The sequence below is a fragment of the Neophocaena asiaeorientalis genome, unplaced genomic scaffold (genome assembly GCF_003031525.2).
Source record: "Neophocaena asiaeorientalis asiaeorientalis breed wild unplaced genomic scaffold, Neophocaena_asiaeorientalis_V1.1 scaffold67, whole genome shotgun sequence".
Classification (NCBI taxonomy): domain Eukaryota; kingdom Metazoa; phylum Chordata; class Mammalia; order Artiodactyla; family Phocoenidae; genus Neophocaena; species Neophocaena asiaeorientalis.
This window is the reverse complement of record NW_020173731.1, coordinates 7,282,100-7,352,309: the sequence shown is the minus strand read 5'-3', so window position 1 is coordinate 7,352,309 and position 70,210 is coordinate 7,282,100. Positions and strand designations below refer to the sequence as shown.

Sequence of the window (70,210 nt, the reverse complement as noted above, 5' to 3'; positions counted from 1 at the left end):
ATGTTTTCATCAGTCAGGAGATTCATTCTGCTGCGCATGTAACAAAAACTCCACTTAAAAAAATGGCTTAACACTAAATAGGATTTCCTTTTCTCAGGTAATAAGTTCAGGGCTGGTTTGATGGACTTACTATATCTTCAAGAATCTAAGCTCATTCCACATTTTTGTTCTATAATCCTTAATTATATAATTAATATACAGCTTTTCCTCAAGTTCATAAATGACGACTGCAATTTTAGGCATCACATCTGTAGTCTACTTAGAAAAAAAGAGAAAGGGCAAAATGTAAAAGCTGCATGTCACCTGAATCCATCTAGTTTATCAGGTAATCAATATCTTTCCTGGAGACCCCAACTACTAGATTTCTCATTGGCCAGATTTAGATCACATGACTACCCAAAAGAGCAAGGGAATCTTGAAGAAGTAAATATTTTTATCTGAATACATTGCTATCCTGAACAAAATTAGATTCTTTTATTAAAGAAAGGGAAATGGATATTGGGTAGACAACACCACCTGCCATAATTTTCCATGTATCATTTTCTGATATATGACATAAAACAAAGAGCTAACAATTTTTTCCAATTAGTTAACCAACTTTCCCAGCATCTTTACTGAATAAATCATTCTTCCTTCATTGGAAGAATGGAATTGGAAACTTCATTATATTTTAAAAACTCACAGAGGTTCCAATTCCAATAATGGCAGGGTAATACCTAATAGACCAACCTTCTCCAGATAACAAACTTAGACAAAATACAGAAAACAACCATTGAAAGCACTGAAGAGAAGAATCAAAAGAAGAAACTGGAGAGTTGTTGGCACTTGAAAGAGGGAAATGACACTAGATGAGTTTCCCAATTTTGTAGCTTGTGCTCAAGGGCAGACCCCAATCAGTGTCATTTTTAGGATTGAAATCTGCCATCTTACTACCTTGTAAAAGCAGAAGGAAGAGTTTGGGGTTTCTGTAGCAGCTGGAAAGTGAAGGGAGACATCCCAGAAAGGAAAGAGCACCAAATTCTGTCTGTAAACCCTTCTCAAATCTCTATTTGTCCCCTGAAATACTCACAGGGCAGTGTAGATACCAAGAGGCCCAGTTAAGATTCAAATAATTAACAGAGATTTCATCTGGTACTTACTGCAAGAGACACAGAGTTTCAGCCAAGTTAACTGTCTACCAAAAACTAAAAAATAAAAATGAATACTCTTTGGAGGAATATGACAGAATCCAGAGACTCTTACAATATCAAGGATACAATGAAAAATTACTGCACATACAAGAAGAGGAATATGTGACCCATACTCAGGAGGGAAAGGCAATCAATGGATATCAGTCCTAAATGACCCAGATTTTAGAATTAGCAGACACGGATTTTAAAGTAGCTGTTATAATAACGCTGAGAAAAGAGTCTAAGGTCTCAGGACACCACTACTCTCTCATCTTGGAAAGGGTATAATGAATAGGTTATGCTATCAGGCATATGTCCACATATCCTCCAAAAACCTGAGTGAGAATTAACCAGGCTGATGAAAGTAAGAAAAGTGATACGGAGTAGAAAACAAAGACAGGAGTTTTCATTCCCCTTGCATAGCGAGTAAATCAGTGATAGGTTTCTGTGTAGACAGCCCTTGCCAAACCCTTCCAGCGCTCTTGGGTCAGAGGTGGAAAAGTTAGCAGCTGTGGAATTACATGGGTCTTTCATAATCCACATATTTACTATCTTTACTAAAAATCTAACTAATCCCTCTTCAATGAAGGCTTTCCTGCAGCCCACTCCACACTGCATCCCAGTCTCATCAAGGGGAGTTTCTTTGATACCTTAATGTTTTTTCTCTTTCAGAAATTCAACACAGCATAATAATCTCTTTGGGGAGTAGAGAAAAACTAAGATTCAAAGGGTAAAAGGACTTCACAGGGGTTACAATCCTGCTACTGATAAAACACAGATCAGCTCCGTCAGAGTTGAAATAGGTCCCCGTGTTAACCCATCTCTATATCATTTAGGGAAAACAGCTAATCCACTTATTGCTGCCTATTCTGCAAGCAAGTTTGCTCTGGATGGGTTCTTCTCCTCTATCAGGGTGGAATACGCAGTGACCAATGTCAATGTGTCGATCACCCTCTGTATCCTTGGCCTCATAGACACAGGTAAGGTCAAGAGACTGGAATAAATGGCCTGTAGATGGATTGTCTTTCTTACCATTGTGGGTAAAGAGGGTGCTGAACTCCCTGATATCGTCATGTGTCATGCACTGAAAACCAGTGACAGTGCTATTCTCCCTTTAATGAAGGGGCTCCACTGTCATTAGTGGAGCCTCTGACTGCTCTTTGACCCTTCTTTCCATTCTGACCACCAAGTGAGCTGAGTGACACCACACTCGTAATATGACCCTGTTCTAAACACCTTATGTCCTCATGAAAACTCAACGGCCATTACTTTCCTATGTGAGACTTATCAAATGTGAGTTTGTTCTCCTTAATAATACACCAGTAATAAGACATAGATATCATGAACCCTTTGATATGATGCACTGAGAAGGACACAGTATCATTTTGGGGGTATTCTTACCAAAAATTCATAACTTCATTCTAATTATAAGAACAGTGGACAAACCCAAATTGAGGGGCATTACACAAATCAGTTGAACAGTACTCTTCAACAGTATCAAGGCCGTGAGAGACAAGGAAAGACTGAGGAACTGTCAGAGATAAGAGGGAAAATAAGAAGAAATTACTACTAAGTGAAATCCTGGATAAGATCCTGGAATATATAAAGGATATTAGTGAAAAACTAAAGCCTGCAGTTTAATTAGTAAGGTTGTTCCAATTCTATCATATCTATTGTTGATAATTGTACAATGGTTATGTTGTTGTGATTGAAGGATATAAGGAAAAACTTTGCACAATTTTTACAACTTTTCTTTAAGTCCAAATGCAAGTTTATCTAAAACATGTGGCAAGTATGATAAGAAAACTTTATTTAAGGGACTTCCCTGTGGTCCAGTGGTTAAGACTCCGCACTTCCACTGCAGGGGGCATGGTTTCTCTCCCTGGCTGGGGAACTAAGATCCCGCATGCCGCGTAGCCAAATAAATAAATAAAAATTTTAAAATTTTTTAAAAGAAAACTTTATTTAAGAGTAATTGAGTAAATTGAGTAGTAGTTACAGAACGAGAGAGAGAGAGAGAGAGAGACAAAGAAACACAATGAAACAAGGATGGAGAGAGAGACAGAAGCTGGGCAAGAAGGACACGAATACCTGGAGGAAGAGAGCAGGTAACAAGAGTTTCCTTCTAAGTGAAAGTGATTGGTGTTGACAAGGGAGCAAAGGTCTGGATTCTCTCCCGTCATTTCCTTTTACAAATCAGTAGTCGTTATCACACCTCACTCTGGTTTTGCCCACTGACACTTCCCATCACATGACCTCTATCCTCATTCTGCTTCCCCATATTACTCCCTCACTCCAGCCAAAACACCCAAGAGAGGAGTGTGATTCAAATCTCCCAACAAGTAACCTCCAGCTGCCTCCACAAATCTTCATCCAGTTAGACGAGGCCCATACGAACACTAAGCCTCTCTTTGCCCAATAGGCCCTAAACATACCCAGTCTTCTCCACGTATTCCTACCAGGGCCCGTGGACCTTGCCGAGCAAGCACTGGCCAACAGCCCCTAAAAGCTAAGCTGTTGGTGTCTGCAGGCCTTCTATCGTGTAGACTCTGCTAGTCTTAGATAACCCCACTCTTCTCTTGTCGTTCTACAGAAACAGCCATGACAGGAACTGCTGGGATATACAATGCAGAAGCATCTCCAAAGGAAGAATGTGCCCTGGAGATTATCAAAGGGGGAGCTCTGCGCCAAAAGGAAGTATATTATGACAGTTCGGTCTTGACTCCTTTCCTGCTGGGAAATCCGGGGAGGAAGATCATGGAATTTCTCTCCTTACGAAATTATAATATGGAAATATTTATAAACAACCAGGTACTTCCTTAGGGCTAGGCATGATAAGGGGGCTTGGAACAATTCTGCCTGATATCTACATGAGCTCCATCCTGAAGGTATCTCCCCAGAGAGATATGAGTGTTCCCAGAGGGTTGCAAGTCACATATCACATCTCAAAATTTAAAGAAGCTCCTCTAACACTTATGCAGTAGAAAGTGTACGAATGTCATGAACCAGCAATTGTGAACCTGATAGTAACAACAGATATAATTACAAGATAGTTATATCAAATTTATCTCATATGTAATAATGTTATAATGCTTAGTCAATATCAATTATAATAAAGGTCACATAAACTTTATAAATTCATACCTCATGGCTGTAACTTCAGTTCATTCAGTACGGCTCCATTAAAACCATAACCTGTACATGTGAAACTTTTCAGTGTACGTTTCTTATTTTGTGATATGAACCTTTTATCTCTTTTGGAGTCGAAGAAATCATTCTACTCTTCATTTAGTGAACATCGTGTCTTTACCATTTTGTATATTTCAGACAGTCTTTACATTATTTCACACTGCTCCTCTGGGAAGGAAGACATCTGGGTATGAACAACCAGGGCAAATCCAAAGAAGTGGAGGTTCCTGGAAACTGGAGCCACAGCACCTACACTCGTTTATTGTACTCAGAGTGCATCAAGCAGCTGTACTCTACATGTGAACGCTCAGTAGTATATTAGAAGTTTGTAGAGGAGGGGTTGGAGTTCAAATCCTGTCACTCACACATTGAGTCATTCATTCATTCAACTCACACATTTAGTCATTCATTCATTCAACAAATATCTATCAAACACTTGCCAGGCATCACGTGACTACAACCAAAGAGGAAACAAAACATTAACAACTCGACAAAGCCCTATATTGGCCAGGTCCCCCAACAGGTAAGAGTGGCAAACTGGATAATTTTAGTAGAGGTTAATGAAAAGGAGATTTTTTACAAAAGTGTGGGCAAGGTTACAGGGAAATCACAGAGGTAATGTAGCATCTCAGGGTTAGTTGCAGCTATTTCCAACCCTAGGCCCACCATCGGGAAAAGAGGTGAGAACTGTTATGAAAGCCCAGATAGAAAGAAGTGTTTGCAGAGTGCCACATGACAAGAGCTATGACATTCAGTTAAAGGATACCACCAGCCCATCAAGGACCACAGGGGAGGGATCTGGGGAAATAAATATACCAGCCTCATTCACTTCCCTCCCTCTGATTTCTGGTTGGTATTTTCTATTAGGTGAACAAAGGGGCAAAGTGTAGATTGATATAAACCATACAGGTCAGCATACCCATACCACAGAGCGGGGTGGAAAAGGATGGAGAGTGTTTGGAGGGATAGATGGTGTATATCCAGCACAAACCCAACACTCCCAAATGTAGAGTTTCCACGGGAAGTAATGCTGGGACACAAGACATGGGTCTGGAAGTGTAGGGTAAACTTCCTTTTCTTGCTTCTTAATCGAGATGGCTGGTCAGCAGAACAGATTGGAGTCCATTGAGCTGCCAGCCGTATATACAAGGAGTTGGATCTGGGAGTGTGAATATGGCTGGACTTTTCTCAGTCCATAACAAGGACCTTCCCAGGTTATGTCCAGGGCAAAGAGAGCAGGAGAGACCTGACTGAACCTGTGTGTGAGAAAATGCACCAAAAACGTGAAGTCTGGTTTCTGACTATATAGCATAATACACACACACACACACACACACACACACACACACATACACATGTAAAATGAGATCTAGTAGATGTCTTGGTTTCTGACCAGTCAGATTAACACTCCTCAGTCTCCTGTAGAAATGAGGCTCCCTCTTCACAGACTTTGTTGATGACATAGAGTGCAATAATTCCTTAACTGAAGGGTGGGGACAATATTAAACGCGACTTAGAATTTGCTTGGGTACAGGTTAAACGTCTTACTACATGAGGTTTTCCCCAGAATCCTAAGGGGATGATCTCAGAAATTAGGTCTGAGAACCAATACCATTGACACCCTCATCATTTGCTGTCTTCACTAACCTGGACATTACAATTCCCTTGTCTTCAGCAGCACGACCTTACTATTCCAAGCAATTTCTGTCCAGGAAGATAAATGTTGCAAACGCATTTAAAAATGCTCAGCTTTTCAATAGACAGCATCAAATGGCTATTCTCTTCAAGGCTCTTTGGAACCTGATGTCAAAACCCTGTCGTCACCAATCTGAAATGTTTGCATCATGATCCTTCTCCAATCCTAATCAAGCTACCACACTGAAAGTCCACCTTAAACTAGACTCCAACACTTCATAAATACACCAACTTTGCCCTCCCCATTCTGAAAGGCTGCTAAGTCTCCATCCAAGGTAGTACTTCCCCTTACCTGAGAGAGCAATAAACTCAGCTCTTTCTCTCACCCACAGGTGGTTGTAGTGATCTTTTCAGGGAGCCCTTCCCAAGATGCCCTCTCAAGGTCCCTAACCCAGCTCCTTACCTGGCTCCCCTACCCCTAGATATCTGCCCACTGTCTCCAGAGGCAAGGTCCAATTTCAGTGATACCAGCAGCCTAAAGGCTTTTGTCATTGGATGAGTTCCATGTAAGAGAATCTGGCCTGCCTAGCTCACTTCATAATGAGCTCAAAAATATATGTGCAAGGATGTCTGTTTTCACCCTCAGTGACACAAAAATTCAGCATTCCTTTGTGGATTCTAAAACCAATTCCACTCTCACTGAACGTATTAGTGAGCAATGTCACCTTTTCCTAATATTTCAGAGAGGGGAAGGAAGACTGGGTTTACATTCATGGCTGGGCATCATTTAACTCAAAAGGGCCCCCTGGGCCAGGTCCCTTTCAAAGTGCTTCCTCCCGGCTCCACGTCTTCCCTGACTCAGACCCCAGTGTGCTCAGCCCCCACCCTCCTTCTGCTCCCTCATTTATCATGCAAAGTGGATTATGACTCCACCTGGAGGTCACCCAGCAATATTTTTTTAACAAAAATATTCTCTTACCATAAGGAATTACTGTCCTAACCGTTAGGAAAATCTTAAAGCCACCAAACATTACATTTGTGGTTAGGGCTAACCCTAACCAAAACATTGAAAACAACTTTACTGTCTACCCACAGGCTATCAACACTATGAAATGACTATATCATGATAACAAGGGATGAGGCAGATTTAAACGTACTCACATGGAAGGACCTTCAGGACATACTGTTAAGTGTATAAGGCAAGTTGTTTACAAATGTGTATAACATAATCCCATTTATGTTAAAATTATATACATAATATTTATATAGATATATACACACACATAATGGGAGGTGTGTGCACACATACGTGTGAGTGTCAGTGTGAGTGTATGGAATGGGGAGGCTAACTTGCATGAAGCACTCTTCTCAGGCCTGACAGAATTAGGAATGGCTTCCCTCTGAAGAGCAGACCTGTGTTTCTTGCAATGGCAGTGTTGTGGGTTGAAGTGTGTCCCCCCTAAAGATATGGTGAAGGCTTCATCTCCAGTACCTCAGAGAAACATTTACTTCACTCATGAGTCTGCAGTCTGGGCAGGGCTCAGAGAGGGACAGCTCACTTCTGCTCCACTCAGCACAGCTGGGCTGGCTCAAAGGCCAGGCATTAAATCATCTGCAGGCCCCGTCGCACATGCAGCCTGTGCCTGAACTGGAAAGACTTGGCTAGCTGGAGCCTGGAACAGCTGAGGGCTCCTTGGGCCTCTCTAGCTTTCTGTGGCCTCTCCGCGTGGTCTCTCAGAACAGCAGCTTCAGGGCTGCCGGACTTCTTACATGGTGGCTCCGGGCTCCAAAGGCATGTGTCCTGAGAGACAGAGACAGGCAGAAGCTGTATTGCCCATTACGACCAACCATATGCTATTAGTGAAGCAGTTTTTTGAAGACCCACCCCATTTCAAGGACAGGACATACAGACCCCAGCTCTTGATAGAGGAGTGTCATGTCACATCGTAAGAAGAGCGTGTGGTGTGTTCATAAGGAAGAGCGTAAGATGTGTGGATGCAAGTGAGAAACTGCTGCCCCGGACCCAGAATCGGGGGCTTCTGTGGGTGGCACAACTGGGGCAAGAAGCTGGGCTTGCAAGAGCTGAGACCCTGTAGATTGTCGACAGGATGGGGGCAGGAGGCTGATGACGTGGAAAGGAGACGAATGCCGAGACAGGGGCTTGACCGGATGACAACTTTACAGCCAAAGTCAGATTAAAATTAGTTTTACCTTCAGGCTGAACTTTTAGGGCTCACCTTAGGCCCAAAGACATAATAAGACTTCAGCCTGGGACTTCCCTGGTGATCCAGTGGTTCAGAATCCGCTTTCCGATGCAGAGGATGTGGGTTGGATCCCTCATTGGGGAACTAAGATCCCACATGCCTCGGGGCCACTAAGCCCATGCCTAGAGCCGTGCACAACAAAAGACCCTGCATGCCACAACTGAGACCTGACACAGCCAAATAAATAAATAAATAAAATTCAAGGATCTTTAAAAATAAATACATAATAGACCTAGAGTCTGTCATACAGCGTGAAGTAAGTCAGAAAGAAAAAGACAAATACCGTATGCTAACACATATATATGGAATTTAAGGGAAAAAAATGTCATGAAGAACCTAGGGATAAGACAGGAATAGAGGCGCAGACCTACTGGAGAACGGACTTGAGGATATGGGGAGGGGGAAGTGTGAGTTTTGACAGGGCGAGAGAGAGTCATGGACATATACACACTAACAAACGTAGTAAGGTAGATAGCTGGGGGGAAGCAGCCGCAAGGCACAGGGATATTAGCTCGGGGCTTTGGGACAGCCTGGAGGGGTGGGATGGGGAGAGTGGGAGGGAGGGAGACGCAAGAGGGAAGACACATGGGAGCATATGTATATGTATAGCTGATTCACTTTGTTATAAAGCAGAAACTAACACACCATTGTAAAGCAATTATACCCCCATAAAGATGTTAAAAAAATAAATAAATAAATAAAAAAGATAAAAGAAAATAAATAAATAAATACATAAAAGACTTCAGCCTGAGTTCAGTAGAAATCAGCTGCTTCTTGATTCTGCTCACTTATAACTTATTAGCCAGCATGGGGAAAGCAGAGAAGCTATGAAACAATATTAAGGTAGTTAGTAAACTAAACTTGTGGTCTTTCCAAGGGTGTGTTGGTAAATGCTTAAAAACTGGCTCTCCCGAAAAGAAAAAAAAAGAAAAAAGCCCTGATGTGTAATATTTGCCTACTTCCATGATACAAGTACTCTCACCATGGCCAATTTGAAGCCACCACTGAATTTGTATTAGCAGAGCTAAGCACCATCAGTTCGCTCAAACCTGCACAGTGGGCTCCAGCACTCACCCTGACTTTCACTTTCCACATTCTTAACAGAATTAGTCATCCTTAAAGGGCCAGCTCCATGCCTCTCTCCTCTTCCAAGGACTCGCAAGTAACAGGACAGCTTGTTTCCATCATTGCTGGAGAAGAAGAGGGAACAAGGGCTCCCTGAGACAGGGGACGCTCACGTTCTTCAACTCTAAGGACGTCAGCATCTTGCATGAAGCCATGGCCTTGTGTCTGCGAGCCCTGAGTCCACCTTCCTGTTCGCTAGCACTGCGTTCCCCTGGGAGCAACAGAAAAACCCCTGCAATGGCTGAATCAAATAGAGATTTCTTTTCCTTCCATAACAAAAAGTCTGGGAAGAGCAGACCAGCACCTCCGGCAGCCAGGCTCCTTCTATATTTCCAATTATCCGTCTTCCTCCTTGTCACGGTGGGGTCACAAGACAGCTGCCCCACCTTCAGCATCATGCCAAAAAAAAAAGAGGAATGTGAAGGGTCAAATGTGTGCACCAGCTGATTCTGACCCCTAATAAGCAGCCAATAGGAAAGCCCCAGCGAGGACTTCAGCTTACATCCCCTGGGCTAGGGTCACATCTTGGGACCACCTCTCCCTTCAAGAGAGGTTGAGAGATGGAATTTTCAGCTGAGCACATTTCCACCCCAAACAAAAATGGGGTTCCGTTAGGCAACCACAAGTATTTGCCACAAATGTAAATCACCTCGGAAACAAGTCTGAGATACAGTCAGAGCAGAAGGACACAGTCCCTAAGATGCCAGGCTCCTAACCATGGTGACGGGATCCCCTCCCACCTGACCATCTGCAAAGTCCTAATCAGTCACAGCTCCCCCCATGCTGCAGAATATCCTAGGCCTCCCACCTCTTCAAATTTCCCTTTGAGAAACTATGAAACCTGTCCTCAGCAAAGAATGTAATAAAAGGCCCTAAGGTATCAGGTAGCAGGGGACCCTGAGGTTGATCTCAGAGGCTGTGACTCACATGGGCATGGGGGACAGTCATCCAGCTGCTGTTTCTGGAGAGCTCCCTCTCAAGGACAACTAAGTCCCACCTCGCCGCCAAGTCTGTCCACACAGGCTGGACCTTTCTCCTCAGCTGGGCTTCTCTGGGCCAGCATCACAGGCCTCCGCTAGAGTCCATGGCAAGCTCCAAAGATTCTCCAGAGCAGTGATCTCTGAAACTTTGGATCCCACACTTCATCATTAAAAAATGATTAGACACATGTATTTCTGATAGATACATAGCTACTATTTATATAATATATGCATGTAATATTTACTAGCACAAAACATATGCAAAAATAGAAATCTTAAAAAGACAAGATAAAAAAAATAAAGAGAAATTCTAATATTTTTCTCCCTACACCCCAGTAGTCCCTGCAACACATCCCCTTTGGAGACTAAGGCTCTAAAGTTGTGTGAGAGGAAGCAGTCAGCATATGTTATGCTACTAACCAGTCCTTTGGGACCTTAGTTACAGGCCTAACCTTCCCTTGGCTCAGAGTGTACTCCTGTTCCCCTCTGAGGATGCTACATGTTGGGTAGAACCCTTACACCTTCTGGCATTGCCTGCTGTCCAGGGAATTTGCCAAGAACCCACATTCGTCTTCATTAGTGCCCATCCCAGAGCACGGGGACACATATGCTAATCAGGTCCCAGAAGCATCCCTTAATTTCTCAAGGGAGGTATGAGAACCAAATTAACTTGCAGCATTGAGGGAAGAGAAAAACACATAAGTACCCATGCTGTCTCACCATGTCTCCAGCAAGTCTGCCTCAGTGTCAGCCTCTCAGCGCCCCTAGATCACCAGCCCACCCCAGAGGGTCGCCAGCTCATGAAGGATGCCAAGAAAAGTCAGGATACCCCTTACTTGCTATATCCTCCCCCGCTAGTTGTTAGACTCTAACTTCTCTAGTTGTTAGACTCACAAGTTTTCTAGTTAGACTTAGAATATGTCTACATTCTCTGGTTTTTAAAGGTGGGGGAATGGGAGACAGGGACGAAGACAGGGCAAATGTGAAAAGGAAAGGCAGACAAGAAAAGAGAATTTTTAAAAAGGTAAAAGAGTCCTTAGAACTACAATGCCCAGAGGCAGAAAAGCCAGGAGAAGCAGAATTAAGTCTGCACAGATCCCGAACACACAGGGTGAGGACACAGACACAGCGAACAGCAATGCCACAGGAAAAAGGAGAGGGGGAAATGGATTCCTAAAAAAGTAAAGTCCCAGATGAACACCCGCTGAATGGGGAGGCTTTGGAGATGGGAGTTGCTGGGAAGGAAAATAAGGAAACAGAAGCCAAAGGGAAGGGTGTATTGGCTCATTGCATGACCTGGAACCAAAGGGTGGAAACTGGGGACAAGTCAAAAAATACATGCCGGCCCGGGGTGAGGCCTGAAGGACCCGAAAAATGGCAGTGTTGGCTGACCTGGTGTGCTTCCAGACCTCCCTCACACTGTCCTTGACCAGTCCTGTGGCCCCCGAACTCCAGGTAACAGAGTGGACGCCAAAAGTTACTCCATCCCAAAGCAGCAAAGCAGTCCTATCCAGAGACTTACCCTTTTCACAGGCCTCCCTTTTCTGCGGTCAGTGGTGGCAGCGCCACCCAGTGGCTGACTGCGGTGGTGTGGTGGACCGCACTTCACCACAATTCCTTCCCCCAGCTTGCCCAGGTTCTGCTCAAGGGCTACCACCACCTCCTCACTGCGTGTCTACGGGGAGTCACCTCGCAGGACGGATGAACAGACCCAGAGGAGGCGGGGCACACTCAAGCATCTGGTAGGGCCGCCGGGAGCTAGCAGCCTAGGACACCACCATTGGCCTTTAGCTGTGGGCAGCCAGATCTGTTCAATAGCGACAGCTAGTGGTCATCCTCAAAAGCAAGGTGCTCTGAGCCTCCAGGGGAAAGAAATGTCAAGGTATAGGGAAATCAAGACAGAGTCTTGGCTGCGAGTGGAGGCTAGCATATACCCAAAGCCATCCTTGGGTAAAACGGTACATAGAAAACCTAAACTCTTTACAGTGATGTGCAAGGACCCCGGCCACCTCCCCAGACACACCTCAGGTCACCTGCCAAGCTTTGGATTCCCTGAGGACACAGAACCGCTGGCCCTCTGAAGGCGCCCTGCTATTCCCACTGTACCTCTACCCAGGCCACCGCTTCTGCCCAGACACTCTTCACTCTCCCCATAGTCTGCTTAAATCCTGCTCAGCTCAACCACTACCCCCTCTAGGAAAACTTGCCCCCTTCTGCCAGGGCCCACCCCTCAAGGCTGGGATGGGCGCTCTCCCACCCCTCTCCCGTGCCTCTATAAATTTCTGTATTTGCCTATCACTTGAGTTTACCAACTCTAAATTTACCTTTTAAATTGTCTTACATGACTACATCAAGGGACTTGCTGTATTTTACTCATTGTTGCCTCCCTAGTACCAAACACAGATCTTGGCATGTATAAAGTATTTAATTAATATATCAGAAATAGAGGACTCTTAGACCCTAATACTGGGAAAGGCTTTAGGGGAAACTGAGACCCACAGGGACAAAACAACTTTGCATTTCAGGAGAGAGGCGTAGATGGATGTAAAAGTCATTTCTCCAGATTCCAGACCATTACTCTTTTCACCACACCACCCTGGTTTCGCCTCCTTGCCGACACCCAGCAGCAGTGAGCTATCACGCTGGTAGGAAGGCCCTCACCTCTCTGCAGCTCTCCTGACTTTGCCATCTCCAGCAGTGCCCTATACCTTAGCTCTACTCCTTCCGGCCCACTTCCTGCAAAACTTTCTCATCAGAAGGAAACCACGTCTTCATGAAACCGCTCCAGCAAACCCACTGCTGAGATTTGCATCCTCAAGGACATATTTTAAAAGAAGAAAACGCATAACTGCATGCATGCAGGTGCTCACTGTAGTAAAATCTAAAATTTAGAAATGACCAAAATCTCCAGGTAAATCAAATTAAGTTCCTCCATATAATCTCCCTATAAATCAAATTATCAATCACATAATACAAAAGCTAAAACGAGTGTCAACACATTGGGATGATTTTTTAACTTCATTTATTAGCCCACATTTCCATATACTCACTAGGTTCAGACATTATTCTACTGTATGAATATTAACTCATTTAATGCTCAAAATGAGGTAGGTGCTATTATGATTCCCATTATTTATGTCAGAACACATTTGATTTGGTCCAATAAAAAAATAGAAGTAAATGACCTGCCAGACACTTATGTGGGGGGAGCTCTGTGAGGCACATCAAATATTTTTCTTCCACAGAGTAGCGTAACACGTACTCTTAAAAGAACCTGGTCCGTTTAGTGAGTTTTAAAAGTTACATATTTTATTAAACACAAAAAATAGAATAATAATAAAGATATTTAGATTGTCAAAACATTACATATTTTAACTTTTGCCATCATCTCATGGATGGAAGGTTCCACATGTTTATTGGTCTTTTGAAGTGATAACTTTAAACATTTTTATCCTATAGATATACTTGTGAAATTATACCAGACAAAAACTCACTGAAACCATTCCTTCATATTCATACAACTGCAGATCCAAGTGAGGATCCATTACCTCCATCACTGATAGGTCACAAGGGCTAAAATAATAGTGAGAGCTAACATGTACTGAGTACTACATAAGTGTTAGCTCATGTAATCTTTAAATAATCCCATAGGGTAGGGATTATCATTATAGTCATTTTACAGAGGAAGAAACTGAGATATAAAGAGGTTAAATAATTTACTAAACTGAAACAGGCAGTAAAGGTGAAGCCAGGCTTCCAACACAGGCAGCCCTACTTCGGAGCACCCTTGCTGCTCTATTGCCCTGGGCTGCCACTCAGGGCAAAACCCTTCAGAGTGAGCAACAGGACGTATCAGATATGATACATAAAGTGATCTTGTTCCAAAGTTGAAAGTTATCCCAGCTCTGAATTCATCATTGCAATCACAGAAAATTATAATATTATAACTCATAGTTATTTTTATGTCTATTAAATGGTATTAACCAGCGGTTAATCATTATCCTGAGCAATGCTAGGGAGGCATGGCTGTCATTCAATAATAAGGAAATTATTAAACAGATCGTAGCACACTCACATTATGAAAGATTGTGACAACACTAAAAAGTAAAAATATGAAAAAAGGTAAAAACATGAAAACTATTTATAATACAGTATCAAGTGGAAAGAAAACAATTGTAGATTCACAACACAAAATCTATATTGTTAAAAAAAAAGATGTGTGCATAGAGGCAAAAACTAGAAGGGAATGTAAAAAATATGAAACTAATTTGTGTTTGGGTGGCAAGATGAAGTCTTTCTTTTTCTATTTTAAAAATTCTTTTAAGGGTATCAGATTACCCCTTTTTAGAACTGAAAAAAAGAAAATGAAAGAAAATTTGAAGGCTTTCTGACTCATTTCTCCACCAAGCTGCTTTCATTATTAGTTTTCAGAGCCCTGGAATGCTCTCTGCAGAGCAGGCTGACAGCCGTCTAGCATGTCAGCCCTCTGGTGAGATCAGTCTGGGTTCATTTTACTGCATCAATTCAAATATTCTCTGTTATGGATAATAGATTGTGCTGAGTCTAAAACAGATCTGAAAGGTAAGGGTAGAAACGTAGATGTAAGATGTATTGAAAAGGCTCTGGTGGATATTACAGTTTGGGAATGTGAGGCCATCTGTGAAATAATTGGTACCGTTTAACTGAAGCTGTGGCCAAAAAATGACAATTTAAACTAGGAAGGAAAATTGTCAGTTTCAGAAAGAGGATAACACTATCAAATAACCTAATTTTACCAGAGAGCAAAAGTCTCTGGACTTACATTGTTAGTGAGTACGGTTACTCTTGTTGAGGCTCTTAGAATTCTTGGCTTAAGACAAAGGTACTGGTTCTGACGACCCAGGCTATCATGAAAAAACAATATGCAAGTGAAGTAAAGTAAGTGAAAGCATGTTTTAAAGAATAGAAGCTTCATATTTTTAATTTTTTCTTAAATGGCCTTTGGTAGCTGAGTAATTTGTGTAAGTATATTGTTTTTAATAAATAAGGTGGCTTTTTAGTGATAAACCAGAAGTTCTCAGAGTCCTGTTATTGGACAACTCACCCTGGGGGAAGGAGGGCAGTGCTTTAATTGAACCCTAGAAAGCAGTAGTTTTTAAAGTTCAGAAGGGGGTATGGCATACCTAGGGGATAACTCACGATGATATCTGATTCGGAGATAAGCCTTATTTTGTATTCTGACAGGCCCAAGGGGACACAATCCGAAACAAAGTCTAAAGGGAGAAACTAAGTTGTTCTGAAGACTAACACCAAGTTTTTCCTTTTAGTCCAAACAGATTGGTGTCTGGGAGGCCCTCCTTTTCTGGCCTACCTTCTTCTTCGCTTTTCTATCTGTCCATTCTAACACACACACACACGCACACACGCGCACGTGCGTACACACACCTTTCACCCCAACCCCCAGGCTTAAAGTTGCATCCTGTCTGGGCCCTTCCAGGTCAAACACAGTGAGATGGTCCTTCTCAGGAACCTCGAATGAAAAGTAACTTGTTCCTTGCTCAGTGCTGAGACCCACAAGAATGGATCCACAGTTAGTTGTGCGTTGGAGTTAAGCCTTTCAGATTCCTAGCATCTACACAATAGATGAATCTCATGCCAATGTTGATCATCTCTCACAGCGTAACTTGGAGGTTTTAGTACAGTAAAAGGTCCTCTATCAACAATGATGACACAAAGCAACAAAAGAGAAGAGGACTGAGAATTCTGTCCTGCCATGAATGTGAAGTTGTAACTCCACTGTTAGAGAAGCAGACTTGCAAATGGACAAGTTAAGAAGATATTCATCTTCTCCTGATGAGTTTAGACTGTATCCTCTCTGAGAATGAATATTTGTCCTAGGGATGTTTGTATGGACATCTGATTAAACAGTTACCAGCTAGACACTTGGAAGACTAAAGAGGAAAGTCTGCAAGTCTGCACTGGGGAAAACTTGAATGGGAACAGACTTAAGTATGCCCACCCTGAGCTGCTCTGCAGGACTTGGAGTTCCAAGCTCCCCTCACCACACACCCCTGGTACCTTCTGCAGAATGTGGGTTGCCAAGGCCACCAGGTACTATTCTGTTGAATGTCTGTGAACTTATTCTAAAGTGAATAACTTAGACTTCAGGAAGGCATTGCTGAGAAAATATTGGACGGACAACTTCTTTTGAGCAAGGTTGCCATTTCCCAAAAAATGAATAAGGAGTCATCCAGTAGAGTGGAAAGGGAGAACAAGATTAGAACTAGTAGCACCCATAGGGGGCCCTCCATGGGTTAACTAGGGGTTAACTTCATAGTGCTATTTCTTGGAGTATAGGAAAAGTCATATTAGCATACAGTTTAAGATTTTTTCTTTCATAATTGAGATTCCCGGTCATTACCCCAACCTTACCATAAAATCTGATAATCCTATACCTCCTTGTGTGATGTTGTGAAGGGTAAAGCAACAGGGTTCTAAAGCATAGTGTTTCTTATCCTATATTTACCTGTTCATGGGAGCTCATAGAGGGCTCAGCATCTATCAAGGAGACCATATCCCAAAGTTCAGGATATGACCATCAACAAAGGGACCTGGAAATAGTGAGGAGAAGCACTGAATGCTGGCCAGTAAATGCCAGGTGGTCAACTCAACAGGGGCCTGATCTAAATCCTTCTCTTTTCTAACCCACACTAGAGGAAGGGGACCCTCAGTAGAGGCAGGCAGATGATTAGACCATCTACCTCGACTTGAGTCTAATTTGGTAAAGCAGAGTTTCTTAAATCCATCTTATCCAGATTTTCAAAACACTAGCTTAGTTGCACAAATAACTCTAAATTTATTTTAGTTTCCATTGAATTATGTTTACTTTCCATGTATTTTAATACATTTTTACAGATGTGCTTTTGCTTTTTTAAATTGATTTGGCTTGCTAGTAGCTTATTTTATTGCTTTTTTTTTTTCTATTGGTATTTATACCTCTCTCCACAAACACACACGAGGACCAGTTCCTGAATTTATTTATGAATAAATAAATGAATTCTATTCTAAATTCCAATTTATTCTATTGCTTTCCCCTTTTATCTCCCTTTTATTCTTACCTCCTTTCTTTTTTTAGAAATTTATTTGAAAATAAATAAATGGCTAATTTGTTTTTAATCCCCCTTATTTAAGTAATGAAAATATTTAAGACTACGAATACAAAAATATTTAAGACTATGCCTTGGCCACATCTCATAGATTTTGTTCTTAATATTCTCATTAGTGTTGTTTTCAAGTCATTCTTAGTTACAGATTTGGTCTCCTCTAGATTTCAAGAGTAAACCAGGAGGATTCTTTTTCCAAGAGGTTGAAATGTTTATTTCTTCCAACTTTTGCTATTTATTTCTAATTTTACTGTACTATGGTTAGAAAATCCTGCTGTAAGAGATAAACTTGTTTTAATGTTTGCTTTTTTTCTATATTCTTTTGTATGCATGACATATAATAATTTTTATTGTGAAATATACGACATAAAGTTTAGAATTTTAACCATTTTTAACTGTACAGTTTAGTGGCACTACTTAAGTAATTCACACTGTTATGCAACCATCCACCATTATCCATTTCCAGAACTTTTTCATCATCCCAAACTGTGCTTTTGGTGTCACATTCAAGAAATCATTGCCAGATCCAATGTCCTGAAGATTTTGTCCTAAGTTTTCTTCTAAGAGTTTTATAGTTTTAGCTGTTACAGTTAGGTCTTTGGTCCGTTTGAGTTCATTTTTATTTATGTGATAAGGGTCCAACATCATTCTTTTGAGGGTAATACATTTTTAAACAGAAAGCAAAGATTCAGAAAATATTAGCTCCAGAAGGGGCCCTCCCCATTTACGAATGAAGAAATTGGGATAGAAATCAAATAATAAGCCAAGCCCACACAACTGATTGAGGGCAGCAGCAGACTAAAAGTCAAATCCTGTCTATTTTCAATGTATTACATTAGACTAATGTTTGCTTTTTTTTAATGAAGTTTGCTTTATGATCAATACAGCGAATTTTTTGATGCTTCATGGGCATTTGAAAATAAGGTACATTCTCTGTTTTCAGAGTTCTCTCTCTTTCTGTGTGTGTGTGTGTGTGTGTGTGTGTGTGTGTGTGTGTTTCTCTTTCTTTCTGTCTATATAGATAGATAGGTATGACAACCTTATTAATTGTATTATTCTCAGAACATAGTGTTAAGAGCTCAGGCTCTGATGCCAGGCAAACCTGTGTGACCTTGAACTCACACTTGTAACTTCTCCAAACCCCAGTTAAAGTAGAGGTGGTACCCCATTGAATGCATAGTCCTAAAAGGGATTTCAAACTTCATACACATTTCTTTCTGACTTTCAATGGAACCCAAATAGCTGGCCAACAGGAACTCGTATAACCGTCACCTGTCCTCTCTTATGCTCTAGCGCCCTAAACTCCCAGAACCCTCTCATACTTCTATGCCCATAACATTCTCTTACTCGGCCATCTTGGGCTCCCCAGCCCCTCTGTCCTCATTCCTATCTCCATGTGCCAAGCTTCAGGCGCAGGACCTTGGGCTATTGTCTCTCATCCTGAGGGAATGTCGTTTCCCTTCAGTCCCAGCGCTTGAGAATTCATCCTCTTCATTTTCCCCTGCCTTCTCCTGTTCTCTTTCTCCTCAGAGAATGGAGGCAGTAGTAGGCAACAGAGAAGATTGTGACATACTCCCAACCTCTTAATAATTGTTATCTTATCACAGCTATTTAAAAGTCTCATTACGTGCCTCACATGTGAAGTCTTAGACTTCATGGGAGCCACATTAATCATCCATTCAGACACTGAATGGGCCATTCAGACAAGATGAACTGCACAAAGGTAACAAAGCTACTCAGTCAACTTGTCCCAATCCGGTTCCCTCTCCACCGTCTTATACTGAACTTCTTGGAAATTTCCTATCGCATTTGTAATAGTTTCTTTTTAATGCACACAGATAAGTTCCTTTTAGTTTTTCCCCAAATTTCCTAGTTCAGTGGATTGGGAAATATTTTCATAAGATTCTGCCTGCTGTTGATCCCTGATTTCCCAGCCACCCAACCACCATCTTTTCACCTTCCCCTACCCGCTGTGTCCCGTCCCGTTGCTTCAGAAAGGAGGAAGTTCAGAGCTGACCTCATTCCAGAATTCTGAAAAAAAATACCAGTACTTTAGAAGAGCAGAAAGCCTTTACAACACCAGGATTGGGAAGAAGTAAAGTAAGAAAAGAGAAAATCCTTACACAGGGAACTACCTGATACACGTGAAAACCTACACTGGAACCTCTCTTCTAGGTCAAAAAGGCCTTTTCTTCCCCTTCATAGAAACTGCAAGGTTTGAATCTGACCCAGAGACCCATCCTTGTCTAAGCTAGAAAGGGAATTTTGACTTGAAACTGACCAAGAGCTCAGACCAATCGAAGAGCAAGAGAAAGGGTGGCTGGGATGCCTGCTGGTGGGAGGAGCTCCTGAGCCCAGCCCTGAAGGCCTCAAGGTTCAGGCGCCCCTCAGATCACACCAGAGAGGAAGAGAGAAGAACTGGGGTGAGCAAGTATTGTGGTTTCCTGTTTCAGCAAGGCTGCTGTGCAAAAAGAAAGACAGTACCAAGAAGGGAAATGCTAAGGGGGCCCAGAGCCATGGATTGAGAGCTTGCCCCATCAGAGACCAGAGCCGAGATCTGCCCAGGAGCTGGGAGGCTTTCCTGAGCTGCTTGGGTTGGAGCCTGGGACCCAAGGTAACTTAGGAGGAGGCTTTTGTGTCCAGGTTGGGGACCTCCGATTCTGGGGTGGGGCAGAAGAGGCTCTGTCTGCCAGCTTCCCTGGTCTGAAGGGGGAGACACTGGAGTGGATTTTGTAGTTGAGTGTTGGGGGTTGGGTACACAGGAAAGTGTCCCGCGTTGGTCTCCAGAGGCACAGCTTCCATCACTCTTTGCTGCGTCCATAAGATTAGATTAGCAGTGAGTCAGATGACTAAGGGTTCAGGCTCCCCAGTGATGGGAGGCGCATTTTACAGCTCCCTTCACAGCAGGGACCCCATAGCACCAAGCTGCCTGCCCAGCAGCTTGCGTGCAGCCCCTTCTCTCCTACCTCACTCTGAGAGCTCTCGGCTAGGAAGGCCAGACCGTTCATTCATGCAGGAGGCCATTTATCACACACACAGCAGGGAATTAGGAGCAAAGACCGGGAAAGGCAGCAACAAAGCACAGTCAGGTGAGGGCAGCGCCCTGATCTCTCCCTGTGGCAGTGAGGACAGTCTCCCCCAGCCAATACCACCCTTTCCCAGAGCTCCAGCTGGGCCCTGTCATGCCACCAAGGGCTGCCTGGGCAGTGGCCCAGTGACCTTTCTTTGAAGCACACGGGGACCCGTTCCATTTTCTTCTACAGCCCATCTCTGTCAGTCAGCCATCCACATGGCTTCTTGTGTTTAAGCAAATCAGAATAGCCAAGACCTCCCGGAAAGCTGGGTATGATTCTACCCAGGTGTGCCACACCAAATCCTACCCAGTGTGAGAGCCTGGGGGCCTGAGAACACTCACATCTCTGAGGAGACTTTCCCATTGCAACTCCCAGCTTGGGTAGCAAGGGCTAACGTCTGCGCCCCCCCCCCCCACACCGGAAACAGAGCAGGGCAGCCATGCGTTTCAGTGAGCTAGTGTAGACAGAGCCCACACACTTATCTCTCCCAGACAGCCCTCTTTTCTTCACAGCAGGAGGCAGGAGGATTCTCCACAATCAAGGGATCTTCCTCGTCTACGAAGCCTGAGGGATTACCTGGAACTAAACAGGGAGGGGACCTAGCGCCCCACATTTTAAAGGTGGGAAGCAGGCAGTCCTCTCTTCTTTGCCTTTCTGCCAGGCCTAACTGAAATGGCAGTTGTATCCAGACCACAGAGTAGTCCTTTCTCCCTGTAGCCTACACCCAGAAGTCAGAGGAACAGAGCAACAGTAAATATGATTTCAACCAGGGACCAGCATCGCCTCCGTGGGGTAGACAGTGCCCCTTCAAAGAGAAAGGGAGCAGGGGAGTTGGAGGATGAGGCATTCTCGGTCCTGGAGTGCTAGGTTAGCTCGGGACATTTGTCTTATAGCATTGAGTCTTCAATATCCAAGATCAGTAGGACAGGAGTGATGATAATCACATTATTATCAAAAGCTAACATTTATTGTGTGCTATGTCCCAGATGCTTGTGGACATGCATTTTCTCTTTAATCCTCATAACCTTAGGAGGTAGGTTCCCACTTTATAAATGAGGAGACAGAGACATAGAGACAGTTAATAGCTTGTTCAAAAGCATGTGGGTAGTAGATGACAGGGCCAGGACAGGAGTCCACACAGTCTGAGTCCAGGGTCGGGGCACCCCGTCTCCCCCATTTACGGCAGAATAACTAGGGCCTATGGCTTAGGACACCACAAGTATAGATTCTGAAAGTGGAGTTTACCTGCACACCCAGTCCTTCATAATTTAATATGAATGGGCCTCTCAGATCCTTTCCTAAGTTTTTAAACAAAGAAAGTGGCAGGTGAGAAGTGAGGGGACCCTACAGAGTAGGAGTGAGGAGAAAAGCCTAAAGAAAGGGGAGAGGCACCCAGGGATGAGACGAGGAGCGGACAAGCATTGACAATCTAACAGTTCTGCTTGGGGTCAGCACTGCCCAAGGCCAGGAGATGCCCCTCCGAGCCTGGAGAGTCAGGCATTGGAGAGCGAACAGGGTCTGACTGTGTAAGACCCCCTCTCAGGGTGTGATACGCCCCCACCCATGAGCCCCCAGAAGGAGTCGTATGACCAGAGAGAGAGAAAGAGAGAGCAAGAATCCTGCAGAGAATTCCAGACTGATCCAGGAGGAGCAGGGAACTCCAGTGAAAGGGCAGAGAGGCTGCTACCTGTCGAGTCTGTTTGACTATAAATAAACCTGAAGGGCCAGAGCCAGCAAATGCCTCCTGGTTGGTGAAGCTGAGAAATCCCTTCACTGACCTCCCCGGGAGCTAGATTCCCAGGGCAGTGGGTAGTGAGGCTGTGGGACAGAGAGAGGCGGCAGCTGTAATGGGAAGTCCCCCTCCCTTCATCAGTCTCTGGACTGACCCCAGGGACCAGAATTTCCAGTGCTCAGAATCCAGCTTAGCCATGTCCAGCCCCAACTCAGCCAAGCTACCAGAGGGTTCTAGGAGAATGAACAAATTTGCAGAAGGTAGGTGAGGGAGAGTAGGAAAGAGAGAGAAGGGCACGGAGAAGGCAGAAGGGGTGAGGGTGGGGTTATGTGAGTAGCAGGTAAGGCCATGTAGAGGGGCAGCAAGTGTGGTCTCTACTCCCAGCCTGGTTCCCTGGGGACTTTTGGTTACTGTTTTTGTTTGTTCGCTTTGGTTTCCTTTTTCTTGGCAATAGCCTTATTTAGGTATAATCCACATCGTTGCTGGTTTCGATGGCACAATCTGTGTCTGGGCTAAGGAAAGCAGACTCGGCACCATACTTAGCCCTAACAGGGAGGTGATCCTTAAAAAATGGAACCTGCCACTTGAAGAGATACTGAGCTGAAAGCTCTGAAATGAGTTTTGGCCAGTGATGGGCAAATGGCAAGTTATCAGCCAGTACGGATCTGGGTTGTCCTGTACCTCAGAGTCAGAGCCCAGTCCTGGGCCAGGAGTGGAGTGCCAAGGGACCAAGGTCAGGGCTCCATGACTGTAGGCAATAACGTGGGGTGTCCCTCCTGAACCATGCCCAGGACCAGGCTGGCAAGATAGCTGCTAAAGGCTAAACAGAGGACAGTGAGTGCTCGTCGTAGGACTGGTAGCACCTCAAGTGGTTTGGCTATCCCTCCAGGCCTTGAGAAAAGTTGCTCACCTCTGTTAGTAACAACTCAGCCAAGAGAGCAGTGAAGATTCTGGCTTTCCTTTTAGATTGGGGATCAGGGAGCCAATTTAACTGGTTCTTTAGAAGTCCCTGGAAAAGGAACACAGCCCCATCTGCCCTCCAGAAGGTTAGAAGCTTTTAGTGATTTTTATCAATTATTTCTCACGTTCCCCTAACTCAGAGGCAGGGTGAGACGTTTGGTCAAGGAAGAAGTGGCAGCCAGGGGAATCTCACCACTTTGCAGAAGGGGAGACACAGGCCCAAGAAGAGCAGAAATTAGTCTAGAGGCTGAATCCAGAAGTCCTGAGTTCCCGTATGACATCATCCCCTCTTCAGTTGTCAACCCACACATATGGGACGCTGTGCTATTTCTACCCCCTCGTCCAGGAAGATGGCCATTTTTCGGCCCATCTCCTGACCCCTCCTCTTCGCCTCTCTGTTGGCACTTGGCAGATCCGGGCAGCTATTCCAGGAACTGGAAGCCAAGCACAACAGGTGCTCGGGAGGTCATCATGATCAGCCCAGACCCTAGGCCTGCCTCTGGCTTGGCCCGGTGGGCTGAGAGCTACGAGGCCAAGTGCGAGCGCCGGCAGGAGACCCGTGAGAGCCGCCGCTGCCGCCCCAATGTGACCACTTGCCGCCAGGTGGGGAAGGTGCTGAGGACCCAGCAGAGGGAACAGCTCCAGAGGGCACGACAACAGCAGTTTTTCAGACGGAGGAACCTGAAGGTGGAAGAGAAAGGCGAGGCACAGAGCCCGCAGGCCAGGGAGCCAGGTCCCTCCAGGAGGCCAGGCCAGGCGACCGACCTCAAGGAGCCCTTGTCTTGGGCCAACAGGATTTCTTCCCCCAGACAGCAGGTGGGCCATGTAGAGGGACACAGTGCTCTGGAGGGGATGGGGTGCAGCACCAAGGCAGGTGGGTGGGCTCAAGGTCACTAAGAAGTGATTTAAATGAAGTCCATCCTTCCTCAGTTATCATAAAGTCTCCCTTAGCCACTTATTCAACAGATATTTTTGTTGTTGTGTTTTGGGGTTTTTTTTTGTTTGTTTAGCTATCTTTTTGTTTTGCACTTGCCTTTTAGGAGAGAAAAGAATAATTTAAAAACAATTCCATAGCTAATTCCTAGTATTAGTTCAAGTTCAGTCTATCTAGACATACCTTCTACGGCATTCATTCCTCCGTCATTCAACAAACATTCGATGAATGCTTACTGTAGGCCAGGGACACAGACCAATCTCTTAATGTCTCCCTCAAATCACACACACACACACACGCACACACACACACACACACATTTCTCGTCTCTATTCTTCTGTAAGGCTGCTGCATCACCCACCTTCTCTCTTTCTCTTGGGCCATCCCAATTCCAATATCGTTCACCTAAGGCCGCCATCTGGCCCAGGAAGCCCTAGCTTCCCTAGCTTCTCCAGGCCACCTCTGCTCTCTGTGGTTTTTATGAGGTTATAAATCCTCTAAGATTGTGTAACTTTTAGAGGGCCCATTAGTCCACCCTGGGAAGGAGCAGTGCTGGCAAAAGCCAGGGTACGTTGAAATGAACTCAGCCAGCAAACCATCTGTGTCTTCCTATCCACATTGTGAGCATGTGGACAGCAGGGATGGGTCCTCCGGATTCCCTGGAAGTAACTGGTATTGTACTGTCCCCAGAGTAGGTGCTCTGTTGGGCCTTCTTAACCAGTGCATGTGTTATCCACAACAGGAGGTGCTGTCCAGAAGAATGATCCTCGAGCCCAGCTGTAAAATAAAACCAACTGTGTACTTTCTAAGGCAAGAAGGTTTCTACGTGCCTTCGGTTGAAAAAATAATTTTAAGGAGAAAAAGAACAGAAAACACAGTTACCTAAAGAACTCTTCCTGAGCCTATCAGTTATTTAAGGTTTCTTGAGATTGAGTTAGTCTGCATGATTAGCTGTCACATGCATTTCTTAGCCTTTTAGTGTTATGTTACAAACATAAATTTTTTTAGTTTGTAAGAAGAAAATGTAAAAATAGCAAGCAAAATTGTGACAACTACTGCTGCATTCCTCCCTACAGCTGCCTAATTTACCTTCTCTTCACACAAAACCTCAACAATAGTCCAGCTGTTACTAAGAGGAAGGAAACCACCTCTAGAATAGGAAGGCACCTTGGACACCATCTACTCCAAGCTCCTCATTATACAGCCAGGAGACTGAGACCAAGAAAAGGCAGGACCTGATCCCAGATCCCCTCACTCCCACCTCAGACCGGTTCTCTTTCCGGGATCAGGGACTCTAGAGAGAGTAACTGGAGACAAACCCAGCTCCCCATTTGTCTGAACTGAGGAGGACCGATCCCACCAGCCAGGACAAGAAAGGGCAGGAGCAGGGATAACCTTGTAGCTTTGAAGGCTTGAATGGGTTCCTTTGGTTTTCTGGACCTGAAACTTGATCACTGGCTCATCTTTCTGCAGTCAGCTGGAGAATCCTGTTCTAAGAGGTTCTGTCTAGGCTCTCAGCATCCCCCACTTGCTTTCCAGGTGTCAGGGACCAGCTCCGAAGTCTTTGCAACCCAACACCATCCTCCCTTAGGCACCTGGAGGGATCCGGCTGACCACCTCCCCTCCCAGGCTGGGGGCCTTCCACCACAGGACCCTCCCATCAAGAAGCCACCCAAACACCACCACTGTGGTAAGAGCAGGGCCTTCCTCACTCACTGGGCCGAGGCATTTCCACTCGCTGGCAGTGGAGAGTCCCTATCCCTCCCCACTTCCCTCACTGCCTCTCCCATGGGTTCTGAATCACCTTATCCCTATCCCTCAGGCACTCAGACAAAGGCAGAAGAAACACAGCCAACAATTAAGCACGATGCCAGTCAGCAAACCAAGTGAGTACCTTTCATGTTCCTGACCTCAGCTCCTTCACAGCCCATCCATTCCTCTCTCCTAAGCTTTTACCTGAACCCTCCCCCAGAATGCGGAGAGGAGCACAAGGAACTTCCACGTCCACCTTAATTAAGAAAAAGGAAGGCCTTCCGCCCCCCCTCCGCTTCCCCATTGGCTCTTCAGAAGAGATCAGAGAAGGAATCAATACACCGCCTCCTGACACTCTTATTTCTTTGATCCATTGTCATTTTTGTTCTTTATTTTTGTGTTTTTTTCTTCTCTTCCAGTTATGGAGTTGCAGTTCTAGATAAGGTAAGAAAATCCTCATGGTGAAGGTGTTGAATCAGGTGGCATCTAATCTCCTCCAAGCTCTGGCATTCTGGAATTCCACGGTAAACTCAGCTGGGATGGAGGGGTACCCTCTTCCTTGATGAGCATAGACATGGGGGCCTGGAGGGACCCTGAGTCAAGGAAGAAAGTTTACTCAGCACAAGCCAATCCTGGCTCGGGTTCCATGTTCTAGGATTTCAGGGAACCTACAATCTTCTTAAATACCTTTTTCTTTCTCTCTAGGAAATCATCCAGCTTTCTGAGTACCTCAAAGTAAGTAACATGTGAATTCTCCCCGCAGCTCCTCCATCCATCTGCTCCCTTCTCCTCCAACTTAATCTTACCCTCTTGCATTTTGCCCCCCAGGAGGCCCTACAGAGGGAGCTGATTCTAAAACAGAAAATGGTGATTCTCCAAGACCTACTGTCTGCCCTGATTCGGGCCTCTGACAGCTCTTGGAAGGTAAGGGAAATCTTTGCTTGAACAAAGCTCATGGACTTCTATGTGTGCCTATCTCATTCTTCTTTCCATACCATCCCAGAAAGAGAAGGGGCTTTTTCGCTACTGAAGAGGCTGAAAGTGGGGGATGGTGCTAAGACCTAGAGGTCAAACATGTCACAGTAAATATATGCGAGAGCTTGGCTCAATCCAGGGTGGTCAGCTGAGGACACACCCAGGGAAGACCCAGAACCAAAAGAGGCAAGAGTTTCCATTTTTTAGTTTGTTGGAAGAAAGGACGGTCCCAATTCAGTTAATACTACTGACTGTGATAAATGCAACTATTTTCATATGGGAGTCATACCAATATTAATTTCAAGTCATCCTACACCTACTGGTCAGCCCAGACGTGAATGTCAAAGCGGGAAGGGACCTTGGAGATTAGTTAATTTTCTCATTTTGCCAATGAGGAAACTGAGTGTCAGGGAGGTCAGGTGACTAGTCCACAGCCACCCTGCTAGTTAGAGGCAGAACTGGATCTAAAATTCAGACCTCCTGATTTTAGTCCATTCATTCAACAAATATTCATAAGTCATGTTCTCTACACTGAGCACTGGAAATGAGATTAATTAGACAGGGTTCCTGATTTTAGAGAGCTTGCGGTTTTGTCAGGGAGACAGATGCCTAAACAAAGCAGCGATGTGAGAAATAAAGGCTTTCAGGATATAGTAGAATACAAGGAGGAATGAATGAATCCACAGAAGGGGAGAACCAGGGAAATATTTATAGTTATATTAGTATTTTCCAGGCAAATGTGGAAACAGGAACTATATTCTGGGCAGGGGATACAGCATAGTCAAAGAACCAGAGGCATGATATAGGTTAATGCAATGGGTCTCCAGCTTTTTAATCTCAGGACCCCTTTATACTCTTTAAAAATATATATTAAAATCCAAAGAACTTTTTATATTTACCACTTGAAATGAAAACAGGAATCTTAAAATATGTATTAATTTTAAAATAACAATATTAAATAGATTACATGTGAACCTAAATTATATATCTTTGCAAAAAATAGTATATTTTTTAAAAAAATAGTGAGAGGAGTGGCATTGTTTTATGCTTTTTCAAATTTTTGTTTGGTTTTGTTTTTTGTTTTTTTTTAACATCTTTATTGGAGTATAATTATAGTGTTGTGTTATTTTCTGCTGTATAACAAAGTGAATCAGCTATATGCATACATATATCCCCATATCCCTTCCCTCTTGCGTCTTCCTCCCTCCCTCCTTATCCCACCCCTCTAGGTGGTCACAAAGCACCGAGCTGGCAAATCCTTTTAGTGTCTGAACGGAAGACAGCTAGATTCTCATATTTGCGTCTGCATTCAGTCTGTTGTTAATACATTGTTTTGGTTGAAGCATATGAGGAAAATCCAGCCTCACACAGATATGTAGTTGGAAAAGGGAAGACCTTGCAGATCCTGGATTCCCAGGGGTCCTTGGACCCCACATCGAAACCCCTAGACTTAATGTTCAGGGAGCATAGGCAGTTTGATGCGACTGGAGCAGAAAGCCCCGGGTGCACAGAGAGAACACACAACCTCCCAGCCTCCGTGAACATCTGACCTTACCACGTAGATGGCTGTGCTTAGACAGAGAGATGGGATGGGAGGACGTGGGACAAAACTAAGAAGTTTGCAGTGATGTCAAAGAGACTCCTAGGCTCAGCCCTCCCTCTTCATGTCGGTCACTGTATCCGGATTTAGGTGTTTATGTTCAGGGCTCCTGCTGGTTAAGGAAGTTGTTTTCATAGCTGAGTAGGAGCCTGAGACAGACAGCTGTGCATGCCAGGTGGTTTCCGGTGCTGAACTAAACTGAGATTGTCTCATTCGTTTATTCAACAGACATCTGATGAGTTCCAACTATGTGCTGGCTTGGGTGCTACAGGGACAGAGGTAGGGTCCTTTGTCTTTAGGAGTTCCAACAGCAGCCAGGAAGAGAGAGACAGGTCATAAATAACTCTACTGCAGTGTGCTAAAGCTGTAACAGCACTTTCTACAAAGTGACACAGAGAAAAGAGAAGGGAGCAGTTCTTCTGCCTGAGGTGGTATAGGGTAGACTCCAAAGGAAACGGACCATTTTGGTGGGGTCTGGAAGGATTGAACAGGAGTTTACCAGTACAGAAGCAGGAATGATGAAGAGTAAGAAGAAGGAAAAAGGAAAAGGGTGCTCACAGTAAAGGAATCAGAATGATTACAGGCCTAGGTGTAACAAAGCGTAGGGTATAGCAGAGTATGATGGAAATGAAGGGACTGTGTCAGAGTAGCTCCAAAGATAAGACCGAAGGGGCCTCAGATAGGTCTTTAGAATTATGACGCTTAAACTTTTTGTGTTGAATAGGGTATCTCAAACTTAAATAGTTATAGATTCCCTCTTAAAATATATATATATATATATATATATATCATGAGAATGCATGCCACCCCAGTTTGAGAAACACTGCCGCAGGCAATAAGCAGGGGAGCAGTGGGACCACGTTTTCCTCAGGTTTAAAGCCCTACGCTTAGCAGTGTCCGGCCCACCCTGAGAAGGAGCTTGTCCAGTAGCCGTGGAGTTGCACTCGCTTGGCAGCACGTGTACTAAGATAGCTGTGGTGGGACTTCCTTGGCGGTCCAGCGGTTAAGACTCCACGCTTCCAATGCCGGGGGGTGCGGGTTCGATCCCTAGTCGGGGAAGAAAGATCCCACGTGCCATGTGGCGTGGCCAAGAAATAAATTAATTAATTAAATGAAATGAAAAAGATAGCTGTAGAACTGAGTTGAAAGCAATTGATCAGATCTGTGTTTTATAAACCTTATAAAAGGTTCTCTGACAACAATGAGGACCCTGGCTCCCAGTGGGTGTAGGGGTGGTGAAAGTTCTTGCAATACCGCAGGTAAGACACAATCAGAAGCTGAATTACAGCCAGCGTGGTGGGAATGGGGAGGATTTATTAAGAGACATTTCCAAGGTAGACTCTGAGGGCGGTTTCGCTCCATGCTCCTGCGGGGGGCAGGAGTTCCTCCAGCTGTGGTTTTCTCCCTCCCTTCTCCCCCCACCCCCTAATATTCACCCTTTTTGTCTTCTTCCTCCCCACCAACCCCTCAGCTTCCCGTTTTTAAGAAAAATAGTCTCAGGTTTTTTCAGTTAACAGCTCTTGCTTCCCCCAAAACAAGACAATTCAACTCCCTACCCCTTCCTTGGAAAGCTCAACTTCAATGAAAAGACAGTCCCAGACTGCCATACTTGGGAAAAGTTAAGTGGAAGAATGTGGCCAGAACAGGGACTCCGATATTCAGCCAAGTTCAGGCCTTTATTTTTTTTCCATTTGGCCTCCATAATTTGAATCTCCAAATGCACATGCAGAGAAGCTCACCACAAACTCTATTAGAACACCAGAGATCAGCTCCCTCTGTTGCCTCCACCTTCAAGATGACTTTGGGCCTTTTGGATGTGACAGGCCCTGGGGCACAGCAAAGACTCCTGAGCTGGCTCCAAGCTTCAGAGCAGAAACAGTTTGGGCAGTAGAGAAAGCAAGCCCTCAGTATGGGGCAATACAAACCCAGAGCAGGGCACACATGGGTTTTGAGTTCTGCAAAGTGGAAATGAGATCTTAAGATGACAGCGCAATGGGGGATTGGCTGCAGGCCCTAAGCAACCTCTAGTAGAGCAGAGAGATAAGTGGGCTGGTGCTTCTGCGGTGAGGTGATGGTGTTTCTGGAGAGCAGATCAGAGGCAAGGGGAAAGCCAAGCAGAAGCAGGAGCTGAAGCCCTCAGACCGGCACCAGGTGTGTATGGCCTCCACCTTGCTCCCTTTTACAAGTGGGGGTACTATGCTCTCTGAACCCTGAGTTCCTGGGATGCTACTGCCAAAAAAGTTCCACAATTGGCCTGTAAAAAGTGCTTCTTTCCCCATACTGTACCACTGGGCTTCATGTGGGGAGAGCCGGGGCTCAGACCAGGAAACCACATGCCCCATTCGCAACAACTCGGCTGCAACTTCCCTGCCTGCCTTGGGGAGTCTGGGCAGGCGGGGCTGTGGATCAGAGATGTTTTCAAGCCCCAGACTTGGATGGCCCTTCGTCTCCACTGAAGGGGCTAACTGAATTGTCTTCTATTACAACGTGAATGGAAAAGTAATCTGGGGAGTGGCTAAAACACAAAAACAGTTGGAAGAGGCAAAAATACTGGATAGAAACCATACTAAGGAAGGAGAAGGGAGCTACCCAGAAAGGGTAGGAGACTGAGGGAATTGTAAGAATATTGCCTTGGGCTTGTTTGTTTTCTTCTGAAACTACCACAAGATAAACTGTCAAACTTAGTGGGTTTGATTGCATCCTGCAAAGTAAGAGTTTAGGCAAAGGAAAATACACAGTCACACTCTCAGAACCCGGAGCTGCGATACAGGTGGAAGGAGTTGATTTCAGGACCTGTGGATTAATAATGAACAGGCCATGCAGGGGAGTAACTTTTCCCAGTTACTCTGGAGCCCAGAACAGTGGAAGTCTTTTCCATCTGTTCTATCTGTCCCAAAGCCCTGTGGTTATTGTAGATGCCAAATCCTGACCCTCGGCTCTCACACCAGACATTATGAAAAACATTCATAGCAGGAGGCACTTTGAAAAATTATTTTTGGCAAAGCCTTTTGCTTTTGCAAGGCCCCGCTGAGGAATACAGGAAGGAAAAAGGGTGGAGGTGCCCCCTGGCTCCCAGGGTTAGAAGAATCGGCCAAACAAGATCAAAACAGGAGCTGTGAGATACCACTTCCTGCCTCTCCCAGGTGCCCTGAAACTCAGTGAGGGGGACAGACCTCAGAACAGAGGCTCGGGCTTCCCTGGTGGCGCAGTGGTTGAGAGTCCGCCTGCCGATGCAGGGGACACAGGTTCGTGCCCCAGTCCAGGAGGATCCCACATGCCGCGGAGCCGCTAGGCCCGTGAGCCATGGCCGCTGAGCCTGCGCGTCCGGAGCCTGTGCTCCACAACGGGAGAGGCCACAACAGTGAGAGGCCCGCATACCGAAAAAAATAAAAACAAAACAAACAAACAAACAAAGAAAACAGAGGCTCCTCTGCCCTCTGGCCGTTACAGACCAGAAACATTGTAAGGGTTGGAAATATCCAAGCCGTGTCCAAGCCGTCTCTCAACGGAGAGGGACCGGTGGCGTCTCAGGCCTGAGGAGAAATGTAATTTCTAGACCTCACAAGCGTCCCACGGGGCCTGCTTGGAAAAGCCAGCGAAAGGATATGAGAACCGGTTACTGCTAAAGAGACCCATGGCCTTTTCTCTGGGAAACTGGCTCTCATCCATGGCACCTCCCCGCCCTCACCCCCTCACACACACAACATTAAATCAGACTCAGGACTGGAGGAACAAAACCCCTACCTGGGAAAAAGGAAGATGTCTACAGGTGGAGGAAAGAATAAGGCAGCAAGGAAGCTGTCGGCTGCTCAGCAGAAATACTGAGAAACAAATAACGGGCCTGCCTGCCTGCCTTTCGCCATCCCCGCCCTTGAGATTTACGTCCCTCTTGGAATGTCCAAAATGCCACTAGACAGACCCAGATCGTGAATAAATAGCATGTGGCTTTCTGGGAGGTCCTCTCACCACCACCGTCACTACCACGCACACATACACACCCTGCCTTAATATCCCTCCTCCCTTTCCTGCTTTCTTAGAGAATTTCTCATCTTGAGTCATGTGTGTGTGTGTGTGTGTGTGTGTGTGTGTGTGTGTGTGTGTGTGTGTGTGTAGGGCAGGGAGGGGACTGTATTCGTTTGCTAGGGCTGCTATAACAAAGTACCACAGACTGGGTGGCTTCACCAACATAAATGTATTTTCTCACAGTTCTGAAGGCTAGAAGTGTGAGGACAAGGTGTTGACACGGTTGGTTTCTTCTGAGGCCTCTCTCCTTGGCTTGCAGATGGCTTTCTCCTCCCTGTGTCCTCATGTGGCCTTCCCTCTGCATATCCTGATGTTCAAATCTCCTCTTCTTATGAGCACACCAGTCATATTGGATTAGGGCCCACCCTAAGGACCTCAATTATCTCTTTAAAGAACTTATCTCCAAATACAGTCACCTTCTGAGGTACTGGGGATTAGGAGGTCAATGTATGCACGTTGTGGGGAGGTTAGGGGGACATAATTCAGCCCATAACAGGGGGTAAGGGAGGGATGTATGTTCCCCCTGGGAGGGGAGACCCCTTTAGTCCTACTGGCCTTTAGAGGTAAAGGGCCAGGTACTAGACTGAGAGGAGGTGCGGAGTATAGAAGTACCTGGCCAGACAGGGGAGAGAGGTAATGAAAGAAGAAAAGGAGAGCTTAGAAGCTTTCCTTCAAATGGGCCCCTGCTATGATATCCTGAGCCATTTGATACAAAACCTCAAGGTACACAGAAGACTTTGGGGTCCAGTCTGATTTTTCCTTCTCCTATTACAGAGAAAGAGGAAAAGATCCTTTTCTTTCCAAACATCTGTCATCTCTCCCTCTCTCTACCTCCTGAAAGAGCTCAATTCCACAAACACTGTTTATTCTAGGCAGTAGGCTGGGAATACGGAACAAAACTCTTTGCATGCTGTATTCTGGCCCAAGCTGTATTCTGGCTAACTCATCCCATTTGCTCCAGGGCCAGCTTAATGAAGACAAATTGAAGGGCAAACTGAGATCTTTGGAAAACCAGCTGTACACCTGTACCCAGGTAAGCATTCCGGAGGACACTTCTAGCCCAGGAATCTAGAATTAAGGGAGAGAATGCTTGAACGTCAAGCTTACTCTCTAGAAACATGACCTGCTAGAGATTAATGCACCCATCCCTACTCACCCAGTTCTGGCCTTTACCATTTTCACTTTGGTCTCCAATTCACCAAAACACTATCTCCATCCCCCTCTCCCTTTCTCCTGGTGTCCTTCACTTTGTACCCTAGGAAATGAAGCCCAGCACTAAGCGCTTTGCCAGCTCCAGGGGAACCTTGAGAATACCTGGAAACGTAGGGAGAGGCCCTTGGTAAAGATTCAGCTCACCTGGATAGAACTTCACAGGCCCTAATATTTGAACAGATGAGTTGGATATTACAATGAAGTCTCGCAAAATGATTTTCATGCCATGGGCAACTTTTATCTACCAGCAATCCCTGGGAGAAAGTAAAAGACTGTGATTCCTGGCTTTCTGTGGCATTGCTATCCAGCTCCGGTAATCTCTTGATTGGCCTGATCTTGGATTACATGAGATAGAAAAAAGTCAGTTTTCACACTCGAGAAGTGATAGATTTCTGACAGGCGGGGAGATAAGTCAAGAGAACGAGATGAACCGGCCAGACTGCTCCCACTTGATGTTAGGAAGATAAGGTGGCCACGTAGTTAGAATTTTGCAGGGGAACATATAGTCTATAGTCTATATAGTCTATGGGTTTGCGGATCCACAACTTTTATTTTTTCAGTAATGCCAACCAAGCTCATAAGAGACTGACATATAATCCAGAATGCCAGTCTACTCGTTTTCAGTGGGGGATAAAGCTGGTCAGTGACCAGCATGGTTAAATCCAATAACCTGGACATAACCATGTATGATCTCAACCAGTAACTCCTGTATCTGGTTTCTAGTGACAATTCCAAGAACATAAGACCCACTCAACATTTAAATCCAAATTTTCAGATGACTCCAAAGCTAAATGGAAATGATTTGATATTGAACTCTAAATTTGCATTATCTAGACTATCTCTTACCCAGTTGGGTAACCCAGAATCGATAGTAAAAGGCTCCCGCTTTCCCCAAAATCACAGGACGTAAAAATGAAAAGCACTGGAAGGGCAAGACCCCCAGTGAATTTGCAAAGCTGCTCTTGTGTCTTTTTCTTTTTGATCTTGAAGCCATGAGAGATTCTAAAAATACAAATGTATTAATTTTTAAAACTTGACTACTGAATATTGTTCAGATCCCCAAGCCTACAAAAATAATTTTATTTTTTTAAAAATGCTCCCTGCCTCAAAGGAGTTTACAGTCCCTTAAAGGAGACAGATGAGTCAATAGATTAGAAATATAGATACTATGTGAACACCAGTAAAACTACCTAATCCATAAAGAGTCGAGGGGTAGGTATGGTTGGCCAAGTTTATCAGAATTTATGATTCTAGAGCTGAATCTTGAACATGGGTAGAAGTTAACCAAGTGAAAAGTGTGGGTCACGATACTCTAAGTAGAAGCAGCTTTATGGGCAAAGGCAGAGGCTGAAAAGCACAGTGCTTAGAGGACCTACAAGCAGTTCAGCTTGCGTGGAGGCAGCATGAGATGAAAGTCTGGGCTTGTAAGTAGGAACCATGCCAAGGAGTTTGGACCTGATTCTTAGAATACTGAGAACCACTGAGAGATTTAAGCAGGTTGCGACGTGATCAGATTTAAGTTTTAGAAAGAACCCTCTAGCTGCAGGACTGAAAAGGGTTTGAAGGGAGGCAAGGCATGAAGATAATATATAGTCTCGATATAATCCATATAATAGTATTACTGGGGTCTGAACTAAGGAGGTGGCAGTAGGGATAGAGGATACAGGTACGAGCTGTTAAAGACATTGACTTGACAAAGCTTGATGATGAACTGATTCCTTGAAGAAGGTGAGAGAGAAATCAAGGGTGATTCCCTGGTTTAGGGTTTGGGAGACTTGGTGGGTGGTGATGCTGGTCACTGAGATAGGAGCAGGTTTAGAAGGATGATTTCCCTTTGGAAATGTTGGATTTCAAGTGCCTGTGGAAGGCCTAGGGGAGAATGCCCAGCATGCCCAGGGAAGTTTTTTATCCCCACTCACTTCTCACATCACCTGAGGGACTCTCCCTGCCTGCCTCCAGCCTGGAAGAAGGTCCACCAGATTACTGACATCTCTGCCCTGTGGGCAAGGACCAATTCCTTTTCATTTCTGTATCCCTGCTCAGGCTTTAGCACACAGTAGCTCAATGTGTATTTGTTGAATTGCCTCAAATTTACAGAAATACACTCCTTGGGGAATGAATAAGGTGCTATTAGAGATGGAAGACCAGAAAAACAGCTATGAGCAGAAGGCCAAGGAGTCACTGCAGAAAGTGCTGGAGGAGAAAATGAGTGCAGAACAGCAACTGCAGAGCACACAGGTGTGGGGAGGCTCCATAATCCTTGGGGCTGGGGACCCTGGGGCAGTCTGGGTGGCAAGGGAGCCAGCTGCACGACCTCCTGGAACCCCCAAGGCACCACCCTCTCTTCTGATCTCCCTCAGCGGTCCCTGGCTCTGGCCGAGCAGAAGTGTGAAGAGTGGAAGAGCCAGTACGAGGCTCTGAAGGAGGACTGGAGGACCCTGGGGACCCAGCACAGGGAGCTGGAGAGCCAGCTCCACGTGCTTCAGTCCAAACTGCAGGTACCAGGCCCTGGGAGTAGGGAGGTGGGGAGGGAAGGCAGGGTTTAGGGGAGGGAGGTGTTGACAGCAGTGATGAGAGAAGCTGCTGCTGGGCAGGGGGACCCAAAGCTAATTTTGAGTTTAGCAAGGATGTCTGCACTGCTCATGCAAATGACACCTAAGTGTTCATTGAAATGACATCATCCGAATGCAAAGGGCTGGGCTGGAATAGTCATCAGCCTACTGTCATGCCCCAACCCACTCTCTGCACCCCATCCCAGCAGGGCATCCAGTTCAGAAATGCCCACTACTGGGGCAGAATAAATGTCACCAGTTTACTTACAGTTTTGAGTATCAACTAACACATCTTGCCAATGTGTTTTTTAAGCCATATCAGTAGACCCTTGGCATTCTCAAGGGTTGCATCATTTCCAATCCGTGTTTACCGTGGAGAAGTCAACTAACCTCCTAAGCCTCAGTTTCCACATCGGTAAAATGAGGATAATAACGGTACCTCTATCATAGGATCGTTGTGAGGATTAGGTGAGGAAATCCATGCAAAGCACTTAGCACAATGCCTCGCACATATAAGCTCTCCATAGATACTAGCTATTGTTTTTCGCAGATTTTACTTACTTAGTTTGGAATTTTGAGGACCCACCTCAAAAGTGTCTCTTTATACTTTTACTGAAGCTGGGATCTGAGAATCCTAGTGTGTGCCAGTTCTAGAAATAAGATCAATGAAGTGTGAAAGTTGTTTTTGTTTATTTGTTATGTTTTTTAACAACCTAAACCTTAATGTGTGGCTCTAAGGTGAGCAGGGAGAAAGGGGAACATTTTGAGTGATTGTAAAGAATTTGTTGGGGGGATGGTGGTCCAGATATCAATGTGTTTGAGTTTTATATACAATATCCTATTAGCAATGAAGAAGAGTGCAACTCTAGTTCAAAGTCATTAAAAAGTCATTTGTAATTCCCTTATTACCTCGAGCAGTTTGTACTCATAGACATCATATTTGTTTATGAAGAATTAATGTTCCAAATGTAGAAAAAGGAAGAACCGATCAGACAGAGGAATGGGGGTTAAAAACATTTAAGGTTGGGCTTCCCTGGTGGCGCAGTGGTTGAGAGTCCGCCTGCTGATGCAGGGGACACAGGTTCGTGCCCCGGTCTGGGAAGATCCCACATGCCGCGGAGAGGCTGGGCCCGTGAGCCACGGCCGCTGAGCCTGTGCATCCGGAGCCTGTGCTCCGCAACAGGAGAGGCCCACGTACCGCAAAAAAGACTTATCTATAGATTTCCTTTCAAATCTATTAAAAAACAGAAACCTTAGAATTTGCTTCTCGCTATTTTTGCTTCTCACTTTTTATATTCTTATGTACAAATTATTCTTATATTGTTCTTTAATTTTTTATTTTAAAAGGCAAAGAATTTCTCAAAGGACGTTAAAATTTTTTTTTTTTTTTTTTTTTCCTTAAAAAAAAGCCCATTTGATAAGAAACAGCAAGTGAGTCGTCTTATCACAGGAGGGAACCTCGCTGGGCGCTGCACCGCAGCCACATCTCACCCACTGTTCTCTTCCTCGAATCACCTACAAGGCAACTCTCCAGAAGGCTCTTTTCTTTTTAACCTCAGATAGCGTGAGAATGAGAAGTAAAGACAAAGTGAAGACATCTAGAAAAGTGATGATTCAGTATTTCTTAATTTGGGCATTTACCCAAATGTATCCCTTGTGAACATCAAAAATCTAATGCACTGTTTGCTGTAAGCGTGAGGAATAGAGCAAAGAATTTAAAAACTTTTCCTATTTTTCCATTTCCCTAAGGCTCCTTGCAGCTCTAAAATTCCACAGTTTTCTAGTTTTCCTCTTCCTTGGGATCCGCCCCCCACCTCCACCCTAGCACTGACCTGCTTGTGTCCACCCCTCCTCCTCCTTCCAGGGAGCAGACAGTAGAGACTTACAGATGAACCAGGCCCTAAGGCTTCTGGAGAATGAGCGCCAGGAGCTGCAGACCAAGACTGAACGCCTGCAGCGGGACAGAGACCTGTGCAGCTCGGATACCCAGCACCTACAAGGTACCCTTCTCCTTGGAGGCCTCTGGCTGAAGGAGCCCAGAGAAAGGAAGCTGGGTGGAAAGGCTTCAGTCTTTCGCTTGTTCATTTGGTTGACTTGGCGATTTCATTTGACTTTGAGAAAAAGTCAAGGCTGTTTTAATCATCCAAGACTGAAAGGATCCAGCCCATCCCTCTAAGCCAGAACACAGCAGTCACGTGTCAAGGGCGCATTCCTAATTTAAACGGAAAGGTCAGTTGAAACACAAGGCATAGTGAAGGTTTCCCAGTCACAGCCTCTGTCAGCTGAGAGAAGACCAAATTATGTGCACATATAACCCTTAATTCAGCTCACTGTTGATGCAGATGAAATCCCAGGTAGTCGGGTTCTGGTTCACCTCTTCCAAACTGGGACAAGCAGAAGAAAGAGCAACTTCCACTTGACACTTGTCAGATGCCATGGGCAAGACAGCATCTGTTACAATTTCCAGCCTCAGGGGCGAGCTCATTAAGTCTTAGGTTCGTCTATTTTGGTTTGCATTATTTCATTTTCAGATCAACTAAAGAGGTCAGAGGAGGAGAAACTTGCCCTGGTGACCAAAGTACAGCAGTTGCAGAGTAAGTCCCTTTTCCAGATTCTGAAAGTAGCACAGGTGGCTTTTTGGTGTTCTTGGGGCTCCTGCCCCACGAAAGGCACCCAAAGGAGGGATGGGGAGCCTGGTCCTTGGCATATCCTCTATCTCTGCATTTTCAGACCCTCTTCTTCTGCAGTGAGGCCATTTACAGCTCTTCACAAGTTCCACATTAGCCTCTGGGTTTTTTTGTTTCTACTTTTCTCCACCATGTTCTCTGACAACCACCTGCATTTCCCCCAGAACTGCAGATTTCAAAACGTGTTGAGTTTTCTAAGGTAGTTCTTATTTTATATAGTCTAATTTATTATGTACATGTCACATAGACCTGTCACTAGGAATGGTTCAGAAAATAAGCTCACACTACATACATATGCCTCAGTCCACTTCAAAATTACATGTTGAGGCCAAAGAAGACAAGGGACGTCTCAGAAGAAAAGCAGGCAATTTCTGAAAAGCTGCAGAACCTGATTCAATTAATAGCTCACACCTTAACCTCTGACACCCTGACAGAGAAGTTTCATGCAAACAGCAATGAATATGAAAACAGCAAGGCAGCCACAGGGCTAAGGGGAAAAGAACACCAGCAGAAGCCGGGCTCCTACACAGCGGGAGCTGAATGGGCAAGTCACTTCAAAATCATGCCTTTATTTATTCAATACATATTTATTGAGCCCCTACCAAGTGCCAGGCACCCTAGATACTCACTGGGGATACAGTAATGAACAGAGCTGGCACGGTCTCTTCCCTAACAAAGCTTACATTCTAAGGAAACACTACAGTGGACTACGGAGCTTCTGTGAACAAATATGTGTCAGGTATTAATAACAGCTACAGAGAAAAAATAAAGCAGGTTAAAGAGAAAATAGTTGCTATTTTACACAGGGTCATCTGGGGAAGTCTTTCTTCTAGGGTAACATTTAAGCAGAGACTTAAATGTACATGGTAGGAAAAGACATAAGGATGGTGTGTTCAAAACACAGCACCACAAACTGGGTGACTTAAAGAACAGACATTTACATTCTCATAGTGCTAGAGGCTGGAAGTCCAAAATCAAGGTGTCAGGCAGGGTTGGTTCCTTCTGAGGGCTCTGGGAGAAGGATCTGTTCTAGACCGCTTTCCTTGTTTTGGAGATGGCTGTCTTGTCCATCTCTTCACACATCTTCCATCCATCCACGTCTGCGTCCAAATTTCCCCTTCTTATAAGGACGTCAGTCATATTAGGTTAGGGCCCATTCTAATGTCCTATTTTAACTTGATTACCTCTGCAAAGAACCTATCTCCAAATAGGGTCACATTCCTGAAGTACTGGGGGTTAGGGCTTTGACATATGAATTTGTGGGGGGCAGGTGGGGGAGACACAATTCAACCAACTACAGATGGGAACACAATCATTAAGGTTCTAAGCAAAGTTCTGAAAAGTTACTCTTCGCAGTAAATATGCTAGCACAGAGAAGTTCCTTGTGTTTTCCAACAGGTCTGCTTCAGAATCAATCCTTACAGCTTCAAGAACAGGAGAAACTCTTAACAAAGAAAGGTCAGCAAATTTATTTCCACAAATTCTAAGATATTGCCCTTTCCCTGTCCGCCTAGAGACAGCGGGATGGACTACATGACCTCTTGGAGTCCCACCCAGTTCTGGGAGTCTATTAGGTCAGGGAGCTAGAGGGCCATTTTAAGGACTCATCATTGGCTCTGAGAATAGTTTAGTTAGCCTCCTATCCTGAGAGGTATATAAACTGTGAAAAGGATTCCTACTCCCTCTGAAAACATATGTCTGCATTGAATATTTCAATAAATTGATTTTGAACTCAGGATTTTATGTTAATTTTTACCCTTAACTTTCCAAACCACATCCAGCTCCCCAGGTAGAAACCACGTCACATGGAACAGTCACCCCACTCTCAGCCCTCAAGTCTGCTGCCTTAGCTTCCTGAGAAGAATTCATCATACATCTGGAGGGGCAAAAGCTCCTCATTTATCCGCTGCACATGGCCCTCTGTTTTGTCATCACAATCACTGGGTAGAATATAAAGAAGGAATTATTATGCCCACATAGGATGGATAAGAAAATGAAGGTAAATGAGGGTCTGTGGTCATACAAATTAAGGACACAGCTATGACCACAATCCAGAATTTCTGACTCCCAGGCCAGGGCTCTCTTCACCAAGATGCAGACTGCCAGGTGGCTGAAAAACCATCTTTAACTACATGAAGATGAGTTATATGACTGCCATTCTCATCTCATCATTTTGAAACAAGGACAGAAGGAAAATGGAGTTATACTGAAACATCCAGCAAACCTCCCAGTCTAAAAGATGTGACATGCAACCAAAGAAACTAAATTAATAAGTATTTTCTAAAAGTATCTGGCTTTAGACAGGACTAGAGATACAGAGAAAAGTAAAATGCCAACCTTGCCCTCAAGGGGCTCAAATTCCCACTCTCTGTCCAGTCTGGGCAGGATCCCAATGGATGTTCTTTAAAAGTCAGAGAATTGCAATCCACACGGTCTGGCCAGGGACAGGCCCTTCCTTATTCCCTCCCGCTTAGGGCTTCTCTCAGTGTGTAGGGACCATTCCTCAGAGGTATGGACCTCACTTTCACTGCGAATCTGGCTGATTTTTTAGATCAGGCTTTGCCTGGGTGGAGTCCAAAGCCCTCCCATAACGCAGTGGTCCAGGGAAGGAGAAGGACTGGGATTTCAGAGACCAGCTCCAAAAGAAAACTTTGCAGCTCCTGGCCAAGGAAATGGAGGTGAGATGGTGACCTCCGATAGTAAGGGGCTCATCCTGCAGTGACAGGGAAACTGCTGGGAGGCAGCCAGACAACAGGCATTTCTGAGCTTAAGTTGTGATTGGGTGCGTGCAGGTATTCATTTAGGCCTGAATAAAACATCTTTGCTTTCGGGTTAACTTGTCAATCTTTTCTCTTGTTTATACCAACCCTTATTCAAGGTTTTACTAAAGAGTTACTTTTCAGAAAGTCAACCTAAACTCAAACACATTTAACAAACACATTAACTCCTCAAACTCTGTCCTACGTTGAGTATCTTAAAACTTTATACAGTGTCTTTTAAATAACAAAACTCTTCCTATCTGCATACTCACAGAAATACGTAGCTCCTGAAGTGTTCACACACAACTAGTTCCCAGCAAAGAGACTTGCACTAAGATCTCTTCCAGGTTGTGCGTGCTATAGGAACTTCATTTTTGTGTGTCTCCATTTACAAAGCACTGGCACATACAACTGTCACACATGTGTAATATACAATAATATGCATTATAATCAATCATTTAAATGAACACATTACAAACAAACTAGGTGAGACAGTCAGAAGGCAAACTGAAAGCTCTGAGAAAAGCTGGGAAGGGAGGATGGAGGTAAAAATTCCAAATGAACGACAGGGCAACTTACACAGGGCCCTCTCCCCCACCTGAGCTCTGTCCCTGACAGAACTGTCTTGATGACCTTGGTGGTGTTCTCCCGCAACGCCCCCCCCCCCGCCCCCACACAGTGCAAAGAACTGCATTCAGAATTAGACAGCCTCAGTGATGAGTATCTCTCCTGCCTGCGTAAGCTGCAGCATTGTCGAGAAGAGCTGAACCAGAGCCAGCAGCTGCCTCCCAGAGTAAGAGGGTCTATCCTCCCGTACAGCCCTAGGTGATCGTGGGACGATTCCTCCTTTAGCCAAATCTTGCCCATAAAATTGTTCAGCCCCTGCCAACATCTGACCAGCCGGCCCCGTTCAGCTTGGTTTATACTGTACTGAGAGTATAGCAACCATGTAAAGAAACACTGGCCCATGCCTCCAAGCCTAATTTTCATGGAAAGCCTGAGCCTGAAGGGAAAAACTTACTACTAGCTGAAGTATGAAACGGTGTTCTTTTAGTCTATTATGAGCATAGTGGCAAGGACAGAGTGACGAGAAAAGGAATATAAACAGAATATAATTTTGCTGAGTTATTTTCCACTTTTGATTATTCATATCAGTATTTAAGTACCTGGCCCCCGCTGGCTGTGGTTCGCCGGGCCAGTGACCACTGGAAAGTGGTTTTATCCCGAGGGAGGTGGCAAAGTGAGAGAGACAGAGATATAAAAAGCTTTTTCTCCTCCAACAACCCAAGGTTTTCCACTGGGCTAGAATGGGAAGAAGGAAGATTATTTTTGCCTGCATCTTCTCTGACCAACCCATGGCCTCTTTCTCTTCTCTCCCCCTCCCTCCTCACAAAGGCAACGTGGCCGATGGCTTCTGATGCTGACGGCACTGACTGCTATAGCAGTGGCAGTGTTCCTGGCCAATAAGGACAGCCTGAAGCTCTGAATAACTGGTGACAGCTGCCTTGGGTGATAATCAGAAGCAAGAAATTCAGTAAAAAACTCAGGTCTGGGTACTTTAATGTGTGGGTTTTTCCAACTCAACTGAGATTTCTGACTCCCATTTTTTTAACCTGCTGTAAAAATAAACAAACTTCACCTGATGGCCTCTGTTCCAAAGAACTCTTTATTCCTGAAGCATCCTGGTCTACTCTCCCTAGTCCAGTTCAGCATAAAAATGGCAAATTTATTACAGCATTCTTCCCTAGGTCCCCGAGATGCTTGGAATTGGCACTTGAGATGATTCCTAGGTGCCATCTCTGACCTAGAGCTGATCATTTACCGAGCTCCTTCTACACAGGAAAAGAGTTAAAGTCAGAGGGCCACAGCCGGCAGTGTGACTATCTCAGAGGAGATGCTGAGGTCAGTGAAGTCATTCTGAGTCCTATATCGAGTTCTAAGGTCCTTCTCCCAAGTGTTTAGAATGTTCCTCAAGGATGGGAACAAGCTCTCTGGGACACTAAAGGAATAGAGCAAGACTGGTGGTTGACCACGTAGCCATGAGATCCGGGCGGTGAACACCCGTAGTGGGGTCTGGGCTAAGCAGTTGTCATCTCCCTGGTTCATGTGAAAAGTATAGGGGACAGGATAGCCCAGGAGGATCCCAAACACAGTACAGAGATTCCAGTCTGAGGAACGGAGCCTGCTGCAGGAGACTGCCAGGGATTGGTTCCTCCGTGGCCCCTGCAAATGTGTGATGATCTCAGCCACGAGGGCCTTTAAGTCCTGAAGCTGGTCCAGGGAGCAGATGGAAGGGTGAAGTTGAAAGCTGGAAACATCCACAAAGACTACGGTACCAAGCAGCACCTGCTCCAAGTGCCGACACACACGCTCCGGAAGGACAATCAGGCTGCTTTCTCCAATCTCAAGGATGTGAAGTCCCTGGGTCGGGAAGCCCAGGCCCTGCAGCTCCTCCAGATAGCTCTGGAGCTCTGCTGCCCCTGCACAGTTGCAATCATAGAGCAGAGCCGGCTTCAGTCCCCTGGCCACAGCCAGCACCTCTCCGGCTAGATGAAGGCAGACAGCTCGGGGTGGGCCTCGTCTCTTTCCCATGCCCAGGGTCTGCTGAGCAGCTGCCACCAGCAGCTGAGGACTTGGTGCTGACATGGGATCTGGCAGCAACAGTAAGCATGGCCTCCTCAACTAGTCACATTTCCCTCCCCTGGGTTGCATCTCTGAGCTCCAGACACTTGAAGAAGGGCCTAAAATCAAAGCAGTAGCAGTGGATTATTAACACCAGCTAGTGACATACCAGGAAACCTGCCAACAACTTTCCCTTAAGTCTTACAGCATCTTCCAGAGGCCATTTTCCCCTCCCTCTGCTTTGGAATGCTAACCCAGCCCAGACAAGATGGGGTCAACAATGCTATCTGATTTTTTGGTTGACTTGGCCTCCATTAGTCCCAAATTCATGTGTCTTTCTAGCCTACGCCTAGATTTATATTTTCTCTGGCTGAATTTTACCTGTTGTAATTTATTTTCTCTGATTCAAACGTTAAGGAGTTTGGGGCAGAAAGGAAGCAGGGGAGTTTTTGGCAAAATTCTGAGCATTTCACCTAAAACTGCCCTCTGAGATGGAGTTCTAGGTTCCAAATGCATTCTTTTCACTGCCAACTCCCCCTTCGCTTCCCGCCAATAGTTGTAAGAATAGCAATCTGATTAAACTAATATACACCAGAATGTGGACTACCAACCATCTCACCCTGAGACAGAAAAGTAAATAAAGGAAATCGGGTAGAATTGCAAGAGGATTGTACTTTAACTTCTGCTGGTCCCGCCTTCCCCTACGAGTGGACATCCACGGACCCTCGGACGATGGGCTCACCTCAACCCCTACACCGTTTCCTGAGCATAGTATCGTAATTTGTTAAATGAGGCAGAGGTCTCTCTCACACATACATACGTTCTTCTACTTCCGCTGCACGTTCAGGCTCAGGAACTCCTGCCAGTTTCCTGCCCGCTGCCAAGAAAGCCGCAAGGCGCCCGCCCTCTGCCACAAAACTGGAAATCCCACCCGCGTGGTCAGGTCCTTTACTGCCGGCGGGGCCAGGGTGGGCGAAGTCGATCTATTGCGCATGCCCAACACGTCCCCCGCCCCACTGCCTTCCTTGACGTCACCCAGTCCGCTCGCGCACCTCGCGTTAGAACTACCCGCAGAGCAGCCCGGCTGAGTGCCGGAAGTCTGGGCGCCTGCGGCCCGGCCCCTTCCGGCCCCTTTCCATTCCTACGCAGATGTGGGCCCCACCCGTCTGCGTAGAAATGGAAAGAGGCGGGAGTGGAAGAAAAGAGGCGGGTGAAGCTAATAGCCCGCCGCCGCCCTCCCTCGGCTCCGCCGCTTACCCTCCTTCTGTGGTGTTAAGTCCGGTGTCCCGTTTGACCTGGAAGGCGGAAGCAGGGCACTCGACGCAAAAGCATGCTTTGATTTGTCTCTGGAGAAATGTACTTTCCCCTCCAAAAGAAACTTATCTCAAGACAAGCGACGTGTTTTGCATAATATCCTCACCTGTGGGTGCTGGAAAGTTTTTTGTTTTTTACTTTGACCTACCTAAATCCTGAGAGGCTGAATTCCGAGAAGTGGGTGGACAGGTGTCCTGGCCAAAGTTTGTCATCTCTAAGCAGGGTGTGAAGTGCATGAGTATTCACCCCGAACAAATGTGTGCTAGGTATGCTTCTGGGCGCTGGAAGTATTACAGCGCAGAAAACAGACAAAAACCCCACCTTCTTGGAGCTCAAATTGAGGAATTCAGTTTGCTGACTTCACATGAGAAATGAGAGGCAGAGGTGCAGAAGCTTTTCAGGTCATTAGGAAGAAAAAGTTATTTCACTGAAAGGTTAACTACCAGTGATATGACCCATACCACGAAGGGAAAGAATTTCTTGAGAAAATTCGTATCTGAAGAAATAGCCCAAATTTATTGATACATGGGCAGGGCAGAGGCTAAGGGAACTGCAGTCACCTACACTGGAAGTTTCACTCCTGGCTGTACCTTGGTGGCATCTTCAGACTGTGAAAAGAGACCACTGTAGAGTAAAGGTGGGGCCAGCCCGGAAGGAGGTGCAGCTTGTAGGGGCTCCCACACTAACGTGGAGCCAGAAGCAGAGCAGAAACTAATTTTAGATTTTTTTCCATCCCCATATTTACTTTATTTTCCCATGGTAGTTAGCAATCAGTTTCTGAAATGAAGGACGTATTGAGTTAATGCATTTATTCTAACCATAAATATTTGAGAACATACTATGTACCAGACATTGTGCTAAGGGCTGACAGCAAAGTCCAAGACAAACAGTCCCTACCTCCAGCAAGTCTGTAGTCATGCAGGACACAAACTGAGTAATTGCAAGGGAATTGATTATTCTGAAAGAGGAACTATAGGGTGCTATGGGAACATATAGCCAGGGACCTAACTATGTGGGCAAGGGACCAGTCCAGACCCAACATTTGCCCTCCCGATTTACACCTACAGCTAATCTAGTTTAGTGGGGTGGACAGTGAGAAAATGAAAAGCTGGGGACACCACCTAACTCCCTTCCCAGTCTTAAGCAAGGTGAAGGCAAGGAAGTAGAAAACACCAAGGGAATGATTGGTGTAGCCACCAAAGGAGATAGCAGACTGAGTCTCCAAGAAAGGACACCTGGCATCAGGACCACAGAAGGAGCACTGAGGGAGATCAGTGGAGAGCCCTGCGTGCACTCTCCCAGTGTTCTGAAAAGGATAAAGAACAAGGAAGAAACTACACTACTGGGTTAAGACTACATAAAACCACTCATCCATTCCTCTAACATATTCATCAGCTTTTCATTACAATCACATACTAAAAGTTCAATCCTTCTTGGCACTTAAGAGCACTGTTCTCTACACCCTTTGCCAGCTCACATTTTCTGGGCCCCTACCCAGGTGTACAGCCTGGCTGTTAGCATCTCACAGAATAAGGGGAAGGGACCAGCCCAGATCCAGCAGTTGCCCTCCCAATGGATTTTCTGTGGGTTCTTTTTAACTTTGAGCTTTGCAGATAAGAGACAGAGGGAGCCAGACATCAAGACCAAATCCCTCACTTCACCCACTCAAAAGAATGCCCCCAAAATATAAAGTTCCTATACCTTGCACATTTCCTGGTCTCTAGAAGCCCAACTTCTGCTCACAGCTGAGCACCTGAGCACCCAGATTTCTCTTGGTCATGCTTTAGTAACAGCAGATTCTACTAGGTCCCTTAGAGAGAACACCCAGATTTCTCTTGGTCATGCTTTAGTAACAACAGATACTACTAGGTCCCTTAGAGACCCTAAAACCACAGCTTAAGCTTTCTAAATAAGTCCATTGCCACTTGTGATTGAGGGGTTTTTGAAATAAAGCTAGCCCAACTTTACAGCTAGCTCAACTACAGTAGCAAGTAGGAGGTGGCTTGCTTTAAGGGTAGCAGACCAGACATGGACTTTCTTAATATGGCATGGCACACATAGGTATCAGTATTCAGGAGGGTTGGAACCTGCAACCAGAGATAAGCATCTTGTTTTCCATTTAGGTCCTGGAGTTTAAATTATGTATAATTTCATCCTAAAAAACAAAACAAAAACAAAACAGAGTCAAAGGGTCAGGGACAGAGCAAAAGTTAATAGATCAGACCAGTTTGTGGCAGCCACAGCTGCAATGTTCTACACCTTAATTGTAGCCATAGCTGCAATGTTCTACACCTTAATCTACACTCCTCACCTTAAATGTTCACATCCAGCTACCTCCACCAGGGAGGGAGGCAAGCAGGTTTGTGCCTAGGTGAGCCGTTTCCAGAAAAGCACTGCCCAGCCCTTCTTCACCTTGACCTTAACACATTCAACACCCCATTTTCCCCATCCACAAAAAATCCAAATGACAGAAGACTGTAAACATCTCCATACAAGGAGGAACTGTCCCTGTCTCCTCTGTGGTCACAGGAGTTGGTCCTGGATGCCCAGCTCACTCTCAGGTCTTCCTCAAAGAAGGGAAAAAAGAACAAGAGAGCTCTGTCCTCTCCAAAGGTTGTCACTGAGTTATATACTGTTGTCTACCACACACACACAGTGGTACAGACATACCTCATTTTATTGTTTTGCTTTATGGCACTTTGCAGATACTGTGTTTTTTACAAATTGAAGATCTGTGGCAACCCTGCGTCAAGCAAGCCTATTGGCGCCATTTTTCCAATAGCATTTTTTCACTTCATGTCTGTGTGTGATGTTTTGGTAGTTCTCACAATACTTAAACTTTTTTATTGTTATGTTTGTTACGGTGATCTGTGATCAGTGATCTTTGATGTAACTATTGCAAAAAGATTATGACTTGCTGAAGGCTCAGATGATGGTTACCATTTTTTAGCAATCAAGTATATTTATTTTTAATTAATTTATTATTTATTTTTGGCTGTGTTGGGTCTTTGTTGCTGCGTGCGGGCTTTCTCTAGTTGTGGCGAGCGGGGGCTACTCTTCATTGAGGTGCACGGGCTTCTCATTGCGGGGGCTTCTCTTGTTGTGGAGCACGGGCTCTAGGCGTGCAGGCTTCGCGGGCTCTAGAGCGCAGGCTCAGTAGTTGTGGCGCACAGGCTTAGTTGCTCCGTGGCATGTGGGATCTTCCCAGACCAGGGCTCGAACCCATGTCCCTTGCATCGGCAGGTGGATTCTTAACCACTGCGCCACCAGGGAAGTCCCCATGTATTTTTAATTAAGGTATGCACATTTGTACTTTTAGACATAATGCTATTGCACACTTAATAGACTACAGTATAATGTAAACATAACTTTTATATGCACTGGGAAACCAAAAAATTTGTGACTTGCTTTATTGCAATATTCACTTTATTGCAGTGGTTTGGGACTAGCCCTGCAGTATCTCCGAGGTATGCCCGTATTTCAGTGGTGATAAGTTGAAAACCTGACAGCCGATTCTTCTACAGAATCCCTAAGCCTCTACATCAACGCCCTCCCCTTAGAAGCTCAGTTTGTGAGTTTTTACTCCACAGGCTGGGTGACTTTCAGACTTTGGCACCTACTTCTCTTTAGATATCTAGCTTGGTTCCCAAGCAACCAGCCGGTGCCCCTCCCTCCCTCTTCCCCCATCGGGGAGCCAGCTTACTATACTAGCAGAACAGGTCAAACGGAGATCAATCCTGGACAAATCAGTGCTTGAGGGAACTTTAATGAAAGCAAAAAAAAAAAAAAAAATGTGGTGCAAGAACAAGGCAGAAATGTTCTGTTCCAGGCAGTTTTGCCTTGTACAAGTAGAAGGAAGTCACTGAGTCAGAGTTTTAAAGCTGGCATTATTTCAGGCATCATTCCAACTCCTTCATTTTACAGTAATGAATCTGAAGCCCAGAGGCTAAATGACTTGGTTCAAGGTCACACCACTGGAAGCAAAGCTGCGGCTAGAACCCTGGTGTCCAAACTCCCAGGCCAAATCTCCTTCTACTACATTACACTACCGTGGGGAGGTTTAAAAAAGAAAGGGAAAGTATGAAGGGTGATTTTTCCATAAATTAAATCAACTTTAAAAGCTAGGCATATTTGGAGAGTCAGAGAGTACTAATATTGTTAGAAAGAAGAAAGGTTTAAAAGCTGGTTAAACCTAATAAAAAATATCCATATGTACAATATTGTAAAAAAGAGAAGGAAGATGGCATTCATGATTACTGGGCTGGCAGGGCAGGGGACAGTTGCATGCTGGGGGTGGGCTGCATGGGCTGCCAGCTTTCCTGGGTTTGCAGGATGCGGTACAGCTGCTTCAGCTGAGCAACAATGTTATCCTTGATGTCTGGAGTTGAGATCTGCAGGCGGACACTGCCACTGTCAAAGGATCGTGTGAAATCACCAGAAAACATCTCATAGATCATCCGGGCCACCACTGGAATGACCTGTTCAGGACACAGAGCACACAGCTATCCACTGAGGAAAGGGTATTTTTAAACAGCAGGAGGGGCCCAAGATTGACGGAAGGAGCAGTGAGGCTGTGGGGAACCCACCACTTTAATGTCTAGATACAGACTATGCCTTCATCTCTCTGGACCATCCTGCCAAGGTTCGCTTTAGAATTTGGTTCAGATGAAGGTAAAGAACCTAGAAGTAGCATCACATCACATGCCTAAATAAATAACTGCTTATTTAGCAAGACTTTTACCCGAATTTCATCCACTGCCTGTCTTGATGCACAAATCCACAGCCAAACCCAAGTGGTCTTGCTGCCATTTTCCAGAATGAGAACACGTTCTTAAAAGTACCTCGAAAGGTTTTTCTAAAAGAGCTAGAAAGAGTCATATCCTGTTAGGTTTCAGCAAGACTCTGACGTCAGTAAGAGAATAAGATCTCCCCTGAATCAGTCACTTGCTTTGAGGACACTGTATTCTCCAGCCTGGTCCTACTGTACAACGTACAAAGCTCAAGTTGCTACATCTGATGGGATTAAAACCCACAGAGGCTGATGGATCCTCACTCAGGGCTCAAGCCCAGACCTAGGGGCTAAAGCATTGATAAAAAGGCAAAGAGTTGTTGACACATTATTATCTCCTCACCTGAACCAAGATGAGTTTCCTTTCCTGAGGTTTCCCATCTGGCCACTCTTCCCCAAAGCATAAGTAGATCTCAAATGGTGGCTGTTTCTCTATCTGTCCTTTCTGGTGGGCAATGAGATCTGCAGAACATGGAAGAGCATGGAGTTTGGGGTACTGGGTCATTCCACACCTACTCAGTAAACACTTTCTTTTATACTGTCCAGAAGAGTAGCCACTGGCCACAACATGTGGGTATTGAATTTAAATTCATTAAAATTAAATAGTTCCTTAGTCACATTAGTTACATCTACATACTCAATAGCCACATGTGGCTAGTGGCTACCATATTGAACAACATAAATATAGAACATTTTCATCATTTCAGAGAGTTCTATTGGACACCGCTTAAACCAGACTTAGGGTTCAAATCACATTGGAAAATTCACATCTCAGTGCTCTCCCTAAATATGTCTGCTTAAATTGGCCGTGCAAATATGTCCCAAATGAGAAGGGTATATGTTTTGCTGATTATGATGAACAGGGTCACCTTCCAAAGTTAAGGATAAGCTGGTAGAATGCGGGGAGCAATAACAAGGCTGTCTTCTTCTTCTGCCAACAAAGCAGCCATAACCACCTAAAACTGGCTTCAAATGCACAGCTTTGGAGTGGAACACCCTTCTTTGCTGCCCAGGTCACTTTTATTTTTCAGAATCAAGGTCCCCTTCTACCGTAACTTCCTCCAGAAGAAACTGTTTGGTTAAGATCTTTGCAGAGATAGGAAAGGGGGGCAGGAAGGAGGAAGACATACTTGCAGGGAGCAGTTCCCACCATCAATGGTCTGAAAAGAGACTCACCACTAAGGAACGTTTCCAGACAAAAGAGTTTGACCTTCTTTTGTCTCTCGATCAGGTTGGGGGCAACAAGCGACGGGGCACATGGCCCAGACCAGTACACCTTGCACTGGCACAGCCTGATAGCATAGATGGCATGACCGCTGACCTCCAGGATCAGTCCTCTGTCCATGACGTCTAGCAGTTTGCTGGTGAACAGCTTCTGCTTCTCATTGGTGATGTGCTCCGGACCTGGGAACTTGACCTGCTCCAGGCTGACGGGACCAAAGAGCTCCTCCTGGTCAGGCATAGGACCCAAGTCTCCGTAGAAGAGCCTGCAGCCCTGGGGGTTGCTCACCGTCATGGTCTGTGCATACTCCTTCCCACGGTACTGAAATTTGATGTCCAGGTCAGTCACTGCAAGGTGAGGGGGGACAGTGAGAGTCCTGCTCTGCTGCTCTGCCCATCCATCCCTAGGACTCATGCAAGTCCATCAAGATCAAGCCACCTTTCAACCAGCATTCAGGAAGGCCATTGCCATAGTTATCCTTCCTGCAACAAAGGGAGACAGCAACATATCCCTGGAATATTCACTCAAGAGGCTGCCTTGAAGCAAATAGCTCAAATTCCATCTATATATCACTGTTCAGTCACCACACCCTGACAGCTAGAATCTCTCCAACCAAAGTTCTGGGTCCTGGTCTCCCCATTTTGTACTGACTGAGTCTTTACATCAACAGGCATTGGAAGGAGCTGAAAACTAAGGCAGCATCTAGCTGGTTTGTGTATCATTTTTGACTCACTGTTTAAAGAAACCAGAGGAACAATAAGAAATACCAAGGCATATTTCTGAAAATTACACAGATGAGCACACACTGTTGATATGTTCTAATAATATATCACAGAAGGACACAGTTCACAACAAAGTAAATTTTCAACTCAGCAAGTGTCCATTGAACCCTACAGGTCTTATCAAAGCTATCAGCCTCTTGGACAAAATGCTAGTACTCCCCTGGCACCTCCCCTACCATATGTAGTGTGAAAGGGAGGTGCAAGGACAATGATTCTTCACTGAGATCAATTTGTACCCAATTCAGAAAGAGATTTTCTCTGGGTCCTAAAGTCCCTCAAAACCCAAGAGCCTCCTTGACCAAATCCACAGTCATTAACTTCCCCAACCCACAACTGACCTTGTCCTCAAATCCCCTGGGCAAACTGATAAACCCAGGCCTTCCACCCACCTAATAGGTGAGTAACCTAGAGCTGCACAGCACCAATCAGAGAATCCCCATGGGCAAGTAGGTATGGGCTAATGTTTCTTTAGTTCCTGGTGACTCACCAGCCAGCCAGGAACCAGACAGAGAGGCTGCCTGGGGGACTATTCTATACATGGCAAAGAAACGGAGGCAGAAGGTGGGGCAGGAAATGGACTGTGATAGGAGCTGAAGATCCAGCTAGAAAATCAAGGCTCACTTACTTGGGAGAGAGCTGATCCACAGCTCTGGAGAGCTATAGAAAGGCTGTATAGGTGTCTGGGGTACTTCCATCTCCAGAGGTTCCGTTTTGGGCCACACTGCTTCGGGGCTGCAGTTGCCCACACTGCAGTTGCCCACACTGGCTGGTGCTATGGGAGAACCTAGAAAAGAAGGATGTGGGTGAGCAGGCAGGAGCACCACACGTGCATATCACCTGGGTCCGAAGCTCTCAAATCTAAAAGGTCCAACACTGGACCACAACTCAGTGTGGCAGCCCATCAGTAATTCCCCCAACAAACACCAAAAGAAATAAGGTTCCCCTACTTCTGCTTCCTAATCTTATTAGTTCTCTCATAAACTCATAATTCTGAAAACATGCATTTGCTGATGATTAACAGACACGTGGGTACTCTCTGGGGTTAAATTAGGACAGGCATGAATGAGAGATTCCCTGTTACAAAATTTGAACCCAGCGATTAAACAGAAACTGGTTGTCTTCCATAAAATGAGCTCAACTAAATTGACTGATTAGCTTCGAATAAGTGTTAATGTATAGAAATTCCTTTAAAAACAAACACATACTTTTTTACATGCATGAAACATCAGGAAGGATACTCAAGAACCTGGAAAGATCTGTCTCCTCCAGGGAAGGAACTGTTCAGACAAGTTAGAAGGAAAACCTTTCAGCTGATTTCCTTTTTGTACCATTATGAATTTTAAACCATGTAAGAGTATTATTTATTCAAAAGTATCCAGTTAAAACTTTTAAAAGAGAGAATGAAAAACACATCCTATATCCCAGCTATTGTCAAAGTTGGCTCACTCCAAAGTTTACAGATTTTTCCTCCTAGCCTCACCTTTTAAGCATCTATTCTTCAACAATTCTTCTTCCTCTGCCCAACAGCTCTGAAATCAGAGGTTAAGGTTTCTTTGACCCTTTGTGTATGAGTCTGGTTATATCTATGTATTTTACTTTTTTATTTTTAATATACGTTCACATGTTTCCATAAAGGATCCAAGGTGGCCCATAACATAAAGCCACACAACATTAGCTTTAAAAAAACATGAGGGGGGGCTTCCCTGGTGGCACAGTAGTTGAGAGTCCGCCTGCCGATGCGGGGGACACGGGTTCGTGCCCCGGTCCACATGCCGCGGAGCGGCTGGGCGCGTGAGCCATGGCCGCTGAGCCTGTGCATCCGGAGGCTGTGCTCCGCAGCGGGAGAGGCCACAGCAGTGAGAAGCCCGCGTACCGAAAAAAGACATGAGGGGCTCCCCTGATGGCACAGTGGTTCAGAGTCCGCCTGCCCATGCAGGAGACACAGGTTCGTGCCCCGGTCCGGGAAGATCCCACATGCCGCGGAGCAGCTGGGCCCCTGAGCCATGGCCGCTGAGCCTGCACGTCCGGAGCCTGTGCTCCACAACGGTAAAGGCCACAACAGTGAGAGGCCCGCGTATCGCAAAAAAAAGAAAAAAAAAAAAAAGGGAAATCAGGATTCTGGAAATGGGTTGCATGCTTTTAAGGGGTGAGAGTAACAGAATGAGTCAGCCAAAGATTTGGGAAAGGACCTCACATTTCCAAATGTCCAAATCTTAAAATTGCACCAAGTGGGAATGTAGCTGTAGCAATATTAACCTGAGAGAGCTCTATGATCGTCGTCTTTACTCATCACTTGGTTGCAAAGTTATAAATGACAGGGTAAGTGAAGGAGGGCAAGTAGACAGATAAGAGTCATTTCCTGATTCTCAAGAGAAGGGGCATCCCCTAGAGTAGGGTACTCCAAAATCCTACAGGAATCATCTTGATATACTAAATTTTCTAGGTGGCAAAAGTATCTCATTTGACCCTAGCAGCCAGATGGAACTTAGAAAAGTAGTGAAAAGCTACTCAACTGAATGCAAGTCATATGACTAGGAGCATGTCAGTGGAAAGTTCAAGCGAAGATGCTGTGGAAGAGCAGTTCACCTTGTGTTTGAGCACCCTCAGAACGTGCAATGGGAGATGCAGTACCTACTCTGTCTCACAGTGACCCTGCAACCTCTAAACTCATCTTTCCTGGGAAGTTGAATTCAAAAAATCAATTTTAAAAAAAGATAAAAGTCTCTAGTAGATAAATTTTATCAGAGCCTATTATTAAGAGCTGTAGAGCCACAAGTTTCCCATGAAACAGCCTTAGCAGACGCTGTTAAGGCAGGGACAGAAAATTTATACCGAGGGAAATAGCAGAAGAGTTTGCCGACAATTCACGAAAACGATCTCTGCACTTGGCCTGAAGGAAATCAGCAAAATTTATAACAGCTTGTGTATTTGTATGCGGGATTGAGAATGAATTTAATTTTTTAATTTCTCTGAATTATCACATAAGATTCAGAAGATGCTCTCTCTGCCTAGAAGCCACCCCACTGGGATAACTATGCCTACGGAGTTCCTTTGCCTATGACTCCTTCTTGCTAACAGACTGGCAGCCTGGTCACAGGGCCTGGTCGCTGCTGCCAGTGCAATGGTGGATATGGTGTCAATGGTTGCAAAATCAAAGCCCCTTACATCCTCTCCATGCCTTTGTCCCATCCCCCACCCCACTCACCATTGATATTCAGGAAGGGGAAGGTGTCCTGGATGGGAACGTGGTGCTGTGACTGGTCCAGCTCATCTTCCTCATCTTCTTCATCCACATCATTATCTTTCTCATCCCAAGGAGCAGATCCAGTGGATCCTACCCGAGAAACAGACACACACAAAGGTCACAGGTGAGCCGCTCACCTTGCACTGTCATCCCTGCAGCTGACCCACTGTTCAAGCTAGGCACTGCCAGCACAGAGGCTCCCTGGGTTCAGTGTGCCAGAGAGTGGGAACCAAGGGTGTTCACCCCACTCCCAGCTCCTCCTACAGAGCCCCAGTGCAAGCTCTCATCCCCTCCCCTATCCAGGAGCTGCAGACCCTACTCCCTTCTCCTGGAAATCTTTTAATGCCTACTCTAAACCCCTTTCTACACATGAGCATCCCTTCTAAGGACCCAAGGAGCACAGCTTCTCTCCTTTGTAAGCTTAATGTGAAGACAGACCCTCCCCTCATGGCAGAGCCTCACTTGATTCACTGGAGGTCAAGTCTAAATAATCTGGCTCTTAGTCGGAACTTGCTAAACACTGAGTAAACATAGGGATCAGGTGGTATTCTCCTAGGAAAAATACCATACAAATTAAATGATCACTTACCCATCATTTATAAAGAGAACTTAATAGCCTTCATAATGTCATGTCAATTGATTCTTAGAACAGCCTTTGAAATACGCAGGAAAGATGAGAACCCAGATTTTATAGTGGAAGAAGCTGAGGCTCAAAAGGTTGAATGACTTGATTCAATGTCCCACAAGTAGTGAAATGGAAAGAACGAGGTTTATAACTCAGACCTTCTAAGTTTTAATCCCTCCTTCTTCTAAACTATCTGGCCTCTCTTCTCAGAGTCGAGTCCCAAGAGAAGTTATTTTTTTACAGAACTCAATACCCCCTCTTCTTTCTAATGCTTTACTGTTCCACTGGGTGGGCAGGAAGACTTTGCTGAGTTTATATCTTTTGTTCTCTGGGTTCTTTCTAGGGACAGGATTTCTTGCTTTACCAGTCTTCAACTTTGTAAGCGAGGCGACTTTCAAGTCGACTATCGCTTTAAGGGTCCAGCCCGGAACCTGGCACACTGTCCACCTTCTCCCCAGCAGCTGGGGTCTCACCTGGGTTAATGATAGAGCCCTGGGGCTGGGGGATGTCACACACTTGATATATCTTCACTGGGTTCATGGGCACCTCCTTGGTGCCATCGTACATCAGGTTGAATTCCCTGCTCTTGTTGAGCGCACAGCGGAGCTGGGCCTTCCATTTAGCTGGGTCGGGGTCATCCACCCCTTCCTGGTACTTCCCTGTCTCCACAGCCCAGGCCTGAGGGATAGGAAACTGCAGTGAGTGCCTGCTTGTTGCCCAGGAACACTGGAAAGTGTGCCCGCCCTCCCTCATACAGACACAAATACACACAGCCCTGCCTGGCCGCCCCATCACCCCAGCTCCAATTTACAGAGACTGCAGCAGGAAACACCACGCTGGGGACCAGGCAAGGCAGGGCCTGAGAGAAATTAAGCCAAATGCAAATACAGTATTTTAAAAAGAAGAGCCTCATCTCAAGTGCTTGTGCCAGCATCACCTGTCAAGACTACAATGGCCATAACGAAGGGTTGAAAATAAAGAAAAATCTGGAACAAATATACATCAAAATACTAATGGTAACTTTTGGATAGCAAGATTTCAGGTAATTTTGTTTTGTTTTGTCTGACTTATTTTTCACATGAATTGCTTATATAATAAAAGAAAGGGAGATGGCGTATGATATGAAGAATTTAGGCTTGCCTGTTCCCTCTCCCTTCAGTCTTCCATCTGATGCACAAAAACTGTTGAAACCAAGTACCTTTAGGAGTAGCGGACCATAGGAGGGCAGGAAGCACGCTCTGGGGGTTCAGCCTGCCTCAGTGGGAGGCTGAGGGCGTCAAGTCCTAATAAACTCACACCACCTGCCTTTCCCTGCTTCCTCAAACTCCCACATTGGGAACATTTTGCTGGGAACACCAGTGGCTGGTGGCCTGGGCCAAAACCAGTGTGGCCCCGCCTCTCTGGTTTTCAACTTCCAGGTCTAACAGGCATTTATGTGTCTGTTCACGGGATATCAGCCCTCCCCCATTGTGAACGTATCTCAGATGTCTACACTTTCTTCAGGGCTTGTGACGTATGTGCTGGTGCAGAAAAGGGGGATGTCTTTTGCAGAGGACTCAAGATCAGGAAGTACACGGCAGCTTGTTCAAGTGGACAATCTTTTCTGGCCCCATCCTTTGAGCTCTCTGGTCTCCCTCAGTCAATCCCTGCAGAGCCTCACAATCATGAGGAAGCTTCTCCCAATAGCCGAGCTAAATCCTTCTCCTCCCATTCACTCATTTCTTCTTCTCATCTTCTCAGACCTGGGGGCTCCTCCACTTGATGTGCAGTATGGAATGAAGCAGTTTGACAAAGCTGCTGCCCTTGGGCACTCAGCAGGCTCCATTCCATCCAACCCCCTGTGGGGGATTTCAACCTCACCAGTCCCTAGTGTCGGAGAGGCACATCTCCAGTTGCACCTGGCAGTACCTGGCTGCTGCCTCCTCACGTTTTCCCCTCTCTTTGTTTGATCCTCCGTGCCCACTCCCCCTCTGGCCCCATCCAGCTGGCTTGGGCTGTGCTGACTTTGGCCCAGGTCTGCAAACTTTCTGTGGCTCCCTGAATCCCTGCCCCTGCACAGAGAGCAGCCAGACTAACATCCTGCTCGCAGCACAGCCATTCCGCAGGGCCCACTCAGATGACGCAGAGGACCTGAGGCTGAGGCAGCAGAGGGTGGTACCCACCACGTGACAATCGCTGTGCTTTATAAACATCCCTTATTCAAACCCATTCTGAGTCTTGCTTCTGAGATTCTGGTCACTGAGGCAGGTCCCTATTTCTCTTCCTAAAATGGACACAAGTCTCTGCATTTTTATGGCGATGTACGAGTCCCTTCCCATACACTGATTTCACTCAGTTCTCACAACAATCCTGTGAGGCAGGCAAGACTGGTTTTAGCCCCATTTTACTGAAGGGGAAGCTAAAGCCCAAAGAGATTATGTGACTTGTTCAAGACCACACATGCAAGTGATGGTAGTAGGATCTGAAGCCGGGTCTTCCAGCTCCTGGTCAGGAGGGGTCGTCTGATAATGGGGGAGCTGATAGGCCTGGGTTCAAACCCTAACCCCACCACTTATTGGCTGTGTGACTTGGGCAAGTTACATAGCCCCTCTGAGACTCAGCTTTTGCATCTATAACACGAGGGTGCCGCCCCCCCTTACAGTGTTGTCGAGAAGCAAATGAGATAACGGACCTAGGGTAGGCAGCGGGCACCCACTTAATGCCAGTCAGAACTGCCCACACCCCATTATCCTGCCAAAGGCCTGTCAGAGCTTGGGATCTGTGAAAGCACCCTCACTCTTCTCCTGACACCCAGGCCCTCCCTTAGCATTCTGCAAACAGATACACAGATATAAGTAAGACAAAGCAGCTTCCCACAGCCAATTTTTCCTCAAGCCCTAAGCATACAGAACATTCTCACGAGTGGAGCTTTCAGGAACCAGCCTCCTCCCCGACGGCCAGCCACCACCAGGCACTTCAACAGCAAGTCCAGTTTCAGACCAAGGCCACAGCGAGAGGCCAGCTGGGCCAGGCCAGGCCCATCCCCCTCTGATGCCAGCTCCAGTAACTGGTGCTGATTTACAGATGTTTTCCTTACCACTTTCATGTCACTATTTAATTTTTACATTAAAAGCATTCATTTACTTTCTAAGTATTCACAGGCCAATTTTTTCTCTACCTCTCATCTCTACACCCAATATAACTGAGTTGGGTGGGAAACAACTCTTAAGTTGGCTCTCCTTTGAGGTATGAGCCCACATTTCCTGGTCCAGTCTCAGCAAGAACCTGGAGCATCAATCTTGAGGGGCTCAGGGTAGGGACTGGATTTCACTTCTGACTTCCAGCTTATAGTCAGGGAAGAAATGGGGAAACTCATTTCTCCGTGTCTTGGGAGTGCAGGAACTAAAGCTACTCATGAGGTGGAAGACTGACCAGCACAGAGAAGCTGGTCTGGAGCAGAGGCACGGGCTCCGGAGTTACAAACCACATAACACCCCTTCCCACAACTAGCTTCCCACCTACTTCTGTCTTAGACTTTGGTTTCACTTACATTTTATGAAATGCCATGTGATTCAATCTTATTTTCAGTGAAGCAAAATAACTCTCACATCAGAGCTACTCTTCAGTTAAGAAAACATATTTGTAGAATAAAAACCTGTAATTAAATCGCCTTTCATTTTTAAGTGGAGGTTATGGATGGGGCAAAATGTTTTAACATCAAAAGAAAAACTTGCAAAGGGCCCTCGACACCCATGCTACAGGCTGTTAGGAGCCTGCTAACACTCAGTAGCTGTGCCCTGATCTGGACAGCCATTCCCGGGCCAGTGCGAGAGCCCTGAGCGAACGAAGGGTTGATTGCTGGCTGACCCTTGGGAGCTCTGGAACAACCACAGCATACACGCACTTACAGGAGTTTAGCCAATCACACCTGGGAATCCCTTGGGATGTGAGTTGAGTAGCTTTGACCAATGGGAAAGAATAAATGGCCTCAACCATAACAGACATGCCCCAACAAGAGAAATTACTATGCCTGCTAAGTTTGCCCCCGCCCCACATCATGAACATTCTCTTTGTTGCATCAGCATTTTGGACCTAGTACCTTCTTCAAGCCAAAATTGAAAACAGAAGAACAAAAAACCAGAAAGGTCTGAAAGAAGTGGAAAACACTTCAAGTCAGATGGTAAAAGAATACCTTTACCTTGAAAATGGTATTTTCCTCCTCTTGTTGGGGGCTATGCCGGGTGGCATGTTTCCAGGGAATCTGGAAGCGTTTGGAGTCCCTATGTAGCCAGATGAGCCCAGGGTACAGGCCACTATCCACTTGGGCCACCAACCAGGGCTTCAGCCGAACTCTGCGGGGGTGGAGAGCCATGATCTGGGTTGGCGGGAGGGGGAAGAAATGGGGAGAGGAGAATTAGGCCAGCCCCTGGGAAAAGTTCCCAGCCACTGTTCCCATATGATAGAGCTACAGTTTCACTAGATTACAGCAAAGAAACTAAATATGGGAATAAACTGTGCCAGGTGGGGAAGAAAAGAAAACAGGTTAAAAGGTTCTTTTGATGCTTATTCCAAAGCCATTTATTTTTCATGCTCTAGCCAAATCAGACTTATCACGTAAGTAGATCACATTTCTTCTATTTAAATCCCGAGGCAGAAAAATAAAGAGATGATGTCACCCCTGCTGGAAAACAGTCCTTCCTCAAGTACCAAGGGAAGAGAAGAGAAACTGCTCTTTCCAGTCTCATCTCGGGAGAAGAAAAAAGTTATGGAAACAGCAGGTATATAGGCAAGAACTTGAAGCAGGCTCTCTTCTTAGACAACTAAGGTGAATGGGAATATTTTAGTAAGAAATGACAGCATCGTGATGAGAGAGAAGTAGGCGAGGGATGGTCCCTGGTTCCAAAGTCCTCACTTACATAGATGAGCAGGCAGTGTATCCACAGGGATCTGAGAGCTGGGCCTCAAGTCAGTTTTCCTTTCTCTGGGCCACCCAAACGCGGGGTGGGTGGGGGGTCTGAGCTGATTACCCCCACGACAATCCAGTGTCTAGGAGAAGGCTTGGGAGCACTGAAGACAAAGTGTAAGAACCCTGCCCTGTATCTGAGTCTGGTAAAGCTAAGATGCCCTAGAATGATCAAATACCACAGTTCCTAACCCTATAGAATACTAAAACCAGTCATAAGACAAGCTCTGTACTGCTAGGACAGCCTCCTCACCTGGGTCTGTTTACCTCCCCACAGAGGCTGAATTGAACTGATTGGTTGCTGGAGCCAGCCTGGGTAAAGTCTGCAATTGATTCTCATAAAGGGCATAGCGTAGCAGATAACATTCGGTGGCAGCCAGCACTCACAGCGGGAAACAAAGGCCTGCCCAGATTGGGTGCCTAAAGGAAAAAGCAGTCACCGGAGAAGTGTTTGCCTGGGGTGTTGTGTTTAGATTTTTTGGCGTTCTCATTTCTCTTTGTTTTTACTTCAGGTGAGAAAGACAGGCCTGCAAAAGAACGTTCATTCAACAAATATTTGTCCGTCAGCTACTGTGTGACAAGGGCGACATTAGTTACTAAACACAATGTCCTCATCAGACTCCCTGAAGAAATCCACATTGGAATTGCTCAAACATCCACTGACCTGAGAAAAGGAAGATAAATAAGTCACCTTCCCACCCAGAAAAATTCCCACCTGGAGCTCGGTTCAGAAACCAAACCAGCTGAGTCAGCCGAAGGCTCCCCCTCGGAGGAACTTAGCTTAAGGGGTGGGTCCTAAGGCCACTTCTCTCCCCAGCCAGGCTCCCAACAAACGGGAAAACTCAAAGCCAGCTCGGTCACTGGCACTTTAAGAACACGGCAGGACCTGCTCTCACCTGAGCCTTCTGACCCAATTACCAAATTCTGCAACTGAAACCTTCCCCCCTGGGAGCAGCTCACAGTGGGCAGGTGAGGTAGCACTCGGTATTCAAGTGCCGCCCACCCCCATGTTCTTGGCCTTGATGTAGATTGCTCTGTAGGACAGCAAAGTCAAGCTATCAAACCACAGAGAACATTTACCTTATAAGGAGGAGGGAATGCATATTCTCCCCAGGGCAAGTTCTAGCCTTCTCTTCCTCAGTCCTGGCCTGCGGGAAGGGGGATGGGGTAAGGGAAGAACAAAGAGAACAGGGAAATGGGCAGCAAACTGGTCCACCTAGTGAGGGGCTTTCGAGAATTTCTGTTGCAATATTGGTCAGTCTTGTGTCGAGGCCTGGCAGACACGTGAAATCCACCTCTTGACAGATCATGGGCTTTGAAGAAAAGGGCTTATCCTAGTTGATCCACAGCACATCAAAAAAAAATTAAGGCAACCAGGCCAATGCAAGGAACTGCAGAGTGACGGGGAGGGAGAGGCAGCCGCCCTTAGAGGTCGATGACTAAGATCTAGAGCCCTGTGTTCTCAGCATTCTCCCAAGATGGCAGTACACAGGAACAACGCTGCCCCAGCCTCCTCCTCCTCCATGCCCCACGTCCATCACAGCTAACCCTCTCCACCTTCTGAAAGTCCACCGAGATCTCCTCCACCAGCCACCCAGCACCTAAGACTATAAGAACAGGCAGAGAGGGAAACTTTGGAAGCAACCAAAATCAGAGAAAAATATCTAATTAGACATTCATAGGCTGCAATATCAAGTAGCCATTAACATCGAGGCATCTGAAGAATGTTTACTGGATTTGGGAAAATGTTTAAATATGAACTTAAGGGGGGAAAAGGCATCATACAATATTGACTGTATAGTAGTGTCTCCATCTTGTACCGTAACATGCACTTGTGTACATAAGCACTGAGAATTTTTGAAAAGGGAAAGAAATAATACATCGATGCAACAAGAAGTTCTTAGTGGTTACCTGGTGATAGGGCTGTGGGTGAATTTTATACGTGCCTAAGTACTTTTATATACGATTCACATTTTCCTACAATGACATGTTTCGATTCACAACTTAAAAACAAAACACTACAAGTAGTATTTTTTTTTAACCACAGGAAGCTAAGACATTTCTTGGCCACTGGGAGATATAAAAGATGATGGCCGGGCTTCCCTGGTGACCAAAAAAAAAAAAAAAAAAAAAAAAAAAATGATGGCCTTCAGCTAATGAAACCACGGTAACAACAATCCTCTATCTACATAGGCTTAACAGTTTTTACATGCGCTTTTATTTAACGTGTCTGATTTCATCCTCATAATGAAATTCTCATCCCCATTGTTATCATCCCCATTTTACAGCTGGGTTAACTGAGGCACAGCAAAGTGTTTTATCTGGGGCCTGGACCCAATACTTCTCAGTCAGAGTGTGCTGTACCATATCCTGCCACTGCACCCAGCCTTCTAAGTCCCTCCCTTCTTCTATACACCAAGAAAGTAAATGAAAAATATCAACAAAGATCCAAGCAGCATGGAGGGCCAACGAAGTGGTTAGGGAGGAGACTGCATGACACCCACCCTTAAACACACCTAAACCAGAGTTCTCTTTCAGAACACTCTCACCACCCAAATCCCAATGCCCACAGAACAAGCTTAGCCTAGTTTAACTCAGCTCTGGTATCTCTAGGTGCCATCACAGCAAAATTCAAGGCCTGTGTCTCCAACAGGTATTCAACTAGCCAAAGAACAAAGATTTAACCCATCCACTCCCCTCATACTGGGCACTGAGCAGGGACACTATCAACCTCCCCAAGGCATAAACCATCCTCTCTCACACCCCCATTCCAGGAAACAGGTCCCCTACAAACACCTGTACTGCCACCTCTGCAGCCCCTGCCCAGACTAGTTTCCAGGAACACGGCCACCCCAAAGCCAAGATTCAGTCGTCAATGGTTTTGCTCAGAGTAAAACACACACCCTCATTTCTTCCAGACAGGCCTCAGGCGTGGTCCTGCTTTTTCCCTTCCTCCTGGAGAGACCTGAAATGCCATCTTCCAAGTTCCCCAGTCTTTCCTCCATTTAGTTTAGCCCTGTTTAGGGGCAAATTCTGGACCTCTAGCCATAATTCCCACGCCCTGCCTCCCTGCTTGATTGAAGTTGGGGGCTGGAGAGAGGGAGCTGGAGAGAGGGTATAGGGGCTGCTGTCACGCATTATACAAACATCGAAAACTACTCTCCTGGGTCAGCACCAGCCTTCACCAACCCCTACTCAAACGCCTTCTTCCTCTCCCTTCCCTGGCTTCCACTTTTGACATCCACGAAGAGAGCAGGGCTGGGGTAGGGATGACCCCTTTAACACACAGCAGGCTCCCTGTAAACAGTGGCACCCTGGGCCTGCTTTCCAGTCTGGCCTGGAAGACTTTCCCCACTTCTCTATACCAGCCCTCCAGCCCTTTCAGGCGAAGAGGGCCTCACCCCCAGAGCAACCACGCCCGGCGCCACCCTCACCAGCAAGTAGCGTAGCTACTTGGAAATTCACGGGTGTCTCTCAGGCCCAGGGCAGGGGCCTGACTGTGCTAAACAAATCCCAGGAAAGCAAACAAACTGGCTAAAGTTACTGGCCGCCCCGACGCGCAATTTCCCAAAACACCCACCAAGATCAAGGGCCGGCCGGCCTGGGAAATCCCCTCTTCGGGATCCAGGGGCCTGCGGAGCGGTGAGCTGGGAGGACCAGCGTGGTGGAGGAGCCTTAGCGCTCCCCGACGGTTGGTGGGTAGGGGCCCGAGAGCCGCACACTCCAGTTGGGCGGGAGGGAAAGGGAGTCGACAGAAGTAGGGGGTCGGTAAGGGCACAGCGCCCCCGGGCTAGGACCGCCCGAAAGCTACCTGAAGCAGAGCGATGGGCACCCAGCCCTAGAGGGTATCCCCAAACAAACAGATGTCCTTAAGCAAGCTTTCCTCACCCCCACAAACTCTGGAGGGGACGCTTCTTCACCGGCGGGCGTGTCCTCCCTCCCTCAAGCGAGGCTCCAGACGTTGGCTCCCCCACCTTTCTTCAATCCGGCTGCCAGAAGCGAACGTCCCTCCGAACCAAGTCCCCAGTTAGGATCACCCGTCGCCACTGCTCTCCTCGGCCGGTTGGGCAAGCAACACCTGGCTCTGCGCAGGTAGGGACTGCAGGCTCCGCTCCCAGTCCCACACCGACCCTCACCTTCCCCGCCCAGGTGAGCCAAGCTCACGTCAGCGCCTCGCCTCGGGACGCCGCGGACCCATCTGCCGTCCGGCCACGCCTCCCAGGTGTGGCCACGCCCCCATGCGTTCAGGATTGGCGGGTTGCGAGAAATATGATACTCTGTGTTCCTGGGCAGCCCAGGCCTCCCCAGCCCCTTCCCCACCGCCCTCCCCCGCTTCTAATCCGGGCTGAGAAAATTCCGGGACTGGGGTCTAGACCTGACCCCTTGGGGCTAGTGGTCTTCTGAACTTTCGGAAGCGACTGGGAGGAAAAATAAGTCGAAAAGACTTAGCTCTAAGTCGAGAAGGTGCCTCCCTTCCTTCATGCCCCACAATCACCCTGCGGTATGGAGACGGTTAACTACAAATAAGGATTCAGAGATTCTGGGTTGGCCCTAATACCTGTGGGCCTGTATAAGTGGAGTGGGGTATTGGGAAGGGACTCAGGACACTTGGTCCCTTCTGAGGGAAGCCCTGTGTCTTACGGGGCAGGAATTCCGCCTTCACTCTGCCTTTTACCCCTATGACCCTGAGTGAGCTGCTTAGCTGCTCAGTTTCAGTTTCCTCATCTATTCAATGAGAATAATAGTCCTGCCTTTTCCAAATACTATCAGGTAATCATTAAAAGCATGGCCTCTGGAGCCAACTACTGATATTCAAATCCAACTGCATCAGTTACTGCAGACTTGGGCAAGTTTTTTAAGCTGTCTGGGCCTCAGTTTCTTATCTGTAGAAGGAGGTAAATAATAGTACCCACCTCAAAGGGGCGTTGTGGGCATTCAAAAAATTACTTCATATAAAGTGCTTGGAACAGTATTTGGCACTTTCCAAGTGCAGTATAAATACCATTTTTATTGGTGTGAGGATAAAAAGTACCATATTGGCATTGCCTCATGGAATAAACAGACATCTACTGTTACGTGAAATTCAAGGCCTGTATGTCCCCTAACAGGTGCTTGATAAAAGTTCCCTCACCTTTCCCACTGCAGAGAACTCCAGTCCACGTAAAGTGCGTGCTTACAGTGAGCTGTGTACTAGCACATGAGATGTGGAAGCACTAGGCTATCACAGGTAAGAAGGGGTGTGAGCAGGGTACTTAGGCTTTGGAGTTTAAAGCAATGAGTTAGAGACCATGATGGAGTAGTGTTATGACTGAGTTATGTCCCCCCCCAAATTCAGATATTGAGGTCCTATAACCTGCAGTATCTCAGAATGTGATTGTGCAATACTGTGGACTTGATTCCTAGTCCCAACTCAGCCTAGCGACATAGCCGGCAAAGGCCCGGGAAGGCAGCAAGGCCCAGATCCTGACTCAGGCAGCCTCTGTCTCAGTCACTGCTTGTGGCCACTCTTCCCTTCACTTAGGGGAAGGGAAGGGCTATCTCATCAGCACAGCCAGTCTATTACTGCTGCTGAGCTCACCGGACAAGCCAAATCTTCCATCTGGCTGAGGGCTGGGCTCCCGAGACCAAGCAAACAGTCCACTGCAGGTGTGTGTGATGGAGGAAGACCACCAGGGGAGTGTCATTTGAGGGGAGCCAAAAGCCCAATGGCATACAAGTATGAGTGCACACACGGACATTCACTTTTCCAGTAGCTGAAATTACCCTAACTAAGGTGATTTCTTAGTGATCTTCTTTGGAAGACACATTTTTTTTTCTTCTGCGCTGTGTGGCTTGTGAGGATCTTAGTTCCCTGACCAGGGATTGAACCCCAGGGCCACATCATTGAAAGCTCTAAGTCCTAACCACTGGACTGCCAGGGAATTCCCTGGAAGACACATATTTTAGAATCAGAAAATTTGACCTGGGAGGGCCCTTCAAATCCTCTAGTCTCGAGATGAAACTGGCTTAGAGATATTTGTTTGACCCACACGTTTTTTGGTTTTTTTAATTTTTTTTATTTTTTGCCTACATTGGGTCTTCGTTGCTGCACGTGGGCTTTCTCTAGTTGTGGCAAGCGGGGGCTACTCTTCATTGCGGTGTATGTGCTCCTCATTGCGGTGGCTTCTCTTGTCGCAGAGCACGGGCTCTAGGCACATGGGCTTCAGTAGTTGCAGCACACGGGCTCAGTAGTTGCATCAGGCGGGCTCAGTTGTTGTGGTTCACAGGCTTAGTTGCTCCGCGGCATGTGGGATCTTCCCAGACCAGGGCTCGAACCCGTGTCCCCTGCATTGGCAGGAGGATTCTCAACCACTGTGCCACCGGGGAAGTCCCCCACACAGTTTTTTAAACATTGGGAGATTTCACATTAAACATCCAGATCCTTAGCGTCTCTTGAAGAGTCAAATGCTCTGGACAGCCTAGGTCAGCATTTCCAACAGGCAACAGCTGCCCATTTAGAGAGAGTCTACAGGTAGCAGTCAGGACAACCCCATCATATTGGATTCACTCATTTACTTTAATCTCCCGATTCTGTAGGCATATGAGTTTGCAACCTCTAGTCCAAATATCCTTTTTTTAAAGGTGAGAAAACTGAGGCCCAGGGAGGTCAAGTGATTTGCTTAAGGTCACATAGCAAATTAGCCACAAAGCCAAGACTAGAACCCAAGCAAGCCCAGAGCTCTTCCCGCTTGGACCCTGTCCAGCACCCCAGCCAGACTCCATTCTGACTGTGCTGCACTGGTCGTTAAGTTTTTTTTTTTTAAGTTGCCCATGCATCTAGACACTGTCGATACTATGGTGAACAACTCTTGTATCACTCTACTGAAGAATCAATGAAAGGGAATAAAGCCGGAGGAATTAAGGTGGACATCAGGAGGAAATTTCTGGCTCTTCAAATTATGAGAGCTGGCAATAGGCCACCCTGAAGTCTTCTTTGCTTGAGACATACCTCCTCTGCTTGGTCTGAGGAAGAAGAACACCTGGTGAGTCCCTGCAAGGGCTCTAGAGGAATCAGTTCTTCTGTGTTCTCAAAAGAGCTCTCACGGGATTCAGACATCCCCAGTATGGCTTGAGCCTGCAGTGTTCCCAGCATTTTGCCCTCTGTCCCTGCTCAGGTGAGGCATTACTGAGTCACTTGTGAGCCTGAGTTTCAGGCAGTGAGATGTACGTTTGAGCACAGAGGCCGTGATTCACAACTACAGGGAATCAGGGAATTTCCCTCTCTGGCTCCCAGGCAACTCTTACCTGGTGAGGAGGGGTCTTTTTCACCACCCTGTGGCTTTAGCCTCTGCAGTATCAAACATATGACAGTAAAGCCCAAATCCCAAAGCCCAAATGTGACCCAAATCCCACCCTCTTCTTGGCAGAGTAGAGGGCATGGCAACTGGAAACTTTCCCAATGGCTCAGTATAGTGGAGAGTAATCAGTGACAACAAATAATCTCAGAGACTGGGCTGCACGTCAGTGGAGCTGCTGAAGAAGGGGTATTAGGGACTTCAAGCTAAACAATTCAATTCTGTGCTCTCTCAGAGGAACTCAGACCCCAGCCAGCCTCTGGAAGGCAATTCTGGAACCTATCAGGTCTACCCCCAGTCCTTTCTGTGCCCTGGTTTATCTCTGGCTCCATCAGGTGTTTCAAGGTACTGGGGCCACAGGTGGGCCTAACGCATTGCCTGAACAACAACCTAAGTTGTAGTGCACATTGGTGTTGCCCCTTCCTCTGTCCCCTTATCCTCCATAGACTGCATCCCAGAATGCAATCCAAATCCTAGAATCACTGAGATTTCTGCAACGGAAGCTGCGGCAGAAATCCATAAATGAATCTCACTTTCCAACCCAGACAATGAAACAGACTTTGGCTTGGGACTTTAGGAGAATTCTCCACTAAGGTGTTCAGAATTATTTGTTTCTGACTCTCTTCTTATCCTCGGACCAAGCTGAGCACTGGTACGTGTTCTCAGAGAAGCAGCTTTCTTTATTCCAAACTTGGATCTGTATAAGAGGAGGAGGAGGAAAAAGAAGGCTCAGTAACTCCCTTGGAAGTACGTTGCCCACCTGGGGCCCTCCCTCCAAACCTCTTCCCTTCAGCACCAATCTAACAGTCCACTTCCATCTCCCCTGGCAAAGAAAGTTGTCACTGGACCTGCAGATAAAAGAGCCAAACAAGAAGTTACAAGTACCATGAACGTGAGGGTTCATAGTCCTGATTTCAAATATGTTTCCCTGTTGGGACAGAGCAGTGTCTTGACTTTGGTCAGCACCAAACTACCTATCCTGTGATTATCTATGGCTATGACATGAGATCGTGGATATGAAAGCTCTCTGAAATTAGACAAGCGCTGTGTGGATGAAAGGGCTTCTCACTGCTATTATCTGCTTTTTGTTTCCTCCTGTAAATCATTCTCTCCAGGCCTCAGTCAAGTCCTTGAGGGCAGCAAGGCACAGGCCAGACAGGAACTCCTGTAAGTCAGGAGCTCCTGGCACAGGGCTAGGGGCAGGGTGATCTCCATGAGCAGCGGAGAATGTGTTGACTTCAGAAAAATGAGTTACCTGGGGATACAGGATCATTGGGGGTCAGTGAGACGAAAAACTGGACTTCTGTTCAATAAGACTGATTGACCAAATGTGTTCTATCTTGTCTCCCTCCCCAGGCCATTCCAGTAAAATGACAATGAAGGAATAAAAAAAAAAGATTTTAACCCACAAGGTTAAGAGAGGACAAAAGCACAGGCGGGGAGATAAGATGGATGAAAGATTTCAACAGAAAATATTAGGAGATGAAATATTATGTTAACAAAAATAAGGAGTGGGGAGGGCTGATATTTTGATTATAAAGGTTTCAGTACTATTTAATTTTTAAAGCAGAT

At 45.9% G+C, this 70,210-nt stretch overlaps 4 protein-coding genes across 8 annotated transcripts in view; 2 read left to right on the top strand and 2 right to left on the bottom strand.

Annotated features, from left to right (window-relative positions):
* Window positions 1–4,376, top strand: part of HSD11B1 (hydroxysteroid 11-beta dehydrogenase 1) — a 45,524-nt gene extending 41,148 nt beyond the window's left edge. The window contains exons 6-7 of one of the 2 annotated variants that reach the window (XM_024750997.1): window positions 2,006–2,149; window positions 3,763–4,376. In XM_024750997.1, coding sequence (XP_024606765.1) covers window positions 2,006–2,149; window positions 3,763–3,992 — 374 coding nt within the window. In that variant the 3' untranslated portion in view covers window positions 3,993–4,376. The remainder of the gene's footprint in view (window positions 1–2,005; window positions 2,150–3,762) is intronic. The other variant, XM_024750996.1, reaches the window with a different exon arrangement.
* Window positions 4,377–19,913: 15,537 nt separating this feature from the next.
* TRAF3IP3 (TRAF3 interacting protein 3) lies at window positions 19,914–43,263 on the top strand. Its single transcript, XM_024750903.1, is given in 17 exon segments — window positions 19,914–20,118; window positions 23,683–24,086; window positions 25,744–25,894; window positions 26,027–26,090; window positions 26,376–26,400; window positions 26,662–26,691; window positions 26,785–26,880; window positions 33,516–33,587; window positions 35,864–36,004; window positions 36,127–36,264; window positions 38,183–38,318; window positions 38,850–38,912; window positions 40,404–40,463; window positions 41,557–41,595; window positions 41,598–41,683; window positions 42,444–42,565; window positions 43,160–43,263. Coding segments are annotated over 16 exon segments (1,659 nt in total). The 5' UTR covers window positions 19,914–20,118; window positions 23,683–23,741; the 3' UTR covers window positions 43,251–43,263.
* A 148-nt stretch (window positions 43,264–43,411) lies between these two features.
* CUNH1orf74 (chromosome unknown C1orf74 homolog) lies at window positions 43,412–45,466 on the bottom strand. Of its 2 annotated transcripts, none has more exons than XM_024750902.1 (2): window positions 45,203–45,466; window positions 43,412–44,505 (listed from the first exon to the last, which is right to left on the bottom strand). In XM_024750902.1, the coding sequence occupies exon 2, from the start codon at window positions 44,408–44,410 to the stop codon at window positions 43,619–43,621; it is 792 nt and encodes a 263-aa protein (XP_024606670.1). In that variant the 5' UTR covers window positions 44,411–44,505; window positions 45,203–45,466; the 3' UTR covers window positions 43,412–43,618. The 2 variants fall into 2 exon arrangements, with proteins under 2 accessions (XP_024606670.1, XP_024606669.1); XM_024750901.1 differs by having other exon boundaries at window positions 43,413–44,505; window positions 45,207–45,466.
* Window positions 45,467–49,108: 3,642 nt separating this feature from the next.
* Window positions 49,109–65,469, bottom strand: IRF6 (interferon regulatory factor 6). Of its 3 annotated transcripts, none has more exons than XM_024750898.1 (8): window positions 65,193–65,469; window positions 60,540–60,716; window positions 56,836–57,040; window positions 55,699–55,827; window positions 53,119–53,277; window positions 51,666–52,058; window positions 50,833–50,951; window positions 49,109–50,178 (listed from the first exon to the last, which is right to left on the bottom strand). In XM_024750898.1, exons 2-8 carry the CDS (start codon window positions 60,711–60,713, stop codon window positions 49,954–49,956), a joined length of 1,404 nt encoding a protein of 467 aa, XP_024606666.1. In that variant the 5' UTR covers window positions 60,714–60,716; window positions 65,193–65,469; the 3' UTR covers window positions 49,109–49,953. The 3 variants fall into 3 exon arrangements, with proteins under 3 accessions (XP_024606666.1, XP_024606667.1, XP_024606668.1); XM_024750899.1 differs by having other exon boundaries at window positions 65,279–65,469; XM_024750900.1 differs by lacking the exon at window positions 60,540–60,716.
* Window positions 65,470–70,210: the final 4,741 nt, after the last annotated feature.

What these genes read in the sequence shown, in the direction of transcription:
- CUNH1orf74 (XM_024750902.1), bottom strand. Translation starts at nt 44,410, where the DNA reads ATGTCAGCACCAAGTCCTCAGCTGCTGGTGGCAGCTGCTCAGCAGACC.
- IRF6 (XM_024750898.1), bottom strand. Translation starts at nt 60,713, where the DNA reads ATGGCTCTCCACCCCCGCAGAGTTCGGCTGAAGCCCTGGTTGGTGGCC. An exon ending in GGGCTCTATCATTAACCCAG is followed by an intron (nt 55,828 to 56,835) that starts GTGAGACCCCAG and finishes TTTCTCGGGTAG; the next exon opens with GATCCACTGGATCTGCTCCT. An exon ending in TCTGGAAACGTTCCTTAGTG is followed by an intron (nt 50,952 to 51,665) that starts GTGAGTCTCTTT and finishes CATGTTCTGCAG; the next exon opens with ATCTCATTGCCCACCAGAAA.